The 69818-nt window shown below is 42.0% G+C and overlaps 4 protein-coding genes, 1 long non-coding RNA gene and 1 pseudogene across 10 annotated transcripts in view, besides 6 other annotated features; 1 reads left to right on the top strand and 5 right to left on the bottom strand.

Annotated features, from left to right (window-relative positions):
- The window catches only part of MAGEB1 (MAGE family member B1), an 8310-nt gene extending 3829 nt beyond the window's left edge, over nucleotides 1-4481 (bottom strand). The window contains exons 1-3 of one of the 3 annotated variants that reach the window (NM_002363.5): nucleotides 4410-4481; nucleotides 1819-1923; nucleotides 740-822 (exon numbers count right to left, since the gene is read on the bottom strand). The gene's annotated coding sequence lies outside the window, so the exon portion shown is untranslated. Of the gene's footprint in view, nucleotides 1-739; nucleotides 823-955; nucleotides 1067-1818; nucleotides 1924-4409 lie in introns of those variants that run through there. The other 2 variants (NM_177415.3, NM_177404.3) reach the window with 2 other exon arrangements.
- MAGEB4 (MAGE family member B4) lies at nucleotides 4025-6212 on the bottom strand. The gene has a single exon (NM_002367.4). It carries the CDS (start codon nucleotides 6074-6076, stop codon nucleotides 5036-5038), a length of 1041 nt encoding a protein of 346 aa, NP_002358.1. The 5' UTR covers nucleotides 6077-6212; the 3' UTR covers nucleotides 4025-5035.
- Nucleotides 5964-6537: an enhancer, noted in NCBI's record as "NANOG hESC enhancer chrX:30259792-30260365 (GRCh37/hg19 assembly coordinates)". NCBI's record gives its function as "activates a minimal SCP1, AML or CMV promoter by ChIP-STARR-seq in naive H9 embryonic stem cells {active_cell/tissue: H9 hESC(naive)}" and the evidence as "EXISTENCE:reporter gene assay evidence [ECO:0000049][PMID:30033119]".
- MAGEB3 (MAGE family member B3) lies at nucleotides 10717-17555 on the bottom strand. Of its 3 annotated transcripts, NM_002365.5 has the most exons (5): nucleotides 17395-17555; nucleotides 16594-16695; nucleotides 15296-15385; nucleotides 14849-14950; nucleotides 10717-12348 (listed from the first exon to the last, which is right to left on the bottom strand). In NM_002365.5, exon 5 carries the CDS (start codon nucleotides 12285-12287, stop codon nucleotides 11247-11249), a length of 1041 nt encoding a protein of 346 aa, NP_002356.2. In that variant the 5' UTR covers nucleotides 12288-12348; nucleotides 14849-14950; nucleotides 15296-15385; nucleotides 16594-16695; nucleotides 17395-17555; the 3' UTR covers nucleotides 10717-11246. The 3 variants fall into 3 exon arrangements, with proteins under 3 accessions (NP_002356.2, XP_011543815.1, NP_001373794.1); XM_011545513.3 differs by lacking the exons at nucleotides 16594-16695; nucleotides 17395-17555 and adding an exon at nucleotides 16070-16145; NM_001386865.1 differs by lacking the exons at nucleotides 14849-14950; nucleotides 15296-15385.
- Nucleotides 19228-19837: an enhancer, noted in NCBI's record as "NANOG hESC enhancer chrX:30246492-30247101 (GRCh37/hg19 assembly coordinates)". NCBI's record gives its function as "activates a minimal SCP1, AML or CMV promoter by ChIP-STARR-seq in primed H9 embryonic stem cells {active_cell/tissue: H9 hESC(primed)}" and the evidence as "EXISTENCE:reporter gene assay evidence [ECO:0000049][PMID:30033119]".
- On the bottom strand, nucleotides 28123-32649 carry MAGEB2 (MAGE family member B2). Of its 2 annotated transcripts, none has more exons than XM_011545512.2 (2): nucleotides 32557-32649; nucleotides 28123-29683 (listed from the first exon to the last, which is right to left on the bottom strand). In XM_011545512.2, exon 2 carries the CDS (start codon nucleotides 29629-29631, stop codon nucleotides 28672-28674), a length of 960 nt encoding a protein of 319 aa, XP_011543814.1. In that variant the 5' UTR covers nucleotides 29632-29683; nucleotides 32557-32649; the 3' UTR covers nucleotides 28123-28671. The 2 variants fall into 2 exon arrangements, with proteins under 2 accessions (XP_011543814.1, NP_002355.2); NM_002364.5 differs by having other exon boundaries at nucleotides 28123-29636.
- Nucleotides 28302-28887: an enhancer, noted in NCBI's record as "OCT4-NANOG hESC enhancer chrX:30237442-30238027 (GRCh37/hg19 assembly coordinates)". NCBI's record gives its function as "activates a minimal SCP1, AML or CMV promoter by ChIP-STARR-seq in naive H9 embryonic stem cells {active_cell/tissue: H9 hESC(naive)}" and the evidence as "EXISTENCE:reporter gene assay evidence [ECO:0000049][PMID:30033119]".
- Nucleotides 28959-29458: an enhancer, noted in NCBI's record as "H3K4me1 hESC enhancer chrX:30236871-30237370 (GRCh37/hg19 assembly coordinates)". NCBI's record gives its function as "activates a minimal SCP1, AML or CMV promoter by ChIP-STARR-seq in primed H9 embryonic stem cells {active_cell/tissue: H9 hESC(primed)}" and the evidence as "EXISTENCE:reporter gene assay evidence [ECO:0000049][PMID:30033119]".
- Nucleotides 32266-33465: an enhancer, noted in NCBI's record as "P300/CBP strongly-dependent group 1 enhancer chrX:30232864-30234063 (GRCh37/hg19 assembly coordinates)". NCBI's record gives its function as "activates an origin of replication core promoter dependent on BRD2, BRD4, P300/CBP, MED14 and CDK7 cofactors, with strong dependence on P300/CBP, by STARR-seq in HCT116 cells {active_cell/tissue: HCT116}" and the evidence as "EXISTENCE:reporter gene assay evidence [ECO:0000049][PMID:35650434]".
- LOC107985632 (uncharacterized) lies at nucleotides 32692-34879 on the top strand. The gene is made up of 3 exons (XR_001755983.2): nucleotides 32692-33113; nucleotides 34101-34177; nucleotides 34792-34879. It is a non-coding gene; the product is annotated as an uncharacterized LOC107985632 (long non-coding RNA).
- Nucleotides 37974-38825, bottom strand: LOC100420324 (MAGE family member A10 pseudogene; annotated as a pseudogene).
- Nucleotides 53987-54717: an enhancer, noted in NCBI's record as "NANOG-H3K27ac hESC enhancer chrX:30211612-30212342 (GRCh37/hg19 assembly coordinates)". NCBI's record gives its function as "activates a minimal SCP1, AML or CMV promoter by ChIP-STARR-seq in naive H9 embryonic stem cells {active_cell/tissue: H9 hESC(naive)}" and the evidence as "EXISTENCE:reporter gene assay evidence [ECO:0000049][PMID:30033119]".

Below are 69818 nucleotides of genomic sequence, written 5' to 3'. Positions count from 1 at the left end.
ACTCCCAGGGACAGCATCAGGCGCAATTGTCTCCCTCGTGTATAGAGTAGCCGCCATTTCCTCACTCAGTGTCTCCACCTCCACTCAGCACTCTTTCTGGGACTCCACCCATCAACTGCTCCTAACACCATGCCCCGTAGACAAAAGTTCTCATATTCCTTGGACCTAAGTTCACAGTCATAGTGGGCCACATCCCACCAAGGCTGACTGGGGCCTGCGTGTGCCGACAGCAGGAGCGGGACTTTTTTTTTTTTTTTTTTTTTTTCTTGAGACTGAGTCTCGCTCTGTCACCCAGGCTGGAGTGCAGTGGTGCAATCTCGGCTCACTGTAAGCTCCGCTTCCCGGGTTCACGCCATTCTCCTGCCTCAGCCTCCTGAGTAGCTGGGACTACAGCAGCCCACCACCACGCCTGGCTAATTTTTTCTATTTTTAGTAGAGACGGGGTTTCACCGTGTTAGCCAGGATGGTCTTGATATCCTGACCTCGTGATCCGCCTGCCTCGGCCTCCCAGAGTTCTGGGATTACGGGTAGTAGGGTTTAGGACTCCTCCCTCTATTGACCTGAGTCTATAAGGCTTAGGCCAAAGCCTTCGTCTCCCTGAGTCGCTGAAGAGACAGTCAGGGTGCTACCCATCTGGTTACCTGAGGCCTCCCAGGACCAAATGCAGAAGCGGGACTTAGAGGGGACCTCTTTGTTACGGGTGGGGGTGGTCTCTTCAATTTACACTCAGGGTCCTCACCTTGACTCCCGACCAGTCCTGAGAATTCACCCTCCGCTGACCAGACGCTGCACCCCACTCCTTAAGCTCGCTCGGGTCCTCGCCTTCAAAAGGGAAATGAGGATGAGCCACATCCGGCAGCCCAGGGCCTCTGAGGGCTGACGGCAGAGGCAGGACGCTACGGGACGTCACTGTTCTAGTGTCGCTGGTCCCTACGTCCCCACTAGGGTTCCTCACCTTAGTATCTAGCAGCCTGGGACGACTTCCGCCTGCTGACCCAAATCCGCCAGGCGGACACTGCGCCCTTACGCTCGCTGGGGTCCTCGCCTTCAAAGCGGAAGTCAGGATGAGCCACATCCGGCAGCCCGTGGCCTCCGGGCTGACGGCAGGGGTGGTACGCTTCTGGACGTAACTGTTCTAGCGTCGCTGGTCCCTACGTCCCCACTAGGGGTCCTCACCTTAGTATCTAGCAGTCTGGGACGACTCCGCCTGCTGACCCAAATCCGCCAGCCTCAAACAATAGCCCCACCTCTCTCAGCCCCCAAGGTGGAAATCTGAGCGTGCCACACAGGCCACCCCTGCCTGGGCCTCACAGGCCTGACAGCAGCGGCAGGGCTCTGTGAAAGTCCCGTTTTGGGCAGAGGCCTTCTCATCAGCTCTCAGAGTCCTCACCGTGACTCTGGTTTCCTCTCCAGGCAGAACTGAAGCTACTCCCTTCAGGCCCCACGCTCCCCATCCTCCATGAGACCTTCCAGGCGGAAATGAGAGGCACCTTAGGTAGATAGCTCTGTCTGATGCCTCAAAACGGGGTGAATTCTGTGGGGACTCATCTGCTGGTGGAGTCCCCTCTTAACACTTAAAAGCCCTACATTGATTCTTGTTAGGGTCTCGGCCTCTTCGCTCTGTAAAACTGAGGCTGCCCCAATTAGACGGAACCAGTCATCTCCCTGAGACTTTCCAGGCAGAATTCAGCCTGCCATCTCCGCCAAGGCTTCCTAGGGCTGACAGCAGAGGGGACTTTGTGAGGCCATGTGGGTGCTAGCTACCCTTAGTCCACATTCAGGTCCTCACCTTGACAAGTGAGCAAACCTGTAACTTACCCTTTGTTTACCTGAACCTGCTCCTCTCACATCAAGGTCCTGTTTTCTGAGAATTTCGAGTTGTACTCCTGGATGATCTTCATATGATCACAGTCCTTTTGCAACCTGCAAAAACAGATAATAAGGAAAGGACTCCATAGAACCCCACAGTTTTGGCTGGGTCCTTCCATCAGTCTTCATTTATGCTCCTCGCCTTTACATGTATCAGAACCTGGGACTCCTCTATCTACTGAACTGAGGTCACTCTCCTGAGGGTCTGGATGAACCCTTACATTTTGGAGTGGTTTTCTCCCCACCATTCATTCATGAGGGTTCTCATGTTGGCTTCTGTCTCTTGATCAAACTCTTCCAGGGAAATGTCACATCCCTGCAAAAATTTGACCAGTTTCCTCTTTGCAAACCTTGCAGAGAAGAGGTCCCTGTCCCAGAAGTGATGTGATGTTGGGAAACTGAAACGGAAGGTGGAGAGCCTAGGACAGATGTTGTGCTCTCAGGGAAAAAAACATGCTGATCTATTCCTTCACTTCACCAACCAAAGGGTAGTTCTAAAAGTTTTACTTTCTACAGAAAAGGGTGGAGCCAGATGATTTTTGTAATCTTTTGATCTTTTGAAGCTATCCAATTTTGCTTCTGTCGGTGATCATATTGTCACCGAGTATTATTTCTTTTTCTCTTTAATTCACATCTGTCAATTATTTTGGTATTCTTCTTGCTCTGGTTATGTATTCCAATCCAGTGTTTGGGGTACAGAGACCTCTTCTTTCTTACCTGAGACACACTTTGGGGTTGTAGAAGAAAATGAATTAAGCAATTCACAGTAAGCTTCAGTTTGGGAGGAGTGGAACAGTGTGGGCTCTAGAGGAATTCAGACCAGCAGTCTAGTTCCAGCCCTATCACTTACTAGCTGTGTGAACTTGGGCACATTAATAAACTCTATGAGCCTCAGGCTCTACATCTGTGAAATGAGCTTGATAAGCCTTGTCTTGTAGGACTGGTGGAATGTGGTGAAAGTGTGCAAAGCCCTGGTGTGCATTGAGACTTTAAACAATACTTGTTATTACTAAGATTATTTCAACTACAGAAGAAATCATCCACCCTGCTGATTTTCTTTAAGTCCAAGAGATAACAAAGAATATACAGCATTCTAAGACATGGAACAATAAAATCAGCCCAAAACGCAGCTTACAAAGAAACTCTAAATAACTTTTCCATATTAAATCATATTTTGAGTGTGGAGTTGTCTTTCTCAGCTGAAAGCAACTCAAACCTTCTAGGCTTTGGTTCAAGGACCAACTCTGACCTTTCATCCAAACCAGTCTTATTTTCATTCATTTTACCACCATCAAAAATCTAGATCTCCCTTAGAATTTGCAAAAACACATGAAAGGAAAAAAAATTCCTTTTAATGGAATGGGTTCTGGCTCCCCAGCTGATAGCAGAGTATTAGCCCAGTGGCTTATGAGTTTCCAGTCTTAAAGGAGTATCACCTTTATTTCTCAGAAACACCCTGGGGACTACGCTCATAAAACACCTAGTTTGTGTACTGGATTCACTTCACTTGCACTGGGACAAGAGCACCGGCCACTTTCAATCCCTGCTCCAGGCAAAGATCCCCTCTGGTTTTTCCACAATCCCAAAGTAACTGTTAAAGGCAATTTTTCATTCCAGTCTCCATCTCTCAAGTGTGAGATCCACCATCTGAGTGTGTGACCCCTGCTCAGTGCGCCCCATATAGGCACTATGCCAGGACATAAAATTACCTCCTATTGCAGTATGTTCAGTTTCCCGAAGTCTCAGTTACCTTGCTTAGGACATTTACACTAGATTCCACTGCTGGTAATACCCCCACCTTCTTTTTTATCCCCTTTTCACCTGTCTTTAGGTCTTAAGGAGTATCTCATTACCTTCGTTATATGATAGCTGCTGTTGGATTCTAAAATTCTGTGGGCAGGGATTGGGGTTTTTTTGTTGTTTGTTTGTTTTTTGTTTTCTTAGCTTATCCGGTACTAGCCAGGAGCCCTCCAAAGTACAGCTGCTCAATTAATATTTGGACAATTGAAGTGTAAGTGACCAGGAAGTCAAATGTATTGCTATTTAATTTCCCCCACATTCCTGAAAAAGCTAAGCAGATCCGGGTACATATACTTCAGTTTTACAAAGAAAGACTAAAAAGAATAAAACAAAGCAAGAATTGACCACATTTTACTTTTTTTTTCTCTACTTCCTGGTCCCACCAACTTTATTGCAAGGTAATTTCCTTTTCACAAATTCCATATTCCAATGCCATATTATCTTGTTCTAGATCACAGAAAAAGACTTAAAAGATTTTTAAATTGTTTTACATAATGCAAAAATTCTCACTCTCCAACCTGATATATTTTAATAAATGAGTGATTCATGCCATTCATAAACTTAGATTCTGAAACTAAATAAATCTACAATTTAAAAAAAGAACACTGAAAAACAGGAAAAAGAAAAGATAAATCATTTTACATACAAATATGTTATACATGGTGTTCCCACCAACTCCCCTTTGGCTCTCCATTAATTAGAAGGTTAAGTGTTTTCTTAATCAAAAGTAAAGAATATACCTCAGACTTCACAAGGAGTGGGAGACACTGCTGGACACCACACTGAAACATGCCAGGCCCAGTTGCAACACTGTCTCTGGCTCTCTCTCCCTCATCTCTTAAAGTCTTCTCTTAATGGAGGGAAGACAATGGAGACACTGTCATTGACCTTGGCCCAGGCCTCCACATTCTTGAATAATCTAAGCAAACCAGGTATGTAACTTTTAAATTTATGAGCAAAAAAAGACTGAACTGAGTAAGACAAACCACGAATAAAGCAACTTTTACTTTTCTTCCCTTTCTATCTTCAGATTCTACCTATTTTACTGTGGAGTTATTTTAAATTTCTAAGGATAACCTTACTCCCATGCCGTGTTATTTTGCTCTGTATCACAAAAATTATTTCAGGATTTTCTATTTGTATTTCAAAAACAAAATTATTATCACTAAACCAACCTGATAAACAGCAATAAATGTGTGATGCATGCCATTTCTAAATTTATATTCTGAATCTAAATAAACTTTCTATTTTAAGAAACATCATGGAAAATACAACAAAGAGATAAATCAATGAGTTATTCATGCATCACAGGAACAGAGAAAGCAGCAGGTCTTTCAACCACAAAGTGAACAATTTGCCTTAGATCTCACATGGGTTGGGAAGAGCTACTGGATGTGGCCCTGGAATACGCACTAGTCATGGCTGTAGTGCCACGCCTGGCTGCAACTCTGGGCCGGGCTCCAGCTCTCTCTTCTTCATCTCTCAAAGCCTCTTCATAAAGCAGTGGGAAGTTATTGGGGGTGGTGTCATTCACCTTGGCCAAAAACTCCAGGACTTTCATCTTGCTGGTTTCTGCATGAGCTCTTGGACCCCACAGGAATTGATAGCGTGGGGGATCACTGTTGGGCACCTGCTGGTATTCCAGATATTTTTCCTGTACCAGATCTTGGGTGATGAGCTTTCGGGGTTCCCCAAAGATAAGGTGCCTCTTTCCATCATAGATCCCCAGCATATTCAGGAATTCCCAGATTTCCTCTTCACGGGCACAGTTGCCATTTAAGAAGATCACACTCAGTAGAGGCATCAGAAGCCCATTCCTTGGAAGGGTCCAGGCACTGCTCTGGTTTCCATCGTTGGGGCCTAGCATGCTGACGAGGATGTAGGAGTGAGTGGTGGGGTTGACCTCCTTCAAGGCAAGGCCAAAGACCAGCTCCGTGCGCTGAGAGACTTTCCTGAAGATCTCAGGGAAGTGCTCCTTGTACTTTTTGCTGATGATCTTCAGCATTTCTGCCTTTGTAGTGGGCTCTTTCATTTTATACTTGTACAGCAGGAACTGCACTAACATCTTCGTCTTCCTGGTTAGAGAATCTTTGAGTGATCTCTCAGTGGATGTTGAGGCCTGGGAGGAACTTGCATTTTCCTCATCTTGGCTCTCGTCGCCTTTATCAGATCCAGTGCATGACATAGCTGCAGCAGCAGAGGTGGTGGGTGGCTCTCTCTGAGGCTCCTGGGGAATGCCAAAAGCAAGGGAGCTGGAGGCAGTATCCCTCAAAACAGATGAGGAAGAGGAAGGAGACTCTTCTTTCTCTGCTGCAGTAGGCTGACCAACCTTGAGATCCTGGGTCTGACCACGGGTCCGCTGGCGTTTCTCACGGGCACGGAGCTTACTCTTCTGACCCCGAGGCATGATGGCTGTGGTTAGGCACAGCAGGCAGGAGTGTAGGCAGAAGGGCAGGTGATGTGGTTCCTGGAGAAGAGCAAATGAAATCCTGAGAACACCTTCAGCAGGCAGATACTACCTTGGCTTTTCAGAAGCCGCCTCTGCAGGATTCCTTGAGAACACTGCTCTAAGTATTCACTGGGCTATTGTTCTTAGTCATTCTGTCCCCTGAGAAGCCAGCTGAGGAAGTTACAATGTGCCTTAGGCTGCAGCTTGCCAACCCTGCCTGGGGCTGACTGGGTGACAACAAGGCTCGCAGTGGGGCTTTCTGTGTTCTGGCTTGGAGAGGATCCACTCTGATTACCTTTAGAATTGTCATGTCAGCTCTTGGCAGGGCCTGAGCCTCCCTCTATTGGTGTTGTGAAATTGACTCTTTAGTTTTCTGGGACCCAGATGAGGGAAGTCTAGGGGCCCCTCAACCCACCACCCCTGCCTAGAAGCATTTAGTGCTCTCTCTGTCCTGGGCTCTTTAGGTCCCAAGTTTGCACTCAGGATCCTCATCTGGACTCCAAGCAGGGTTGTGGACTGTCTCTTCTGCTGACTGATAACTGCAACTTCAGACCAAGAATTTCATCTTTTCTAGTTCTGGTATAAAATGTGATGGGCATCTATGAAAGAAAATAATTGATAATCTGGACTTCGCTAAATTAAAACTTCTGCTCTGCTAAAGATACCACAAAGAGAATAAGATAACTCCCAGGTTGGGAAAAAATTATTTTCAAAAGACATATCTGATAAGGGACTGTTAACCAAAACATACAAAAATGTCTTAAAACTGAACAATAAGAACTGACCAACCCTATTAAAAATGGACAAAAGATCTAAACAGGCACCTCAACAAATAATATATATGGAAGGCAAATACGTACATGAAATGATGGTCAACATCACATATCATTAGAGACTTGCAAATTAAAACAATAATGTGATACCACTACATACCTATAAGAATGGTCAAAATCAAAAACCCTGATAACCCCAAATACTGATGAGGATGTGGAGCAACAGGAGCACACTGTCATTGCTGATGGACATGAAAAATGATACAGCCACTTTTGAAGACAGTTTGTAAGTTTCTTACAAAGCTATGCATACTTTCATCATATGATCTAGCAAGTGCGCTCCTTGTTATTTAGCCAGATGAGTTGAAAACGGTATGTCCACAAAAAAAACCTGCACACAAATGTTTATAGTAGCTTTATTCATAATTGCCCAAACTGGGAAGCAAGCAATATGTCCTTCAGAAGGAGAGTGGATAAATTAACAGAATAAAATATTATTCAGCACTAAAAGGGAATGAACTATCAAGCCACAAAGAGACATGGATGAAACTTAGATACATATTACAAAGTGAAAGAAGCCAATTTGAAAAGTCTATACATTGCATAATTCCATCTATATGACATTCTGGAAAAGGCAAAAGTATGGAAACAGTACAAAGTTCAGTGGTTTCCAAAGGTTGGGGAGAGTGAGAGATAAATAGATCAGGCACAGAGAACTTTTAAGGCAGTAAAACAATTCTGGATGATTCTATGGTGGTAAACATATGTCATTATACATTTTTAAATATTAAAACCACAGAATGTGCAGCAACAGGAATGAATCCTAAACTACGGACATTGGGTGATAATGATGTGTCCATGTATTCTCAATTGTAACAAATGTATCACCCTGGCTTGGGAGGTTGATATGAAGGAGGCTGTGTCTGTGGGAGGACAGGATGCCTGTGAGACTCTCCTTTCTGCTCAGTTTTGCTGTGAACGTAAAACTATTCTAAAAAAGAAGGTCAATTATTAAAAAAAAAAAGTGATGGTGAGTCCTCAGCCTTACATGTTGCCCTGGCAATTTAAGAGTTATGCAGGGGGGTGGACTCTGTTGCTCTCTCTATTCAGAGGTGAGCAGTCCCCTCAGTTCTCACTCGGTTTCCTTGATTTGGCTCCTAGCAGATCCTAGGGCTCCCCTCTTTTTTGACCTGAAGACCTCTCCATTTAAAAGGCCTGCACCTCCCTGAGATCAGATAGGAGGAAGAGGGTGGCCTTATCTGGCCACAGCTGACCATGGTCTCCCAAGAGTGGCAGCTGTGGTAGACAGGTTGAGGTCTTATGGTGGATTGTCCTACTCAGGTCCTAACTCAGGATCCTAAATCTCACTCACAGGAAGGCTTAATATTCCTCCCTTTGCTGAGCTGGGATTGCCCACCTCAGAACAAGACCTTCACTTCTCTGTTACTACTGAGGATATGAGGGTGCCTCTTTCTGACATTCATGCCTAAATCTCTCAGAGGTGACAATAGGGAGGATTCTGTGGGATCCCCACTGATAGGGGTTTGGTGGTTCCTGCACTCTTCAGGGTACTCACTTTACTCCTGGCACACATTAGGAATCCTTCCTCTATGGACCTGAGTCAGCCAGCCTCAGATCATGGTCTTTACCTTCTTAAGACCTCCGGAGTAGAAATCAGGTTCAGCCACATCCTGTTAAGGCTATTTGGGTGAGTGCTTCCCTCATTCTTCATTCAGGGTCCTCAACTTGGTATGTGTCAGAGAATGGCACTCCTCCCTCTACTGACCCGAGATGCAGGAACTCACAAGTCCCTGAGAACCTTGAAGAATAAGTGAGGAGATGCTCAGGCTAAGAACTCTGTCTGGCATGTTGTTCTGCTGAGTCCTCCTATATGAAGGTCTTTATCTTGGCTCTTGTCCCTTAGTTAATGACTTCCTGGGAAATGCCGCATCCCTAAAAATTCTTGATCAGTTTCCCTATAATAAATCTTGCAGACAATGCATCCCTGTCCCAGGAGTGATATAAGATAGGGAAGCTGTAACACAAGGCAGAAGCCCGAGGATAGAAGTCATACTGTCAGAGAAAAAAAAAAAAAAAAAAAAAACATTGATCTATTTCTTCTCTTTACTACCCTCTTATGTATTTCTCTTGGAAAAGATTTAACTTCCTATAAAAAGGGGGACAGTCCAGAATGACAGAATGTGACCCCATGATCTTTTGAGTTTATCTGACTTTGCATGTGTAATCTTATTGTCACCAAATATTATCTTTCTCTCCTTAATTCACACCTCTTGACCATTTTGGTAATTTCCTTGCTCTGGTTCTGTATTTCAGTCCAGCAGATTGGGTACAGAATCTTTTCATCACTTGATATACGTTTGGGAGTAGTGAGAAGAAAAGTGAATAAGGGGACACAGTCAGTCTCAGGTTGGGAGGCATGGAACAGAGTGTGCTTTACACTAATTCAGACTGGGGGTCTTGTCCCAGTCCTGTCACTTACCAGCCATGTGAAATTGGACATATTAATAGACTGTGGGCTTCAGGCTTTTTATCTGTGAAGTGGGTTTGATAAGCTCTGTTTTGTAGGACTGGTAAAATGTATACAATGTATGTAAAGTGCTTGAGATGTATTGAGACATATAATAGTGCCAGTTCTTATTATGATTAATTTGTACCCTGACGTTGCAATCTACTACACTGGGACTTATTTTTCAATGCAGGAGATGTCAGAGATTATACCATATTCTAAGACAAAGAAAGCCCTATCAGACAAAGTGCTACCTAGAAAGGAAAACTAAATAATATTTCCTCATTACTTGATAGATCATTCAATATTAGTATGAGGTAGACTTCCTCAGTAGATGCAACACAGATTCTAAAATGAGTTTCAAGGACCAAAAACTTCCCTCTCTCTCAGCTATCCTTCCATCTAAACCACTTTTATTTTGATTCATTTAACCACCTCTCAAAATCTAGACCTTGCCTAGAGTTTGCCAAATCACAAATGAGGTAACCTAATTGAATGCGCTTTTAATGGAACAGGCTCTGGATCCCCCAGCCCAGGGCAAAGAGTACCAGCACAGTGGCTTCTGGGCCTCCCCCGTCCCTTGAGGGTATTACCCTTATTTCTCAGAAACTGGCTGGAGATGATGTGCACAAAACACCTAGTGTGTGCTGTGTTTATTTGTACTGGGACAAGAGCACAGGACACATTCCTACCCCAGATTCTCCCTGATTTATCCATGATCCCAAAGTAACTGTTAAGAACTGTTTCCTATTCCAAGCTTTGTCTCGCACCTCTGAGAGGCAACTTCTTTTTTTTTTTCTTTTGAGACGGAATCCCGCTCTTTAGCCCAGGCCGGACTGCAGTGGCACAATCTCGGCTCACTGCAAGCTCTGCCTCCCAGGTTCACGCCATTCTCCTGCCTCAGCCTCCCGAGTAGCTGGGACTACAGGCGCCCGCCACTGCGTGAGAGGCAACTTCTAAGAGCCTGGCCCCTGCTCGCCATTCCCACAGCCTCATCCAGCCCACCATGGAGCCTCACTTAGATTAACTCCCATTGAGGGACCTGCACTTTCCTTAGGCCCAACACCGCCTTGATTAGATAATTCATACTTGACTGTTCTCATGTGGAACCACCTCCCTCCCTTCTTATCATGTATCCTTTTGGTCTTAGAGTGTATATCACCATTTTCCTTAGATGATAGCTGCTTCTCGACCTTATAATTTTAAGGTCAGTTGCTAGGTCTTCTTTTTCTTAGCCCTCCCAGTATTAGCATGGATCCTTCCAAGAGCAGATGCTCAATTAACACTTGGAGAATGAGTGTGTCAGCATGAGGTCTAATTTATTATGATTTAATTCTACATTCTTAAGTAAGCCAGACATATATGGTTATTTATCTTTCATTTTCTTAAAGCACAGAGTAAAAGCATTTAGGAAACCAAATATTGACCATCTTACACTCTTTCTCTATTTCTTAATGCCATACATTTTACTGCTGACTTTTTTTTTTTAAACATTTTCAAGGAAATGCTTATTCTAATTCCAAGTTATCTTGCAACAGATCACTAAATAAGATCGAATTTTTCTCAATCTGTTTTACAAAACAGCAAAATTTTTACTCTTAAACAACAAATGTGACCAGTATCAATCCTAAACTTAGATTACAATGTTAAATAAAAGGAACATTTGAAAAATATGCCCCAAAATACAGATAAAACTTCAAATTATCCATTTAGAACAGAAACAAAAGGTATTATACAGTGTGTTCCCTCCAGTAACACCCAGTCCTTCACTCCTTGGAACAGTGACTGCCCTCTTTAACCACAAAATGCAAAATTTGCTTCAACTTCACTAGGCGTGGGAAGAGCTGCTAGCCTTGGCCTTGGAACACTTTCTGCCCATGGCACTACTGCCATCATTGAGCATAGCTGCAGCTTGGACTCTTTCTTCCTCATCTCTCAAAGCCTCTTCATACCAGAACTGGAACGCACTGGGGACAGTTTTATTGACCTTGGCCCAAAACTCCAGGACCTTCATCTTGCTGGTTTCAGCATGGGCTCTTGGACCCCACAGGAATTCATAGCGTGCAGGATTACTGTTGGGCACTTGTCGGTACTCCAGGTATTTAAGCTTCACCAAATCTTGGGTGATGAGCTTTCTGGGCTCCCCAAATATGAAGTGTTTCTTCCCATCATATATTCTCATCTTATTCAGGAATTCCCAGATCTTCTCCTCAGTGGCACAGTTGCCCTTCATGAAGATCACGCCCAGGAGATTCAGCAGGAGACCTGTCTTGGGAAATCCCCTCCCACGAGTCACTGTCCCATTGTTGGGGAGATCCATTTTGCTGACAAGGACATAGGAGTCCTTGGTAGAATCAACTTTCTTTAAATCAACACCAAATACCACCTCCATGTTGAAAGAAGCTTTTTTAAGGATCTCAGGGAAGCAATTCTTATGGCTTTTTTGGACAATTTTTAGCATATCTGCTTTCATAATGGGCTTTTTCATCTTGTACATTTCCATCAGGAACTGCACCAACATATTTGTCTTCATGATTAGAGGGTCTGTGCGAGACTGCACAGTGGAGGATAGACCCTGAGAGAAGCTTTGCTTTTTCTCAATTTTGCTGTTGGCTCCCTTGTATGACTTTTTGTAAGAAACATCTACAGATGTAGTGGTGGATAGTGCTCTCTGAGGCTTCTTGAGAGCACTACGTGACCTACCAGCAGACTTTTTCTGGATAGTAGCCCCCAAAATAAGAGGGGATGAAAAGGATACTTTTTTCTTGTTAGTTGCAGTGATCTGAGCACCCTGGTGATCCTGGGTCTGACCCCGGGTCTGCTGGCGTTTCTCACGTGCATGGAGCGTACTCTTCTGACCCCGAGGCATGATGGCTGTAGTCAGGAACAGCAGGCAGGAGTGTCAGCAGAAGGGCAGGTGATACAGGCACCTGGAGGAGAGAGAGAAAGAGAGGGTATGAGTGCCTTCAGCAGAGAGGTACCACTTTGGATTTAAAAGAAGGTCGCCTCTGCAGTTTTCTGTGAGAGCACTGCTCTGGAAACCCAGAGGGCTTCTGTTCTGATCAGTTTGTCCTCTGAGAACCCTGTGAAAGTAATTAAAGTGTGCCTTAGGCCACAGCCTGCCAGCCCTGTTCTGTGTATACTGGGACTGAGAGCAGCCGTGGCATGTCTAGTCCTTGTGGATCTCCTTTTACTCTGGGGTAGGAGGTTTCTCTCAGTTCACACTCAGGACCATCATAAAAACTGTCAGGGCTGGGTCTTCTCCCCTGTGCTGCACTAAATTTGACACCTCCAGCAAATGTCCTCATCTCCTTGGGACCACCTAAGAGGAGGTGAAGGAATGTCTCAGCCTTACCACCCCTGACAGGAGGAACTGGGTGCTAACAGCATTGTGGAGTCCTACTCTTTCCTGGGCTTATTGGAGTCCTGACACCTCATTCATAGTCCTCATCTTGTCTCTAGATAGGACCTAGGACAGCTGCCTCTGCTGCTCTGATGCCCCTCACTTTAGATAAAGGCTCTCAGCAACCTAATGCCATTAAAAGAAGGTGAGTTCACATACACCTGACCTCCATGCCCAGCCTCATCAGCGCTGCAAGTGGGGAGTGGGGGAATCTTTGTTGTCTCTTCTTTATGTGGGAGGAGTTGTATCACTAGTCTTCATTCAGGGTCCTCACTGTGACCCCTGTAAGGCTCTGGGTCTCCTCACTCTTCCCTCTGCAGAACTGGGGCATGTAATTAGTTCAACCTTTCTGGCACTCTCTAGGCAGTAAGGGGGGCTGACGTTATTCCAAGGCTTCCTGGAGCTGAGAGAAGAGGCACAATTTGTGGGACTCTACTTTTTAGAGAGAGTGTTCCCTTTAGTTTTCTCTCAGGTCTCTGACCTTGACTCTTAGTAGGATGTGGGACACTTCCCTCCATTAACCTAAGTCCTCCAGCCTCAGAACAAGACCCTAGACAGGGAAGTCAGGGACCCCTCACCTATGAATACCTTTGCCTGGAGGTTGCAAAATGAGTGCAAGGACATTGTTTGTGTTGACACCTCTATTGCAGAGAGATTGCTTCATTAGCACTCAGGGCCCTCACCTTGACTCCAGTTAGGACCCAAGTCTCTCTTCCACCTGCTGAACTGGGGCTACTTTCTTAGACCAAGGCCCTTCCCTCCCTGAGACTTTCCAGGTAGATATCTGTCAGACAGCTTTCAAGGTATTCCCAGGGAAGACTTCCGGGGCAGGATTTAGTGTGGCCCTCTTTGTTACAGGTTGGGGGATGGTGGTCCCTTTCATGCACATTCAGGGTCCTGACCTTGACTCCAGACAGTCCAAGGAATTCACCCTCTGCCGAAGAGATCCCGTGCCCCTCGCCTCCAGATCCTCCCCTTCAAAGCACTTCCAAGGAAGTGAGGAAGAGCCTTATCTGTTCACAGCTTCCTGGGGTCTGATGGCTGACAACACGGGTGGAACTCTATGAGACTTCACTGTTTTGGAGTTGCTGGTCCCTAGATTCTCATTCAGGGTCTTCACCTTGGTATCTTATCACAGCCTGAAATTTCTCCCTCTACTGACCTGAGTTCGCCAACCTCCAAACAAAACCCTCATCTCCCTGAACACTTCCCTCCCTGGATGGGGAAGTCAGGGCCTCCGCTTATGACTACACTTGTCTGGAGCCTTCTAAACTGGCTAGCAGCAGTGAGACCTTGTCTGAAAAAAAATAAAAATAAATAAAAAAGACAAGGACCACTGGTGCTAACCAGGAGGATGCTAACCAGTAGGGCTGCTGCTGCTTTCTGTTGACGCCCCTACTGGGAACAGATCCCATCCTTTAGCACTCGGAGACTTCACCTTGGCTCCAGTTAGGGTCCAGGTCCCCGCCAACTGAATAACTGGGGCTGCTCCCTTAGTGAAAGACCCTCCCTCTGGGTGCCTTTCCAGACAGAACTCAACCAGGACCTCCCAGGGTCAACCACAAGGGTGAGACGTGTGGGTCCCCTTTTGTAAGGGGCAGGGAGTTGTGAGGGTGAGACACGTCCCGCTCTGGGTCTCCGAGGGCTGACAGCAGGGGGTGACACGCTGGGACCCCACTGTTCTGGAGTCAGTGGTCCCTAGGTCCTTATTCAGGGTTCTCACCTTGTTACTAAGCGGAGCAGAGTAACACCTCTACTGAGCGAAGTCCGCCAACCTCCAAAATCCTCCCCTCCCATAGTCCCTAGAGGGGAAGTCTAGGCATGTTATCGGACCATGTCCTGGGGCTTCAAAGACCTGAAACAGGGTTAGGGCTTTTGGTGGGCCCTTCTTTTGGAGAGAGGTTCCCTGGTTAGCACCGGTGGGCCTCATATTTCTTTCTTTCTTTCTTTCTTTTTTTTTTTTTTTTTTGTGACAGGGGCTCTCTCTGTCTTCCAGGCTGGAGTGTAGCCGCGCAATCTTGACTTACCACAACCTCCACCTCCCAGTCCTCGAACTCCTGTGCTTAAGCGATGAGGCTGGCTTCGTCCTCCCAAAATGTTGGGATTACAAGCGTGAGCCAGAGCCCTGCCTTAAAATTAAAAAAAAAAAAAGTTTATATCTATTTATTTATTTATTTATTTATTTTGAGATGGAGTCTCGCTCTGTCACCCAGGCGGGAGTGCAGTGGCGCGATCTTGGCTCACTGCAACCTCTGCCTCCCGGGTTCAAGGGATTCTCCTGCCTCCACCTCCCGAATAGCTGGGACTACACCTGTGCCCCACCACGCCCGGCTAATTTGAGACAGTGTCTCTCTCTGTCGCCCAGGCTGGAGCGCAGTGGCGTGACCTTGGCTCACTGCAGCCTTGACTCCTAGGGCTTAAGCGATCCTCCCACCTCAGCCTCCTGGGTAGCTGGGACTACAGGGGCAGCTCACCTCCCAGTCCGCGAACTCCTGTGCTTAAGCGATGAGGCTGGCTTCCTCCGCCCAAAATGTTGGGATTACAAGCGTGAGCCACAGCCCTGCCTTAAAATAAAAAATAAAAAAAAGTTTATATTTATTTATTTATTTACTTATTTTGAGATGGAGTCTCTCTCTGTCACCCAGGCGGGAGTGCAGTGGCGCAATCTTGGCTCACTGCAACCTCTGCCTCCCGGGTTCAAGCGATTCTCCTGCCTCCGCCTCCCGAATAGCTGGGACTACACGTGCGCCGCACCACGCCCGGCTAATTTGAGACAGTGTTTCTCTCTGTCACCCAGGCTGGAGCGCAGTGGCGTGACCTTGGCTCACTGCAGCCTTGACCCCTAGGGCTTAAGCGATCCTCCCACCTCAGCCTCCTGGGTAGCTGGGACTACAGGGGTGCTCCACTGCTGCCCCGCCATTTTTTTTTTTTTTTGTAGAGACAGGTTTTCGCCATGTTGTCCCGGCTGGTTTCGAACTCCTGGGGGGGCCCAAACAGTTCACTCGCCTCGGCCTCCCAGTGTGCTGGGATTACAGGCCTGAGACGCCGTACCGGCTTGGTCTTCATCTTGACTCTAGTTAGGGCCAAGAGACCTCTGAAGAACTGAGGCTGCCCTGTTAGAGAAAGCCTTCCCCTCCCTGAGACCCGCCAGGCTGAAATGAGAGGCAAGCCAGTTTTATAGTTCCGCCTAGGGCTTTCCAGGGTTAAAAACATGGATTGTCCCTTCAGTCCCCGCTGAGGGTTCTTACCTTTACTCCGGATCAGTTCTAAGACTCACGCTAGGCCACGAACCTGACTGAAGCTATTGCACCCGTCAGGCCAACTGCCTCACTTTCAAAGCGGAAGTGAGGCTGAGCCACACCCCGCTCGGGGTCTCCGAGGGCTGACAGCAGCGGGTGACACGCTGGGACCCCACTGTTCTGGAGTCAGTGGTCCCTAGGTCCTTATTCAGGGTTCTCACCTTGATACTAAGCGGAGCAGAGTAACACCTCTACTGAGCGAAGTCCGCCAACCTCCAAAATCCTCCCCTCCCATAGTCCCTAGAGGGGAAGTCTAGGCATGTTATCGGACCATGTCCTGGGGCTTCAAAGACCTGAAACAGGGTTAGGGCTTTTGGTGGGCCCTTCTTTTGGAGAGAGGTTCCCTGGTTAGCACCGGTGGGCCTCATATTTCTTTCTTTCTTTCTTTCTTTTTTTTTTTTTTTTTTTTTTTTTTGTGACAGGGGCTCTCTCTGTCTTCCAGGCTGGAGTGTAGCCGCGCAATCTTGACTTACCACAACCTCCACCTCCCAGTCCTCGAACTCCTGTGCTTAAGCGATGAGGCTGGCTTCGTCCTCCCAAAATGTTGGGATTACAAGCGTGAGCCAGAGCCCTGCCTTAAAATTAAAAAAAAAAAGTTTATATTTATTTATTTATTTATTTTGAGATGGAGTCTCGCTCTGTCACCCAGGCGGGAGTGCAGTGGCGCTATCTTGGCTCACTGCAACCTCTGCCTCCCGGGTTCAAGCGATTCTCCTGCCTCCGCCTCCCGAATAGCTGGGACTACACGTGCGCCGCACCACGCCCGGCTAATTTGAGACAGTGTTTCTCTCTGTCACCCAGGCTGGAGCGCAGTGGCGTGACCTTGGCTCACTGCAGCCTTGACCCCTAGGGCTTAAGCGATCCTCCCACCTCAGCCTCCTGGGTAGCTGGGACTACAGGGGTGCTCCACTGCTGCCCCGCCATTTTTTTTTTTTTTGTAGAGACAGGTTTTCGCCATGTTGTCCCGGCTGGTTTCGAACTCCTGGGGGGGCCCAAACAGTTCACTCGCCTCGGCCTCCCAGTGTGCTGGGATTACAGGCCTGAGATGCCGCACCGGCTTGGTCTTCATCTTGACTCTAGTTAGGGCCAAGAGACCTCTGAAGAACTGAGGCTGCCCTGTTAGACAAAGCCTTCCCCTCCCTGAGATCCGCCAGGCTGAAATGAGAGGCAAGCCAGTTTTATAGCTCTGCCTAGGGCTTTCCAGGGTTAAAAATATGGATTGGGCTCCGAGAAGTCCCCTTATTTGTGGGTTTAGTTTTCCCTTTTTTACTCACTCAAGAACCTCACTTCGCTGCTGGCCAGTCCTGGGACTCCACATTCCATGCCATGAATCCTGCTCAGATCAAGGTCCTCCGAGATCTAGGCTGAAGTTTTGATGAGCCACATTAGGCCAGGGATGTTTGGGTCCTGTGAGGGCAGACAGCGGAGTCGGGTTTCTATGGGACATCACTGTTCTGGCTCCTCCTGTTCTTCATTCAAGGTCCTCCCTGATATCTGCCAGACCCTGGATCCTCCCTCTAGTTAACTGAGGTCACCTTAGGTCAAAACTCTCACTTCACTGAGAACTCTGAAGGGTAAAAGAGAGGATGCTCAGTCTGACTGCACTGCCTGGGGCATTCTAGGCTGAGAAGAGGTTTGGGTAGATTGCCCCGTTATCTTTTGGTGTGGTTGTCTTTCCAGTATTTATTTATGGGTGTCCTCCTTATTTTCTCTTGCCTCTCTGAATAAAGGCTTCCTGGGAAATGCCACATCCCTGCAAACTCTTGGGCAGCGTTCCTACTGCAAACCTTGCAAGTCTGTGCCCCAGGGCTAATGTGAGGTAAAGAAATTATAACACAAAGCAGGGAGTCCAAGGTAGCTGGTGGGTTGTCAGAGAAAAATGATGCTGATTTACTCTTTTCAATAGCCAGCACTAGCCTCTTATGTGACTTCTGTTTTAATTGATTTACTTCTTAAGGGGAAGGAGCTGTTCAAGATGATTGTGTGGTCCCTGATTTTGAGGTTATCTGACTGTGCATATGTAGATGATCATATTGTCACTGAATAATATCTCTTTCTCCTCTTTATTTGTAGCTTTCATTTATTTTGATATTCTTTATTGCTTTGGCTATGTATTCCAATCCAATTCTTTGGGCACAGAATCCTTCTTTTTAACCCCTGAGATATATTTGGAAGTATTGAGAAGAAAAGTGAATTAAAGAACACAAAGTCTGCTCCAGGCAGAGAGGAACAGAATGAAGAGTGTGGGCTCTAGAAGAATTCACAACAGGAGTCTAGTCCCAGCCCTGTCACTTACTCACCCTGTGAACTTGAGCATATTACCAAACTCCAAACAAAGAAATTATAATCAAACAAAATGCTGCTTAGCAAGGAAAATTATATAATTTATAAAGTGTTTGTGGAAGAGCCTTCTCCAATTGGATACAACTCAAGTCTCAAAATTTTTGTCAATGACCAATATTTTTTTCTAACTCCTAGGCACCCTTCTATGTTAACCACTCCTGTTTTGATTTTTATTATTTATTTATTTTTTTTTTTTGAGATGGAGTCTCACTCTGTCACCCAGGCTGGAGTGCAGAGGCACTATCTCGGCTCATTGCAACCTGTGCCTCAGGGCTCAAGTGATTCTCGTGCCTCAGCCTCCCTAGTAGCTGGGATTACAGATGTCCACCACCACGCCCAACTAATTTTTGTATTTTTGGTAGAGACGGGGTTTCACCACGTTGGCCAGACTAATCTTGAACTCCTGATCTCAAGAGATCCACCTGCCTCGCCTCCCAAAGTGCTGGGATTACAGGCATGAACCACCATGCCTGGCTGCACCCCTGTTGAAAGTCCTTTTAATAGAGCGGGCTCTTGATTCTCCAACCCAGGACAAAGAGTGCCAGCACGGTGGCTTCTGGGCATCTTACCTCCCCTGAAGCTGTCATCTCCCTTATTTCTCAGAAACTCACTAGAGATGATGTACATAGAACACCTAGGTTGTGCACTGTATTAGACTGTGCTAGGATAGGGACATAGAACACTTTTCACTTTTGTCCTAGGTAGGGGTTCTCTCTGGTTTTCCCACAACAGGAAAGTAAATGTTAGGGATAGTTTCCCATTCCGGGCTTAGTCTCTCAACACTGAAATGCACCAACTGTATAAAGCACCTAGTTTGTGCACTGTGACTATGTTCTGCTGCACTGGGACAAGAGCACAGGGCACATTCCATTCCTGCCCCAGGTGCAGATTCTCTCTGGTTTATCCGTGAGCACAAAATAACTGTTAAGAACTACTTCCCATTCCAGGCTTTGTCTCACACCTCTGAGAGGCACCATCTGAGGGCCTGGCCCCTCCCACAGTCTCATCCAGCCCACCATGTAGTTTCCCTTAAAATTACCTCCCAATGGGGGACTTGAGGTTTCCTAACACTCCAAACTGCCTTGCCTCAGGGCATTTACACTTGATTGCTCTCATCTCAAACCTCCTCTTTTTCTCATTCCTCCTTTGTACTTGTTCTTTAAGTTTTAGAGAGCACCTCATCATCTTTTTTTTTTTTATGACAGCTGCTCCCAGACTCTAAAATTAAATGGGCAAGAAATTGATTTGTTTTGGGGAAAACATTCCCAGTACTAACATGAAGACTTCCAAAGAGCTGATGCTCAATTAATGATTAAGGAATAAACAAGAGAGTGAGTATGAAGTCCAATAAATTAGGATTTAATCTCTCCTACATTCTTTAATAATCTAAGCAAATCCAGATATGTAACTCTTAATTTTATAAGAAGAAAGACTAAAAGGAATTAGGCAAACCAAGAATAGACAAACTTTTTTAAAAAAATTTTTTGATCTCAACAATTTTTAATACAGTATTCAATCACATTTCCAACATAATCAGTACTCAAGAAAATTCACTACTTGTATGACATTTCTCAAAGAAGACATAAAAATGTCCAATAGCTATACAAAGATGTGCTCAACATCACTAACCATCAGGGAAATGCAAATCAAAACCACAGCGAGATATCACCTCACACAAGTTAGGAAGGCTATTATAAAAAAATAAAACAAAAACAACCAAACAAAAACCCACTGGAGATGAATGTTGGCAAGAGTGTAGAGAAAATGGAACGCTTCTACACTATTGGTGGAAATGCAAATTGGTACAGCCATTCTAGAATACAGTATGAGCTTTCTCAAAAAATTGAAAATGGACTACCATATGACCCAGCAATCCCTTGTCTGGGCATAAGGAAACGAAATCATCACCTCCTGTAGATATTTGTGCCCCCATGTTCACTGCAGTATTATTCTCAATGACCAAGATGCGGCAACAACAAAATTGTTTACCAATGGATGAATGGATAAAGGAATTGTGGTATATATGTACAATGAAACAGAAAACCAAATACTGCATGTTCTTTGTGGGAGTTAAACATTGAGTACACATGGACACAAAGAAGGGAACAACAGACACTGGGGCCTACTTAAGGGCGGAAGGTGGGAGTAGGGTGAGGATGGAAAAACTGCCTATTGTGTACTATGCTTATTACCTGGGTGATGAAATAATCTGTACGCCAGACCCCCATGACATGCAATTGCCTATATAACAACCTGCACATGTACCCCTGAAACTAAGATAAAATTTAAAAAAATGTTATTTAGCCTTGAAAAAGAAAGAGATTCTGCCATTGCAACAACACAGATGAACTTGGGGGACGTTATGCTGAATGAAATAAACCAGACACAGAAAGAAAAATGCTGCATGCTATTAATATCCCTTATATGTAAAATCGAAAAAGAAAAAAATGTTAAATACATAGAAAAAGAGAATAAAACAGTAGTTACCAGAGGCAGGGTGGGGAGGGGATGCAGAGATGCATGTCAAACAGTACAAAGTTGCAGTTTTATAAGACGAATAAATCTAGAGATCTAAAGTACAGTATGAGGACTACAGTTAGTAATATTGTATTGCATACTGCAAATTTTCTAAGAGTAGATTTTAGCTGCTCTTACCACAAAACAAGGTAACTATATGATATAATGGATATATTAAATTGCTTACCTGTAGTAAGCATTTCACCATGTACTGTAATGCATTGCTTAACAATGAAGATACTTTCTGAGAAACGCGTTGTTAGGCAATTTCATTGTTGTGCAAATATAATAGAGTATACTTACATAAACCTAGGTGGTATATAGCCTACTACACACGTAGGCTATTTGGTGTAGCCTATTGCTCCTAGGCCACAAACCTGTGCAGCATGTGACTGCACTGAAAACTATAGGCAAATGTAACACGGTGCTAAGTATTTGTGTACCTAAACACAGAAAAGGTACAGTAAAAAATATGGTACAAAAGATTGTTAAAAATCATACACCTGTGTGGAGTATTTACCATTAATGTAGCTTGCAGAACTGGAAGTTGCTTTGGGTGAGCCAGTGATTGAATAGTGAGTGAATGTGAGGGCCTGGGACATTACTGTACACTATTATAGACTTAATAAACATTGTACAGTTAGACTACACTAAATTCTCAAGCATAGTTTTCTTTCTTTAACAATAAATTAACCTTAGCTTACTGTAACTTTTTTTGCTTTATAAACTTCTTAATTTTTTTTAGCTTTTTGACTCTTTTGTAGTAACACTTAGCTTAAAACATAAGCACATTGTACAGCTGTACAAAAATATTTTCTTTCTTTATATTCTTATTTTATAAGCTTTTTTCTATTTTTACTTTTTAAATTTTTAAACGTTTTTGTTAAAAATGAAGACAAAAGCACCCACATTAGCCTAGGCCTACACAAGGTCAGGATCATCAATATCACTGTCTTCTACCTCCACATCTTGTCCCACTGGAAGGTCTTCAGGGACAATAATACGCATGGAGCTGTCATCTCTTATGATAACACCACCTTCTTCTGGAATACAACCTGAAGGACCTGCCTGAGACTGTTTTTACAGTTAACATTTTTTTTTTTAGTAGAAGGAGTGCACTCTAAAATAATAATAAAAGTACCACCTGTAATCCCAGCACTTTGGGAGGCTGAGGCGGGTGGATCACTTGAGGTCAGGAGTTCAAGACCAGCTTGACCAACATGGTGAAATTCCATCTCTACTAAAAGTCCAAAAATTATCTGGTCGTGGTGGCAGGCCCCTGTAATCCCAGCTACTCAGGTGGCTGAGGTAGGAGAATTGCTTGAATCCAGGAGGCAGAGGTTGCAATGAGCTGAGATTGCACCACTGCACCCCAGCCTGGACAACAGAGGAAGACTCCGTCTCAATTATTACTACTTTTAATATTACTACTTATTAATTAATATTAATATTTTAATAGTACTACCTATTAATATTACTACTTATTTAGTATTACTAGAATATTATTACTACTACTACCCCATCTCAATTCTTATTACTTTTAATGGCAAAAAATGTAATTACTTTTGCACCAACCTGATTTAAAAAAAACTATAGTATAATAAAGATATAAACCAGTAACATTGTTGTTTATTATCAGTATCAAGCGCTATGTACTGCACATAATTGTATGTGCTATACTTTTATAGGCCTGATAGTGCAGTAGGTTTGTTTTCACCAGCATCACCACACACATGTAAACAATACAGTTTTTTAGCTCCATTATAATCTTACGAGACTGCCATTGTATATGTGGTCCTGATTGAAACATCATCATGTGGTGCATGGCCATATATGTATATCAAAACGTCCTACTGTACAACTTAAATTTATACAATAAAAAAGTCCTTATTCATATGCTATGTTATCTTGTTCTGGACCACAAAGAGAGACCTAAGGATTTTCAGTTTGTTGATAAAAAAATACCAGCACTTTTACATTTATATATGGAAAACAGAAATAAATATGTTATCCATGTTATTCATAAACACAGATACTGAAGCTAAATAAATCTTCTATTAAAATGAATACATTTTAAAAGTACCAAAAATAAAAAAGATACATCTTCCAATTATTCAAGTAGAGCAAAAACAAAAATAAGACATACAATATGTTTGCCCTAGGTCAAAATTGACTCTCCACTACTTAGAATGTTGACTTATCTTTTCAACTACAAAGTGAAGAATCTGTCTCAGATCTCACTAGATGTAGGAGGAGCAGCTGGACGTGGCTCTGGTATGTGCCATGGCCATGGCAGTAGCACAGCCCTGGCTGCAGCTCTGGCTCAGGCTCTCTCTGCTTCATCTTTCAAGGCCTCTCTATATTTCATCCAGCCATTGAATTCAGGACCTCCAAGGGTCAACAGCAGGGCCTGAACTCTTCGGGACCCCGGTGTTCTGGATGGGTGCTTTCTTAATTACTTTTAAGGGATCTGGCATTTGTATCTAACAGATCTTGGGTCTTATCTCTCTCCTGACCTAAGCTTGCCCTCCTTAGGCTAAAGCTCTCAAGTTCCTGACAACTGTGAAAAATAAATGAGAGGATGCTCATCCTGACAGTTCTGCCTGGGACCCTCTAGGTCTGAAAGCAGGCAGGGGATAGTCTTTTGGTAATAACCAATATTCTGCAGTGTTTGTTTTTCCAGTCCTGATTTATGTATGTCCTCATACAGGCTCTTGCCAGTGGGATTAAAGGCTTCCTGGGAAATGCCACATCTCTGCAAACTCTTGAGCAGTGTCCTCTCTGCAAACCTTTCAGAGAACAGGCCCCTGCCCTAGGAGTGATGCAATATGGGAAATCTACAGCACAAGGCAGGGGGCCCAGGATAGGTGGTAGGCTATAAGAGAAAAAGCAAATGTCCATCTCCTATTTTTGCCCAGCCAGATTTAGGGTCTCATGTAACTTCTGTTGTGATATATTTACTTTTTCTAAGGAAGTGGCTCAGATGATTTTTTTGTACCTCCTCATTTTTTGAATTTATTGGACATCACATATGTATGTAAATTATGTCATCAAAATATTATTTTTTTCCTTACTCAAACCTTCCATTTATTTTGATATTTTTATTGTTCTGGCTATATATTACAGTCCAATAGTTTGGCCACAGTCTTTCTTTTTATTGCCTCTGGTACATTTTGCAGTAACGAGAGGAAAAGTTAATTAAGGAACAAGGTCATCCTTTGTCTGAGAGGAGTGGCACAGTGTGGGCTTTTGACTAACTCAGACCAGTGTTCTCATCCCAGCCCTGTCATTACTAGCAGTGTGACTTGGGCACATTACTAAATCCTATGAGCCTTAGGTTCTGCATCTATGGAATGGGTTTGGTAAGCCCTGTCTGGCAGAACTGGCAGGATGTGGGTAATGTATGGAAAGCACTTGGCACAGTGACTGGCATGTATTGGATCTCTTCTGCTGACTGGTAGCTGAACTTTCAGACCAAAGATTTCCCCTCCCCTAGACCGTATATAAAGAAGTGATGAGGTGCCTCCCCTGACAGCCCTGCTCTGAGTCTTCTAAGGCTGATATCAAAGGGTAGGGCATGACACTTTGTTGTCCCCTCTATTCAAGGCTATGTTGTACCATCAGTCTCCACTCAGATTCCCTGATTTTACTCCTGGCAGGGCCTGGGGATCCCCTCCTTCTTGACCTGATGACATCTCCTCAAAGTGAGGCCCACACCTTCTTAAGATCCAGCAAGAGGAAGCAAGGATGGCCTCATCTGGCTATATACCTGCCAATGGTCTCACAAGAATGAAACCTGTGGCAGGCAGTTCAAGGCCCTATCATGGGTAGTTCCATGCAGGGTCCCAACTCAGGGTCCTAAATTTTTAACTTCTGGACAGGTCTAAGATTTCTTTTTCTGTTGATGTGAGACTACCACCCTAAGATCAAGACCCTCACTTCCCTTGTTACCCTTGAGTAGGACCTGATGGGAAACTCCACCTGACATTTCTGCTTGGGGTCTCTGAGGGCTGACAGTAGGGAGGATTCTGTGTGGCTCCTACTGATGTGGGGTCTGTGGTCCCATACTCTTCAGTTTCCTCATCCTTATTCCTGTCACACCCTGTGCAAATCCTCCCTGTCTTGACTTGAGGCCTGTCTCCCCATATGAAGGGAATTGAAGACCAATTTCCTGGTACACCCTAAGAAGAAGTAAAATTTGCTTCATATTGCCATAACTGCTCATGTTCTCCCTAGGCTAACAGTAGTGGAAGGAATCTGTGTTACCCTCACTGTTATGGGGTAGGTGTTCACCTCAGTCTTCAGGGTCCTCACATTTACTTCTGCAACAACCTAGAAATCTTCTCTCTACTGACCTGAGGCTGCCCACTTTGTTAATATTTTTCACCTCCGCGAGATTACCTGGGAAGAAGTGAGTATGATACATCATGTCATCATGTCCAGGTCTCAGGTCTGACAATAGGGACAAGGTTCTATGTGACCCTCTTCTTTCTGAGAGGGGTCCCCTCATTGTCACTCAGTGTCATCATGTTGAATCCTGTTAAGGAGCCAATCTCCTCCCTCTACTGAATGGGGCCTCTCCTATTAGTCCAAGGACTTCCTGTCCCTGAGACCACTCCCCTCCCCTCAGCGAATGTGGGGTAACCTCAGCCTGAAAGCTATGCTTATGGCCTCCCAGGGCATAACTTTCTTTTCTTTTTTTTTTTTTTTTTAAGATAAAGTCTCGCTCTGTTGCCCAGGCTGGAGTGCAGTGGCGTGATCTCAGCTCACTGCAAGCTTCGCCTCCCAGGTTCAAGCAATTCTCCCTGCCTCAGCCTCCCAAGTAGCTGGGATTACAGGCGCCCACCATCACGCCCAGCTAATTTTTGTATTTTTTAAGTAGAGACGGGTTTTTGCCATGCTGGCCAGGCTGATCTTGAACTCCTGACCTCAAATGATCCGCCCACCTCGGCCTGCCAAAGTGCTGGGATTACAGGCATGAGCCACCGCGTCTGGCCCGGCATAACTTTCTAAGGACGTCCTTGTTCTGTTCACCTCTCTAGCAGTTGTTTGCCTCTTTCCTCATATGAGATTTTTACCTTAATACCTATCATGGTCTGGGATTCCACTCTTTGCTTAACTGGGAGGCCAGCCTGTAAATCAAGTCTCTCATCTCCTTGAGATTCTCCAGGAAGAAGACACGGGCACCTGGGCCTGCCAGCTCCTCCCTAGGCCTCCTAGGGCTAATAGCAAAGGAATGACTAGAGGCACGCCTGCCAGTTATGGGTTGAGTGGTCCCCATATCCACATGCCAGGCCTTCACCTTGACTCTGCCCCCTTCCTGGGACTCCACTCCCTACTGACCTGAGGCCATAGCCTTCAGACCAAAGTCCTCACCTTGCTGGGACCTGAATTGGAAGTCAGTGTCCACCAGGACGGTTCTGGACTTCACAAGACTAACAATTGGAACGTGACTTTACAGGCCCCCAACTGTTCTGGCTGGGTCCTTCCATCACCCTCATTTAGGTTTATTACCTTCATTCCTATAAGAGGCTGGGATTCCTTTCCCTACTGACTTGAGGATGCTGCCCTTAGGGCTCTTATGTCTCTCAGACACCTGAAGAATATGTGAGGGGATGCTCAGACTGACAGCTCAGCCTAGGACCGTGTCTGAGAGCAGAAGGGAATGTGTCTATGTTAAACCCCTGCCTGATATTCTGGGATGTTGGTCTCCCCAGCCCTCATCTTGGCTCTGTCTCTTGGATTAAATGCTTCCTGCAAAATGCCACATCTCTGCAAATTCTAGAACAATTTCCTCTCTGTAAACATTGCAGAGAATGGGTCTCTGTCCTAGGAGTGGTGTGATACCGCAAAGCTGTAGCACAAAGCAGGGGGCCTAGGATTGGAGATGGGCAGCCAGAGATAAGATACATTGATCTATTTCTTCTATCAGCCAGCCTTACATTCTCATGTAATTTCTGTTCTGATAGATTTATTTTCTACAGGGAAGAGATTGTTCAGGATGATTTGGGGAGCCCCTGATCTTTTGAGGTTATCTAACATTGCGAATGTAGATAATCATACTGTCACTGAATATTGCCTCTTTTACTTATTTATACCTCTCAGTTTTTTTGGTATTATTGTTGCTGTGGCTATGTATTCCAATCTACTAGTTTGGGTTACAAGGTTATTCTTTTTATCACCTGAAACACATTCCGCAGTAATGAGAAGAAAACGGAAATATTTTTTCAAGGTTTGCCTCAGGCTGAGAGGGGTGGAACAGGGTAGGCTCTAGGGTAATTCAGATCAGGAGGCTTATCCCAACCCTTTCACTACTGGCCCTGTAAACTTTGGCAAATTACCAAACTCAGTGAGCCTCAGACTCTTTACCGTAAAGTGGGTTTGATAAGCCCCATCTCGTAGTACTGGTGGAATATATGTAATGCATGCAAATGTGCCTGTCTCGTCAACTGAGACATCAGGAAGTGGCAATTACCACTATCATTTTGATCAGAGACATTACCAACATTCCAGTTGAGATTAAAAAAAAAAAATCCAGGATATCTCAGAGAATATGCAACAATTTTTTTTTTTTTTTTTTTTTTTTTTTTTAGAGGGAGTTTCGCTCTTGTTGCCCAGGCTGGAGTGCAATGGCGCAGTCTCGGCTCACAGCAACCTCCGCCTCCTGGGTTCAAGTGATTCTCCTGCCTTAGCCTCCCGAGTAGCTGGCATTACAGCCATGCGCCACCACGCCTGGCTAATTTTGTATTTTTAGTAGAGATAGGGTTTCTCCATGTTGGTCAGGCTGGTCTCGAACTCCCGACCTCAGGTGATCCACCCACCTCAGCCTCCCAAAGTGCTGGGATTACAGATGTGAGCAACTGCACCCGGCTGAGAATACGCAACATTCTAAGACTGAAAAACCCCATTCAGCCAAAATGCTGCTTAGCAATGAAAACTATTGCTTTCATCACTTCTTTTTCCTATCTTTTATTTTTTATGAAGTGTCTCACCTTCCATGATGACAGCTTCTCCTAGAATCTACAATTGCATGAGCACAAGCTTGGTCTTCTTTGACTAAACATTCCCAGTACAAGCAGGAAGACTCCCAAAGAACAGATGCTCAATTAAAATATTTAAAGTAAGAGCCATAAACAAGAGGATTAACTAACTATGGTTTAATTTCTCACACATTCTTGAATAACATAAACAAATCCAGGTATGTATCTTTATGAAAAGAAAGATTAAATGAAGTAAACCAAGAATTGACCACTTTTACACCTCTGGCTTCTGATCCCAAATATTTCACTATGGGGTCTTTCACATTTCCAAAGATATTTCTACTCTAATGCCACATTTTCTTGTCCTGGATTACAAAAGTGATTTAAGGATTTTTATTAATAAGTTGTTTCACTCAAAAAACAAAACACTTTCTACTGTCCCTGAAAAACAGCAATAACAGGGTGATCTATATCATTTGTAAATTTACATTCTGAATCTAAATAAACCTGTTGAAACACTAGTTGAAAAAGAGAAAAAAAAAAAGTCAACAAGTTATTCATGCATAACAAGAACAAAGGTTAACAGGCCTTTTGAATTACAAAGTAAAGAATCTGCCTAAGACCTCATTGGGGGTGAGAACAGCAGGTAAACTTGGCTTTGGGAGATTGATTGGCTATGGCAGTAGTGCAAGGCCTGGCTACAACTCTGGCTCAGACTCCGGCTTTCTCTTCATCTTTCAAAGCTTCTTCGTAATGGGTTGGGAAGGCACAGGGGGTGGTACCATTTACCTTGGCCAAAAACTCCAGGACTTTCATCTTGCTGGTTTCAGCATAGGCTCTCGGACCCCACAGGAATTGAAAGCGTGGGGGATCACTGCTGGGCACCTGCTTGTACTCCAGATATTTTTCCTGCACCAGATCTTTGGTGATGAGCTTCCAGGGTTCCCCAAAGACTGAGTGCTCCTCTCCATCATAGACTCCCAACATATTCAGGAATTCCCAGATCTCTTCCTCAGTAGCTGAGTTGCCATTTAAGAAGATCACACCCAGGAGAGGCATCAGAAGCTTTCTCCTGGGAAAGTCCCAGGAACTGAGCAGGGATTCCTCATCAGTGAGGTCTACCTTGTCGATGAAGGTGTAAGTGTGGCCGTTGGGGTTGACTTTATTCAGCTCAAGGCCAAAGACAACACTGAGGCCCTCAGAGGCTTTCTTGAGGATCTCAGGGAAGTGCTCCCTGAACCTTTTGCCAACAATTTTCAGCATTTCTCCCTTTGTAACGGACTTTTTTATTTTATACTTGTACAACAGGAACTGCACCAACGACCCTGACTTCCTGGTTAGAGGATCTTCGCTTGGGCTCTTAGTGGATGTTGAGGCCTGGGAGGAACTTGCATTTTTCTCACCTTGGTGGCTCTTGGCACCTTTTTTAGATTTTGTGGATGAAACACCCGCAGCCGCAGCAGCGGCAGTGGTTGGGGCTCTCTGAGGCTCCTGGGGAATGCCAGCAGCAGGAGAGCTTGAAGCAGCACCCCCAGAAACAGAAGAGGAACAGCAGGGGGCCTCTTCTTCCTCTGCTTCAGTGACCTGAGGAACATTGAGACCCCGGGTCTCATCTCGGGCCTTGCGGCGTTTCTCACGGGCACGGAGCTTACTCTTCTGACCACGAGGCATGATGGCTGGGTAAACCAAGAAATGTGGGCAGAAGAATAGATGGTTAGTATACCTGGAGATGGGAGAATGAGATCTGTGAGCACCTTCAGCTGGAAGACCCCATCTTAGCTTTACTGAAGGAAGCCTGCCTTTGCAAGTTTCCCTGAAGGCACTGTTCTAGAAAGCCACAAGGCTCCTGTCGTCCTGGTTATCCTTTCCCCTGAGACACCAGAGAAGAACCACAGAACCCCTACAGTGAGTTTCAGACTGCATTCTGTCAGCCCTTCCTTGGGCTTACTATGGTGACAGGAGGTACTGGCAGTGCGGCCTCCTGTCTTCTGGTGTTTGGGGTTTTATCAGTTAACTTTTAGGATTATCATATGAAGTCTTGGCAGGGCCTGAGCCACTCCCTTCCGCTACTGTGAATTTGACACCTCAAAGCACCCTGGGACTCATGAGAAGAAATTGAAGGGGTGCCTCAACCACCACCCTGAGAAGTGACACCCAGTGCTGAGAGTTCAGTGGGGTCTTTGATGTCTTGGAATCATTAGAGTCTTCAGCTCTCATTCAAGGTCCCCACCTTGGCTTCATGTAGGGCTTGGCACCAGCCCCCTTCTGCTGAGTGGTGGCTACACCGTCAGACTAAGAATCTCACCTCTCTTAGATCTTATATAAAAAAGAGAGGGGGACACTAAACCTGATAACCCTTTCCTGAGCTTTCTAGGGCTGAAAATAAAGGGTTGGACTGGATTCTTTGATGTCTCCACTGTTAAGGGTTCAGTGGTTCCTTGAATTCTCAGATTCCTCAATTTGACTCCTGGTAGAGGAGCTCTCCTTTTTATTGAACTGAGGCCTATGTCGTCATGGTAAGAGTGAACATCCCTGAGAACCCATAGGAGGAAGTGAGGGTGGCCTTATCTGACCAAATGTGGTCTTCCCAAAAGTAAAAGCTGTGGCAGGCAGATAACTGCCCTGTGATAGATGGTCCCACATACAGTCCCAACTCAGCCTCTAAATTTGACTCATGAGAGGGTCTAAGATTCTTCCCTGATATGGTTTGGATCTGTATCCTCACCAAATCTCATGTCTAACTGTAATCCTCAATGTTGGAGGTGGAGCCTGGTGGGAGATGACTGGATCATGAGGGCAGGTTTTTCATGAATGGTTTAGCACCATTCCCCTTAACGATGACTTCTCATGAGATCTGGTCATTTAAAAGTGTGTAGCGCCTCCCCTGGCCTCTTGATCCTGCTCTGGCCATGTAACATGTCTGCTTCCCCTTCCCCTTCTGCCATGATTGTAAATTTCCTGAGCCCTGCTCCCAGAAGCTGAGCAAATGCCAGCATCATGCTTCCTGTACAGCCTGCAGAACTGTGAGCCAATTAAACCTCTTTTCTTTGTAAATTACCCAGTCTTGGGTATTTATAGTAATGCCAGAATGGACCAATTAGTACATTACTTCTGTTGACAAGTGATCACCACCCTCAGATTAAAACTCTCATTTCCCTGTTACCCTTGAGTGGGAACTGATGGGCACCTCTGTTTCACATTTCTGCCTGGGGTCTCTCAGAGCTGACAGTACTGAGGATTGTGTGGCTCCCACTAATATGGGGTGGGAGCCCCCTGCAGTCGTCAGAGTTCTTATCATAACATCTGGCACAACCTGGAAACCCTCCCTCTGCTGACCTCAAGCTGCCTTTTTTTTTTTTTTTTTTAAGAGACGGAGTCTCGCCCTTTCGCCTAGGCCGGACTGCAGTGGCTCTATCTCGGCTCACTGCAAACTCCGCCTCCCAGGTTCACACCATTCTCCTGCCTCAGCCTCCCGAGTAGCTGGGATTACAGGCGCCCGCCACCGCTCCCCGCTAATTTTTTTTTTGGTATTTTTAGTAGAGACAGGGTTTCACCGTGTTAGCCAGGATGGTCTCGATCTCCTGACCTCGTGATCCGCCTGTCTCGGCCTCCCAAAGTGCTGGGATTACAGGCGTGAGCCACCGCGCCCGGCCAGGCTGCCCTCTTTAATGGGGTCGTTCACTTCTCTGAGATGTCTTGGGGAGAGTGAGTACAACTCAACATGCCATGCTCAGGTCTCCCTGGTCTGACAACAAGAGTGGGCTCTATATGGCACTTCTTTCTGGTTGGAGTCCCCTCCTCATCACTCAGTGTCACATCCTTGCTTCCTGTTAGAGACTGGGCCTCTCTGTCGCATTAGACCTACCCCATTACACCAAGACCCTCACCTCCCTGAGACCACCTCCAGAGGAAACTAGAGAGCATCTCAGCTTGCTAGCTTTGCCCTGACCTTCCTATTGCTGGCAGCAGATGTGGGTCTTGGATGTAGCCCTCAACTTCTTTAGTCCCGGGAGAGGAAGTCAGGTTGCTCTGCATTTGTCATGTCAGCCTGGGACCATCTAAAACCCAGTGTCACCTCGGCCTGGGAACTGCCCAGCATGACTCCTCTTTTGGGTAGAGGTCCGCTCATTAATACTCAGAGTCCTCACCTTAACCCCAGTTAGGTTTTAGGTTGATGCCATATGAGCAGAAGCAGGGCTGCTTCCTAGGTTCAAGGCCCTCCCCTCCCTGAGACTTTCCAGGCACAGCTTTGCTGGGGCCTCCCAGAGCCGTCTTCAGGGACGAGACTTAGTGAGGCCACCTTTGTTAAGGGTAGGAGATGTTCTCTTCAGTCCACATTTAGGGCCCTCAAATTGATTTCAGTTAGGGCCTACACCCACCCTACGTGCAGAATGAGGCCTATTCCCTGCGTCCAAACCTCCTTCCCCCGCGACTGCCCCTCCCCCCACCCTTCCCCTGCCCTGGAACTTTCCAGGTGGAACATTGCCGGACGGCTTTACCGGAGCCTCTCAGGACCAAATGCAGAAGCGGGACTTAGTGGGGCCCTCTTTGTTACAGGTGGGGGTGGTCTCTTCAGTTTACACTCAGGGTCCTCACCTTGACTGCCGACCAGTCCTGAGAATTCACCCCTGGCTGACCAGACGCCGCACCCCCTACACTCGCTCGGGTCCTCGCCTCCAAAGCGGAAGTCAGGATGAGCCACATCCGCTCGGGTCTTTTTTTTCAAAGCGGAAGTCAGGATGACTCACATCCGGCAGCCCGTGGCGTCTGAGGGCTGACGGCTGGACGCTACCGGACGTCACTGTTCTAGCGTTGCTGGTCCCTTCGTCTCCACTAGGGGTCCTCACCTCAGTATCTAGCAGCCTGGGACGAATATGCGTGCTGACCCAAATCCGCCAGCCTCCAAACAATACCCCCACCTCCCTCAGCCCCCACTGTGGAAATCTAAGCGTGCCAAACAGGCCACCCCTGCCTGGGCCTCACAGGCCTGACAGCAGCGGCAGGGCTCTGTGAATGTGCCTTTTTTGGGGAGAGGTCTTCTCATCCGCCCTCAGAGTCCTCACCTTGATTCCCGTGAAAGCCAAGACTCTCTCTCTGCACAACTGGGGTCACCCTCTTCAGACAAAGGCCCTTCCTTCCCCGAGACTATACAGGTGGAATGAAGGGGATTCAGAGATACTTATTTTGGGGCCTCTCGGTGCTAACAATGGCGAGGGGCTCTGTTTGGCCCCCTCTGCTGGTGTTGCAAGGGGGAGAGCCCCCTCGTAACACTTAGGATCCTCACCTTGATTCCTGTTAGGGCGTGGGTTTTGTCTCTTTGACCTAGGGCCATTTCCACTAGTCCAAGGTCTTCACCTCTGTGAAACACACGAGGCATATTGATGGGATTTCTCCACCTCATAATTCTCTTCTGGGCTCCCCAAGGGTGACAGCATTGGTGGAATTTGTGGGCTCCTCTGTTCTGGGGTGGGTGGTTTTGAAACTGCCCCTATGAACTGTATAAAATTAATCAGGGAAGAGGGAAGGGAGATAAATGAAGATACGCCAAGCTTGCAGAACATTCAGCATTAATCATGAAGTCAGCTGCTCTCTGACCTGCTTCCTCATAGTAGTTTGGTGCCTATTATCCCAGAATCATGTAGATCCTGTTACTAGATTATAGTTGCCCTTAATTGCTCTATAGATAACAATTTTAACATAATGAAACTTTTTTTCTTTGAGATATTCCTTAAGGTCCTGCATACTGATGATTCTAATGACTCAGCTGGTCTGAAGGACCCCACTGATGCCAGCTGCTCTAAAGGACCCTACTGACATCAGCTGGTCCAAAAGACCCCACAGGAGCTGACTAAAAAAAAAAAAACGCAGTTTCCACATTCTGATGATTTCATCCCCTTTACCCCAACGAATCAACAACCTCAGTTCTCCAGCCCCTCGCCCTCCATGATCTCCTTGCAAATCCCAGCCCAGAACTCCTTGGGGAGATGAATTTGAGAGTCTCTTCTCATCTCCTCACTTGGCACCCTGCAATCATTAAACTCTTTGCTGCAAACTTTGCTGTTTTATTATAGTGGGTCTGTTACTTTGCAGCTGACACAGAAACTCGTTGGTCCTATAACAGTTCTCTTATTTCTCTTCAGGGTCCTCACCATGACACCTGGCCAGTCTTGGGGCACTCCATCCTCCACTGACCTGAGGCTGTTCCCATCAGATCAAGGTACTCACCCTCTGCCGACCTCTGAACTGGAAGTTGTGGTGAGCTACATTTAGCCAGGGCTGTTCTGGACTTTGAAGGGCTGACAGCCTGAGCTGGACTTTTTGGGACCCCACAGTTCTGGCTGGGTCCTTCCATCATCTTCATTCAGGGTCCTCACGTTCATATCTATCAGAGGCTGAACTGCATCTACTGACATGAAGTTGACCTTCTTAGGCCATGTCCATGAGAGGTCTGAAGATTAAATGAGTGGATGCTCAGCCTGACAGTTCTGTCTCGAGCTCTCTAGGTCTGAGAGCAGATGAGAGTCAGTCTATGCATAACCTCATATATTCTGAGATATTGGTTTCCCATGTCCTCTGAACTGGGGATCATCTTTCATTAAAGGCTTTCTGGGAAATGTCACATCCCTGCAAACATGACCAGTTTTTCTACTGCAAACCTTGCAGAGAAGGAGCCGTGTTCCGGGAGTGATGTGAGATAGGGAAGCTGAAGCACAAGGCAGAAGCTCCAGGACAGGTAGTGGGCTGTCAGAGAAAAAAACATGCTGATTTTTTCCATCTTGCTAGACTTAGATTCTCACGAAAATTCTGTTCTGACACATTTATTTTCTACAGGGAAGAGACTGTCCAGGATGATTTTGGGAGCTTCTGATCTTTTGAGATTACCTGATATTGCTTGTGTAGATGAACGTATTGACACCAGGTACTATTTTTCTTTTTTTTATTTATGCCTCTCATTTATTTTGGCATTCATATTGGTCTGGGAATATATTTGACCCAGTAGTATGGGCACAGAGTCCTTCTTTTTATTGCCTGAGATACATTTTTCAAAAATAGAGAGAAAAAATGAATGAAGCAACATGAGGTTAGCCTCAGAATGGGAAGACTGGAACAGTGTGGGATGTAGATTAATCCAGACTGGGGGTCTGGTTTCAGCCCTGCCACTTACCAGCTATGTGAACTCAGGCACATTACTAAACTCTGTGAGCCTCAGGCTCTGCATCTGTGAAATAGGTTTGATAAGCCCCTTCCTTGTGGAATTGGTGAAATGTGGTTAATGTATGTAAAGCACCTGGCACAATACTTGGCCCATATTGAGGTTTCAACATGGCAGCTATTACCTATGATTAACTTGATGATACCACCCATCCCACTGTGATTGCTTTTTCTTAATCCAACAGATGTCAGAGAATATGCAGCATTCTAGAAGAAAGAAAACCCAATAAGCCAAAATGCAGATTAGCACGAAAAATCAAGTAATATTTCCCCATTAAATGATAAATTATTCAATGTGAGGTAGACTTCTCCAGTTAGGTGCAACACAACGCATTTGCGTCAAGGACTAACAACTTCCTTCCCTCCCAGTGTCACTTCCATCTAAATCACCTTTATTTTCATTAATTTAACAAGCACCAAACACCTAGAACTTGCCTAGAGCTTGCCAAATTATGTACATGATAGCCTAATTTGAATGCTCCTTTTAATGAAATTGACTCTTAACTCTTCCAGCCCAGTGCAGAGTACCCAGCGGCTTCTTATCATTTCTTCTTAAGGGAGTATCATCCTTATTTCTCCGAAGCTCACTGGATACAATGTATATAAAGCAGCTAGTTTCTGCACTGTGTTCATCTGCACTGGGACAAGAGCATAGTCACTTTCCAGTGCTGCCCCTGGTGGAGCTTCTTTCCAGTTTTCTCCAAAGTTAAGAGCACTTTTCCATTATAGGCTTAGTCTCTCAACTCTGAAGCTTACCATCTGAGGGTCTTGCCCTGCTCACCACTCCCACAGCCTCCTCCAGTCCAGCATGCAGCCTCACTTAAAATTACCTCCCAGTGAGGGACCTGCAGTTTCCCAAGGCCCTAGCTTTCTTTTTCTCAGAGCATTTACACTACACACTCTCATCTGGAACCCTTCCCACTTTCTTACCTGCCTCCATCTTTTTTAACCTTGTCCTTTGGATCTGAGAGATACTTTCACCATGTATTTGTATGATAGCTGCTCCTAACGACTAAAATTCTTTGGACAATGGGTAAAACTTTCTTTTTTTATTTCTTCTCATCTCCTTCATCTCCAGTACTAACATTGAGCCTTCCAAAGAGCAGAGAATTGATTAATATTTAGGGAATAAAAGAGCCAATGAACAAGAGTACTAAATGAGTACAATTTAATTTATCTTACATTTTTGAAAAAGCCAAACAAATCCAGCTATATATCTTTTAATTTTTTAAAAAGAAAGGCTAAAAGGAATAAGGCAAATCAAGAATTGAACACATCTCACCTTTTTTTTTTTATTTCATGATTTTAACTATTTGAGTGTGGAGTTATTTCACATTTCCAAGAAAATACCTATTCTGATGCTATGTTATTTTGTGTGGATCACAGGGGGAAAAATCAAGGATTTTAACTTTTTTTTTTTTAACTAAAAACTCTCATTTTTTAAATTATTTATTTTTCTTTTACTTTAAGTTTTGCTATACTTGTGCAGATACATGTACAGGTTTGTTATATAGGTATACATGTGCCATGGTGGTTTGCTGCACCTATTAACCCGTCATCTAGGTTTTAAGCCCCACATGCATTAGGTATTTGTCCTAATGCTCTACCTCCCCTTCCCCCCTCCCCCGACAGTCCCTGGTGTGTGATATTCCCCTCCCTGTGTCCATGTGTTCTTATTGTTCACCTCCCGCTTATGAGTGAGAACATGCGGTGCCAAAACTCTCATTCTTAAACCTGATAAACAACAATAAATGTATGACCTGTGCTATTCAAAATCTTAGATTCTTAAGTTAAATAAATCATCTATTAAAAAGAACAACATTTGAAGAATACCAATATATAAACAAATCTATAAGTTACCCATAAAAGCAAGAAGACAAAGGAGATATTCATTGTGTACCGTGTTTCCTTATCCTAACCCTCTACTATTGAGAACATTCACTGCCCACTTCAAACTCAAAGTGAAAAATTTGTTTCAGTCTTTACTAGGCATGGGAGAAGCTGCTGAACATAGCCCTGGAATGTTGCTTGGCTGTGGCAGTAGTGCCAGCCCTGGCTTCAACTCTGGCTTGAGCTCTGTCCTTCTTCATGTCTCAAAGCCTCTCCATACCTGGATGGCAAGGCACTGGGATGGTATTCTGAATCAATGAAAATGACTGAGGCATGTCTCAATCATTTAAGGAGGTTTATTTGCCAAAGTTAAGGATTCATGCCCAGGAGACAGGTCTATGCCTTTCTCCAAAAGTGATTTTGAGGGCTTCGGTATTTAAAGAGGAAAAGGGGGAGATATTGGGGGAAGAGGAAGAAATATTTTTAAAATGTGTTGGTAGATAAGAGACAAACAAAAGTTGGCATCCTTTTGAGTCTTTGATTAGCCTTTCACTGAATACACAATTTTCCTGTGCAAGGGTGGGTAGAGGAAATATTCACTTATGCCTTCATCTGGCTCAGTGACTCTGCATTTATACATAAGATAACATAAACAATAGGGCAAAAGAAGCAATCAGATATGCATTTGTTTCAGGTGAGTAGAGGGATGACTTTGAGTTCTGTCTTCTGTCCCACACCTATGAAGATAAGCTATGAATTTACATTGCCAGGGTGAAATTCAACAGAACTACTTTAGGGTAAAGATCTTGGGGCCCACAAGGGATATCCCTGTGGCCAAATTGTGAGGGAGGTATGTAGTTTTTTTTATCTTTCTAGCTATCTTATTTAGGAACCAAATGGGAGACAGGTTTGCTTGACCCAGTTCCCAGCTTTTCCCTTTGGCTTAGTGAGTTTGGGGTCCCAAGATTTATGTTCCTTTCACAGTATCATTAACCTTGACTCAAAATTTCTATGACTTTCATTTTTCTGGTTTCAGGGTGGGCTCTCAGACCCCATAGGAATTCATAGTGGGAAGAATCACTATGGGGCATCTGCTGGCAGTCCAGCTACCTTTCATGCGTCAGATCTCTGGTGATGACCTTCCTGGGATCCCCAGAGATGAAGTACTTCTTCCCGTAATATATACCCTTTATTTTCAGCTCTTCCAAGATTATCTCCTCATTGGTTCAATTGCCTTTTGTAAATATCAGGCCTAGGACAGTCATCAGGAGGCTGGTCTTGGACATGCCCTTTTCATATCTCAACCTCTCATCATAGGTGAGGTCCAGTTTTCTGACAAGGGCATAAGAGTGGTCTACTTCTTTTACTTCAACCCCAAAGACAGGCTGCATACACTCAGAGGCTCTCCGGCTCTCCTCAGGACCTCAGGAAGTGCTCCTTGTGCTCTTTTATGGCATTTTTCAGTATGTCTGCTTTTGTGATGGGCTTTTTCATTTGATAACTGAGCAACAGGGAATTCATCATAAAAACCGCTTTCTAGTATAGAGGGTGCCTGGGCAAATTCTCAGTGTCTGGCAAAGGCTGCAAGATTCTCTGACTTTCCTCCTCTTCTTGACCTCTGAGTACTCATCTGATACCCTTGATGAAGTTGGACACTTTTGGCTTTGGATCTCCTTGTAGGCCTGGAGGCATTGCTCACATGTACAGTGCTGATGCTTCTGGCATGGAGGCATGCTATTTCTTGGTGGTATGTTAGGCAGGCATGTTGGTAGGAAGTATGCCAATGGGGGACCACAACCTAAGGAAGAGAAGGAAGATGTGGGTGTCTTCAGCTGGTAAACTCAACATTGTTAGCTCTGACAAAGGCCACTTACACTAGGCTTTTCCTAAGGGCAGTGCCCTCGGGCCTCACATGTCTCCTGTCCTGTCTTGTAAGCACTTGAAGAAGGAACTGAGAAGGCTCTTTACAGTACAGCCAGCCAGCAGCCTACCCAGGGCTCACAGTAGGACAGGCAGATGTGGACTCTATGAGGATGCCTCTGTATTATGATGGGTGACCCCTTCAGTCCCCACTTAGGGTCCTCACTGTGCCTCTGGGTAGGTCTCAGGATACTCCCTCTACTGACTTGAGGTTATCTCACCTCAGACCCAGGCCATCACTTCTCTGGGGCCCCCTAGGAGGAAGTGAGAGGGTATCTCATATGACCACTCCCATCTGGGTCCCCCCAGAGTTTATAGCAGGGTCATGACTCTTTAGGGCATCCTCTGTTGTGGGGTGGGTGGTCCCCTTGCCCCTCATTATGAGTCTTACTCCTGACAGAGTCTGGAATGTATCCTTTTGCTGAACTCGGGTCCTTCAGACAGAGGACCTTACTTCCTTGAATACCCTGAGGAGAAAATAATACAGGGCAAAGAAATTCAGGGCCTGTTTTCTGTATACAGGGTGCCTGGCAAACCTACCTGAGAAATCTTAGCTTGAAACTCTGCTTGGGCCAGGCACAGTGGCTACGCCTGTAATCCCAGCACTTTGGGAGGCCAAGGCAGGTGGATCACCTGAGGTCGGGAGTTTGAGACCAGCCTGGCCAACATGGTGAAACCCCATCTCTACTAAAAATACAGCAAATTAGCCAGGCATGGTAGCAGGCACCTGTAATCCCAGCTACTCAGGAGGCTGAGGCAGGAGGATTGCTTGAACCCAGGAGGCAGAGGTTGCAGTGAGCCGAGGTTGCACCATTGCACTCCAGCAATGAGAGCAAAACTAAGTCTCAAAAACAAACAAAAAAAAACCCTGCTTGGGCCTTCCAATTGTCATAGCAGGGGCAGAGCAGGACACTGAGGTCTCTCTCTTCCGGAGTTATATTACTCCCAGTTAATATAGAAGGCTCAAACACATCAAGAAATCATGGTACTCTGAGACAAGCAAGCTTGAAGACCTGCCAGGGAATGGGGGAAGGAGTGATGGCAATGAATATCTCTGGCTAAGACATTGTTCCTGGGAATCAAATATACCTCCCAATCAGTGCTAGAATGATGTTTACATCAGCATTTCCAAAAATAGGACCTGTGGAATAATATTAGGCACTAATAAAAATGTGAAATCATTTTAGAGTAAGCTGCCTTAAACAAAGTTGAATAGGTTTTAGTTTCTGATTTTGTTTTGACTGCAAGACTTCCCAGGACCCTCAATATGCCAATATGCACTGGAAAACTCCAAAAGGGATGATATAGGATGATGAGTTTCCTAAACCTATTTAACCAAGAAAGCATGCCACACCCCCCCGCCCCGCCCACCTTTTTTTTCACATTAGATCTTAAGACGTCAAAACAGAACACTTTGTGGATGGTCCTGGAAGATCCTCAGCTTATGTTTTTCTGAATGTTTTCAGTGAAAGTGTGGTGGCCCTTGGAGGAAACCAGAATGAAGACCAGGGGCATTTTCAAAACAAAATGCCTGCTTTAGTGCCTGTAAAGATGATATCCAAAGTGCAACAGCATCTCCTTAATAAGTGACATGAAATATCAGCTCTTTAGGTGTTTTTCCAAAAATCCAATTTAGAGTCAACAGGGTTCAACCACATTCAAACCTTGCGTGAAGTGCCTGATCATTGAGAGACACAGTCAAAAGGTTATGTTAAATATATGTCACCCTAGATTTCCCCCAAAAATGATACTGTATTTGGGCTACTGAAAGGAAATTAGATTTGTATTTTCTCAGCCCCCAAACCTCCAAGGGGGTAAATAGGCTAGTGCTAGCCAAACTATGGGGGATCCAATAAAAAAGAGTATGTGTATGGCCAGGTTTTCAGCCCTAGAGGAGAATGAGAATCTTTGAAAACCACGCAGGAAAAACTATATCTTATGAACTGGCTTTCCATAGTGGAAGTGGCAAGGAACTGTGTTAATGAGGAGGCTACTCAAGTGCCTGCATTTCATCCAAGTGTTACAGGATACTGCGTGTTTCAAAATACCTAGTTCTGGGACCTCTGGATATTGGGAATGAAGTGATTGAGATTCTTTCTGCTATTCTTCTAATAGTTAGTTCAGAAACTGGAGCAGGCCATGTTTCTGCAGAGGTCACACATAGTAGATCCATCTGGGACAGACAAAGATAGGGAATGGAGACAGGGACTCCCAGCAATGACCCAAAGATGCCTGTAGAAGCCCAGAGGGATACAGTTCAAAATACATCCATTTCTCTCTTCATAGTTCAAATAAATTTGAAAATGAAAGCTATTTACAAGGCAAAACTATGACACAAACCAAGCCTTTATCTTGTGGTTTGAACTTAATTAGAAGTGTGTTTATCTGGTCAAGTTACTTTCTTAAATGCTGTATTTTAAAGCATTATCAAATACAAGGAAAATGAGGTGATGACTCAAGATGGCTGACATTTAAAACAACAGCATATGAGTAATATATTTAAAGCTATATTTATTGCGTCTCCTGGGTAATTTTAGTATTCATTAGTGTCTACATCTCCCAGTGGAACAAAACTCATGAATGTCATTAATACATTGTTTTAGTCATGTTCTACCTAATTAATAAACATATTAAATATAACAATTTCTGAAACCCATGCCTCTGGCGTATATTTTGGCAATGCCTCTTCAATGGGCTTTTAATATTTTAATATTTCCCTCTATGATATTTGGATGTGTATACAGTTTTAAAATGTTATAAAATTATTCATCAGAGAATTGGAGCAGGGCTTTGAGACATTGCTAGAAGTGTTTTCAGTTGAAAACAGATAGTAGCCAGTGATAGTGACAGAAAATTTGAGTTTTATGATTGTATGCAACCACATACCATTCTTTCATTATAGAGCAAGAAACCCAGAATGTAATAAAAACATCTCACTCAATGTTTAAGCAGATTTTCGTTTTTCAAAGTGACAGTTTTGCTTTACAGAATCATTCTTATATTTCTTCCAACTGGTATTTCTATTTCATAATAAAAGCCTCTTCAAAAATGTTAATGTTCGTTGTTTAAAATGATCATTGAAGAGAGGTGGGAAATTAAGAAAAGCACAAACAAAATCAACAAAAATAACAATATAATCCCCACCATTCAGAGACATCCGTTGCTATAAAATTGTTTTTTTTTTAATTTTTGATGATTTGTTATTTTTTTTGTTTGTTATTAGGCAATTTTGGAAGACTGAAAAATAAAAAAAAACCTCAGCTTGGTGTACTCAAATCATCTAGTGAACAATGACAGAATCCTACCTCCTAGTTATTTCTTTTCAGTTTGCCGGTGGGTAAAGAAATTCAGCCCCAAGAAAAGAATGCTGCTTTTAAAATTATTCCTTCCTGCTTTTCTTCATCCAATGAATATACACTGCTTTGATTACAGTAGGGCTTTGCTTAAGCTGTTGACAATGATTTTTCTTTTAAGAAAAAACCCTAGGGAGAAAATAGCCAAAAAATTACATGAAATATTCAAAGACCAAGAATAAAGGAAACAAAAAATCCACCATCAGAATTTGAACTTCAGTCTTTGTCAGTGGTTGACTGAGATCATCTAATGTAGGATGAAATTTGTCTCCAAACTTTAATATCTATTAAGCACACAATGGCCAGGTGGCCTATATATGTTATATATTTACTTAATATGTTGGATTTGATGTGACATTTCTGACTGAAAGCTAAAGGCCTAAATCTAGTTTTGTGATCTACAGAGATGGATGCTTAAACTGTGGATTATATCAAATGTTTACTGAAGTCTAAGGCTTCTCTGGCTTTAAGTTCCTGATTGATGTTAGCTATCTGAAAAACAAAATGTAGTCCAAACTAGGAGTAAAAAAACACTGTTTATTTAATGATAAGAACCACTGAGTATCCAAAATCCAGAATAATATCAGATGATTGACAAAATGCATAAAAGATTAAAATATAAATTAATAAATAGGTATTGAAATGAAAGGAGTTCTGTTTTATAGTGTAATACAAAGATCTTTGTTAAATTCAGGGTCCATTCCCATGTTGGGAGTACGGATTATGCTCCAGAAAGAGTCACACAAATGGTGGAGGGAAAATATCTACTTGTATGTGTGTTGGAGGGAATGGGGTGGGAAATGGGAGAATTGGAATTGGACAAAACGGTGGGGAGCTGGAGAAGTGGTGGATTCTTTTCTGTCTCTCAGCAATAGATAACAGGACTTGTGAGTTCTTAAAAAGCAGCAGGTTCTACCCACTCTGGTAATAAAAATTACTTCAGAAGTTTATTAAGAATACGGATTTCCAGGCCCATTTCAACCCCTGAATCAAGAGAAGCCTTAAAATCTAGATTTTTAGAAAGAAGCCTCAGGTGATTCTGATAAGAAGCCAAATTTGGAGCCAAACTGTTACTCACACTGATGTCTTGTTAGCACTTCATTAACAAGTGTTAAACACTTGGAAACTGAGGTTCCCCTAGAATATAAAAAAGTGTTTTCTGATTAAATTCAAACATGTTAATAAGAAGTCCATAGATATCCTGACACTGTTATTAAAATTTTTAGTGATCATTTTCAACTGCAGAGCTTTTCTTCAGGAATGACCATTTTTAGCTGGCTATGGACATCTATTAAAATTCGTATCTCAAACTGTCCAAATAGTGTCAGGGTGAATAAAATTAAGACTGGCTTAAAATGTTAGTTGAAACCTGCTAAGGCATTGTTAATATTTAGAATTTTTTGGTAGGTCAGAATAAAAACAGGTTTTGGGTCACATATAACATTCTTTATTCATTCATTTTCTAAGACATCTCCCTATATTTATTAAACTCTTTCCACTTTTATACTTATAAATAAGTTTCTTTATAGCTTTAATTGCAGTTTAAAGCAGTGCATGCAGGTTATGTGTAAAAGTTACATTTTAAGTCGTTACTTAATCATTCAATACATATTTTTCATCTCTTTTTGAATAAATTTCCAAGAGAAGGAGCACAGACTTTTAGTTCCCTAATATCCAGAGCATTCAAAATAGTATTTTAAGTGTGGAAGACCCTCAATAATGACTTACTCAATGGATTTTTAAAAACATTAAATTTTCTTAAGAAAAGTATACACAGGTGTACCCATGCTGTTCAACACAATAGCTACTAGCCATATTTGAATATTTAAATTTAAATGAGGGCCCAGAGCAGTGGCTCACGCCTGTAATCCCAGCATTTTGGGAGGCCAAGGTGGGTGGATTCCTGAGCTCAGGAGTTTGAGACCAGCCTGGGCAACATGGTGAATCCCCATCTCTACTAAAATACAAAAAATTAGCCAGGTGTGGTGGTGTGCACCTGTAATCCCAGCTACTTGGGAGGGCGAGGCAGTAGAATCGTTTGAACCCGGGAGGTGGAGGTTGCAGTGAGTCGAGATTGTACCACTGCACTCCAGCGTGGATGACAGAGCAAGACTCCATCTCAAAAAAAAAAAAAAAGTAAATGAATAAAAGTTAAATAAAATTAAAAATTCAATGCTTTAGTTGTACCACACACATTAGAAGTGTTCAATAGTCATATGTGGCTCTTATGTTGTACAGCACAGATATAGAAAATGTCCATTAGTGCAGAAAATTCTATTGGACAGTGCAGAAAATTCTATTGGACAGTGCAGAAAATTCTCTTGGACAGTGCTGATCTATACAAATCATTCCTCCCTCCCTTCTTGCCTCCCTTCCTTCTTTCCTTCCTCCCTTCTTTCCTCCAATTATTTACCATTCTTTTAATAAGTACATATTGGATTCCTTCTGACGAGCCAGACTATTTATGTTATAGATATACTAGTGTACAAAAAGCATAATTATCTTGCCCTTTAAGGAGCTGACTGTCTGGCTAATAAGCTATTTAGTATGTACATATCACAATGACTGCATAGTGTATTTTAATAAAAAGTCTTAATTAAATGCTTTGAATATATGGGCAATTTATTAATGTTAACTATACCAATGTTTTCAATAAACTATGATGTAACTCTCCATTTTATAAATGAGAATACTAAGGTACAGAAAAGTTCTGACTTATCAGTACCTAGGCCATACTGCCACACTGACTGATAAATATATGGACTATCACTCCTAGAAAAAGGTGCCTCAGAATATGGAGCACATGTAAAGGGTTTTGTTTTTGTTCATCTTCATTCAACATTCATCTAAACATTTATTAAATTAACACTATATGTTAGTAAAGCAATGAACATATTATAAAAATATCCGAGTCCTATTACCAATAAGTTTATATGCTGCTGGGAAAATAAGACATAGATAATAATGGTACAAAGTAATAAATTCTTTATTGTAAATGTTGATGAAAAGAGTCAAACTCTGTAAAATATCTTAAGAGATTTATTCTGAGCCAAATATGAGTGACCATGGCCCGTGACACAGCCCTCAGGAGGTCCTGAGAACATGTGTCCAAGGTGGTTGGGGTATGGCTTGGTTTTATTTATTTTAGGGAGGCATGAGACATCAATCAAATACATTTAAGAAATACATTGGTTTGGTTCAGAAAGGCGGGACAACTCAAAGAGCGGGTGGGGATGCTTCCAGGCTATAGGTAAATTTAAACATTTTCTGGTTGACAGTTGGTTGAGTTTATCTGAAGGCCTGGGATCAATAGAAAGGAAATGTTCAGGTTAAGATAAAAGATTGCAGAGACCAAGTTTTATTGTGCAGAGGAAGCTCTCAAATAGCAGACTTCAGAGAGAAAAGGTTGTAAAATGTTTCTTATAGGACCTAAAAGGGTGCCTGGCTCTTAGTTGATTATCTCCTGGATCTGGAAAGGAAGGAAGGAAAACAAAGGGGAAAGGGGATTCTCTGTGGAATGTGGATTTTTCCCACAAGGGAAGGCTTTGCAGCGCCATTTCAAGATATGACAGAAAAACATGTTTTCGGGTAAAATGTTGTGATTTTCTTCCTTGTTATGCCAGAGTCAGATTGGAAAGTAAGTCATGATATACAGGGTTAAATAAAACCCATCTGATGAGAATTTATGGTTTGTAGGGCATGACTCCCCAGACCCCTTAGATAGGAATTTGGGCAAGATAAAAAAAAATCAGAGCCTAGTCCTCACAAATAAGTATAAGAACAAGTGGGTGCAGGGAGATATCTCAGACTGTCTGGGGTGATTAGGAAAATTTTCAATGAGGAGGTGTCACTTGGTCTTGGAAAAAAAGGCAAGAAGGCCTTTCCTAGAGGATAGGACAACAAAGGGAGACAGATCAGAAACACCTTGGCAGATTCTGAAAGATGCCACAAAGTCAAAGGTCAATCCTCTTTGCTGGTTACAATGAAGATGATTCTGCTACCAAATCCTTAATTATGCATGGCTTGCAGTCCTGGAGACTACTTTAGACATGTGGTTTTTTTTCCTTATATGGGAACTATTACCTTTATATTTATTTATTTTTAATTAATATACTTTCTTTCATTTTATTTTTTTTTTTGAGATGGAGTTTCGCTCTTGTTGCCCAGGCTAGAGTGCAGTGGTGCGATCTTGGCTCACCACAACCTTCACCTCCCAGGTTCAAGTGATTCTCCTGCCTCAGCCTCCTGAGTAGCTGGGATTGCAGGCATGTGCAACCACGCCCAGCTAAATTTTTTTTGTATTTTTAGTAGAGACGGGGTTTCTCCATGTTGGTCAGACTGGTCTCGAACTCCCGACCTCAGGTGATCCGCCTGCCTCAGCCTCCCAAAGTGCTGGAATTACAGGTGTAAGCCCCCGCGCCAGGCCAGTATACTTTATTTCTTAGAGAGCTTTTAGATTTACAGAGAAATTGAGCAGAAAGTACAAAGAGTTCCTATATAAGGAATTCCCAACAGTTTCCCCTATTATTAACATCTTGCATGGATGTGCTATGTTTATTACAATTGATGAACTAATATTGATATATTACATTTAATTAAAGTTCATAGTTTACATAAGAAAACATCTTTGTGTTATACAGTTCTATCGGTTTTACCAAAGGCATAATGACATGTATCCACAACCACAGTATCATACAGAATAGTTTCACTGCCCAAAAAGTGTCCCCTCTGCCTATTCATCCCTCCCCTCTATTTCTAATTTACTGAGCATTTTTATCATGAATGGGTGTTGGATTTTGTCAGCTGCTTTTTCTGCATCTATTGATATGTTCGAATGATATTTTTGTCTTTATACTGTTGGTATAATGAATTGCATTAATTGATTATCAACTAGCCTTGTATATCTGGAATAAATCCCACTAGGTCAAGGTGTATACTTTTTTATTTTTTATTTATTTATTTTTTTGAGACAGAGTCTCCCTCTGTCACCCAAGCTAGAGTGCAGTGGCGCAATCTCAGCTCACTGAAACCTCTGCCTCCCGGGTTCAAGCGATTCTCCTGCCTCAGCTTCCCAAGTAGCTGGGACTACAGGTATACACCATCATGCCTGGCTAATTTTTTGTATTTTTAGTAGAGACGGGGTTTTGCCATGTTGGCTAGCCTGGTCTTGAACTCCTGACCTCAGGTGATCCCCGCCTTGGTCTCCCAAAGTGCTGGGATTACAAGCGTAAGCCACTGCGCCTTGCCAAGTTGTGTAATTTTTTAAATGTATTGTTGGATTTGATTTGCTAATATTTCGCTGAGGATTTTTGCACCTACATTCATGAGACATACTGGTCAGTTTTTCTTTCTTGCAATGTCTGCCTGCTTTTGTTTTAGGGTAATGCTAGCTTATAGAATGAGTTAGGAGTTAGGAGGTATTCACTCTGCTTCTATTTTTTGGAAGAGATTGTAGAAAACTACTATCATCTGTTCCTTGGATGTTTGGTCAAAGTCACTAGTGAAGCCATCTGCAGACTGGTGCTTTATGTTTGGAAGTTTATTAATTGATTTACTCTCTTTGGTAGATAATAGGCTTATTCATATTTTGTGGGCATAAAATTGTTCAAAATATTCTTTTATTATCCTTTTCATGTCCATGTGAACAGTAGTGATCCTTCTTTCATTTCTGATATTAGGATATTAGGACTTTGTGTCTTCTCTGTTGTGTGTGTGTGTGTGTGTGTGTGTGTGTGTGTGTGTGTGTGTGTTTTGGTTAGCCTGGCTAGAGGTTTGTCAGTTTCAAAGTAAAAGCTTTTGGTTTCATTGGTTCTCTCTATTGTTTTCCTGTTTTAATTTTAATAATTTCTGCTCTGAGTTTTATTATTTGTTTATTTTCTTATTCTTACTTTGGATTTAATTTGCTCTTCTTTTTCTAGTTCCCTAAGGTAGAAGCTTAGATTTTTGATTTTAGATTATTACTCTTTTCTAATGTATGCATTCAGTGCTATACATTTCCCTCTAAGCACTGCTTCTGTTGTATTCCACTAATTTTGATAGGTTTTACTTTTGTTTCCATTTAATTAAAATAATTTTTTAAAATGTCTCTTGAGATGTTTCATTTGACCCATGTGTTATTTAGAAGTATGTTGTTTCATCTCTAAATATTTTAGGATTTTCCCAGTTATTTTTCTGTTAGTGATTTCTATTTTAATTGTAGTATAACAGCACTGTGGTGTGACAACATACTTTTTATGATGTTGATTTGTTTAAATTTGTTAAGGGTTATTTTGTGGCCCAGAATATGGTCTATATTGGTGAGTGTTGCATTTGAGCTTGAGAATATGTATTCTGCTGTTGTTGGATCGATTATTCTGTAGATGTCAATTAGAGCCAATGGATTGATTGATTGAGTTCAATCACAGCCTTACTAATTTCCTGCCTACTGGATCTCCTAATTACCGATAGAGGGCTGTTAAAATTTCCAGTTATAATAGTGGACTTATCTATTTTTCCTTTCATTCCATTTTTTTTTTGCAAGAGGTTTTCAGATGCAGCCGTTCTTTCTATTTAGGCTTAACTTTGCATTATATTTACTACTTTCTATATTCTCTAATGTGCTGTTGATTAACTTTAAGTCTGATACTGTTGAGCTCTAGGCTGTCAGCCAGTTGCACAGTTTTTTGAAGAATATATTTTTACTTTCAAGCCATGCTGAATTACCTTGAAAATCCTCAAAAAACTCAGGAATTAACAGCATCAACTGTCTCTGGCATTGGGACAAAGGGTGGAGCCTCTGACTTTCCAATCAGTTTTTTAGTTCCTTTAGTCTTAATCATGACCAGACAACCAAGATTCAATGGAAGTATGAAAATTGTTTACATTTGAAATTATAATTCTCTCATTCTGGCATGGAATGGAAAACCATTTTTTAGCCTCATCTTCTCTACCCCATTGTGTAAACAGTTTTTACAACGTGGCAAGAGATCCTTGCTATAGACTGAATGTGTTCACCTCAAATTTATATTTGTTGAGAAGTTTCAGCTCGGTGGGATCAAAGATAAAATGGCTGCAGTGCTTCCAACTACTGTCTTCTCTCAGACTGTTAGATCTTCCTTTTCCAGTCCAGCAATATGATCCGGTGAAGATTTCATAGCTTTGTGGCCACTTTTGGCTATTAAAGTTTAGTTCAAATTAAAGCCTTAATTTCAAAGTTGTTTTTAATCTCATCTCTTTTCTTATCCTCAAGTCATGCTTGAGAGGTAGCCCTGACTGTTGTTATGTTGGAGCTGGGGGATATGAGGTGGGGTCTGACTCTGAGACACCCCTTTCCCCTCTCTCTATTTATTTATTTGTTTATTTATTTTGAGATGGAGTTTTGCTCTTGTTGCCCAGGCTGGAGTGCAATGGTGCCATCTTGGTTCACTGCAACCTCCGCCTCCCGGGTTCAAGCGATTCTCCTGCCTCAGCCTCCCAAGTATCTGGGATTACAGACATGCACCACCACGCCTGGCTAGTTTTTTGTATTTTTAGTAGAGATGGGGTTTCCCCATGTTGGTCAGGCTGGTCTTGAACTCCTGACCTCAGGTGATCCACCTGCCTCGGCCTCCCAAAGTGCTGGGATTACACTGCGCCCAGCCTCCCCCTCTCTCTTTAAAGCCTCACCCTCTATCTGATATGTTCCTGTTGCTCTGACTAATACTGACAGGCTGAAGATGCCCTGGGTGTGACAGTGGCCACACTGATCTACTCATTAGACACACATGTAGGTCCTTTGGGAGTCTTTAAGAAACCTTTCTACTATGCTTTTCCCTACTAGAAGAGGCACCCATGTAGCAGAACATCCTATAGCCTCTTGCTGTTGAGGTGCGCTCATCTAGCAGCCAGCCACCTTGATTGGGCTATGGGTAAAATTCCTCTAGTCAGGTAATCGCAGCAGTTCCCCCTGGAAACTCACACATTTTTTGCATGTTAAATAAATATTGGAGGGAGAAAGGTGTGGGAGAAAAAGAACAAAGGAAGGAATAATAAGAACTAATTAAGCAGTTGGATTTTTCCACCTTTAAGCAGATCTTATAGCACTTGGCAGTAGTAATAAAGGTGTCTTAGCAGCTTGACTGCTAAATCTCAATTGTGCTTAAACTTCCTATTCTTTTCTACTGTATCAATAGACATTAGAATAAAAAGTTTTTAAAATCAAGTTTACAGCCTATTTATTTTTTCCTAATTGATTCAACTATTTACTAAGTATGTCTAGCCACCATGAGAAATACAGTGAAGTATAAAGCATAATCTCACCTACCAGGAGTTTAAATTTTGTCTTTTTCTTTCTTGATTTGTTTTGTTTTTACCCCGATAGCAAAATAAAGGACACCGTATTAGTTGAGGTTCTCCAGAGAAACAGAATCAATAAGAGAGAGAGAGAGAAAGAGAGGATTTGTTAAGGGAATTGGCTCACAAAATTAGGGAGGCTGAAAAGTCTCAAGTTATGCCCCCAGCAAGCTGGAGAACCAGGAAAACAGGTGGTGTAATTCAGCTCCAGGAGGGGTGCGGGGTGGGGCCCGCTGGTATAAATCCGAGTCTGAAGGCTCTAGCACCTGGAACTTTAATGTCCAAGGGCAGGAGAAGATGGATGTCTCAACTCCAGAAGAGAAACAAATTGCCCTTCCTCTGCCTTTTTTGTTCTATGCAGGCTTTCAAGAGATTGGATGGTGCCTGCTCACATTGCTAAGGGTGGTTCTTCTTTTCCTAATCTAGGAATTCAAATGCTAATCTCTTCTAGAAGTACCCTCACAGATGCACCCAGAAGTAATGTCTTCTCAGCTATGTGGGTTTCCCTGACCCCAGTCAAGCTGACACATAAAATTAAGTATCACAGACACCAATGAGCCTAATCTCATTATGTGTTATTATCCACCCCCTGATTGCTGTTACTGTTCTTCTCACTCCTACTATTAAGAAAATGCAAGAATAACTTCTGACATGTTAGCATGAGTTGTAAATACTGAATCAGACCTCCAGAAAGGTTTTATTTTGAGTCCATTTTATCACTAAAAGCCAAAAATGACTTTCTGAATTTCTAATTGGCATATTCTTTCTCTGTGATTTCCATGAATTTGAAGTGACCGCTTTCATCAAGTATATATGTATGACTTACATTGATTTTCAAAATGAGCTGCCAAACTGCTATTCCCATTTCAAAAATGAAGATCAACGAGGTGAAACAAAGCCCCATTTATTACATGGATTTTAATTTTAGCAAGATCTCTTGTGTCATTTGTTCCAGCTTAATTGGTCTAACCTTTCCTGTTGGTTTCTGTGAGAAAGACACATTTAAACGTAAAGCAGGAAGGTCTGTTAGTCCATTCCTCAGCTGATAGTAACCATATCCTATTTAACAATATCCTTGCTGCCTGTAGATGTCACTATACCTTTATAATTCTCAGTGACCCATCCACACCCACCCCCCCCACCTCACCTCAGTGTTACAGGGATGAATATTTGAAGGGATGTTGAATTCTGTTTTCTAAACAGAGAATTGGAAAGCAAGATTTCTCAATATATAAAACATAAAATTGCAGATCAGGCAGTAGCACATATATACATACACACACACATACACAAAGATCAGAAGGAGTACTTTTAAAGGTAGACAATTAAATTTACCACCTTTGTTTCATTAGTTAATTGGATAATCTTTTGGGTTAGAAAATAAGATTTAACCAAGAATGTGGCTGTGTCTCTTATTACCTCTCTTTTTTCTTCTTTATTTAGAAATGATTTATAAATATGCTTAGCCTACAAATAGCTAAAATCATGTTTCAGCACTTTGTTTCTCATAAGATCTTAGAGGAGTTAAATAAAATGGATTTCTTGTTTTAAAAACAGAATGTGAAAATGATGCTTTCATGGATTAATGGTGGAAGAAATACAATCAAATATACCTGGTTTTAAGAATAGGTTTTTGCTTTGGCAGCCTTTTCCCTGAGAACTGAAATCGGCTAAAGCTCCAAAATTAGGCATGAGCAATTTGTTGTCCCCTTTCCACTCAGTTGTGTGACATAGCAGTTGACACAGAGGATGGGATGCTGTATAAAATATTTATGGTTAGTAGCATAAGAATTTCAGGGGATCCCAGAGCTCATTTAAAATATGTGAGGTAGAATATGGATGTTGAAAATGTAGGAAATCAATAGGCATGGGTGCTAAGGTTTTGGCAGTTTTCCTTCTTGCACTGGGCTACAAAGCTATGGACCCAGTATTTGTTTATTGTGCAGCCATGCCCTTTTTATTAATTTGGGCCTAAGGATTACTTTGTCACAGCTTGTAGCAGGCCAAAATGTTCCAGGTGAGAAGAGAAGGATACTCAGAAGTGACTTAGGTTCCTTACAAGGTCTAGAAGGTCATTCTTATCCTAACTGCAAAAAACAGACCTCAACCAGTGAGAAAAACAGAGACCCCCCGAAGCAGTAAATGATCTCAGATTTTCAAAAGCAAAGAGAGTTAGAGAAAGGGAGTTCCCGTTAGTTGAAATCAGCTTTCGGGGTAGAAAGTGCATTGCCCAGGTTATCCTCTGGTTAATGCTAGTTGCCAAAGGTAAAAACTCGAAACAAACAAACAAACACCCAACCTCCATTGCATTAAGAGGATCGTGCAGTCGTATCTTTCTACATATAGGTCCAGAAGAGAGGGAAAAACAAATAAGTCGTGGAGTTGGAAGGGCTATGTGTAGAAAAGTAAAAATAAATAAATAAATTAAGATGTGCAAAACAGAAAGTCTAAAATAAACTCTACAGATGGGTATGAATTTGGGCAAAATTCAATAGGAGCAAGGCATAACTGATGCATGACTGAAGCCAAGGGTAGCACTGCCAGTGCTATTAAGGTCTTGCATTATAGCTGTGCATGAACGTGCTTCATATTCCTTGTTAGACAGTAATTTCTTAGAGGGCTAAAACAGAGTTTTGTTCATTTTGGTTCCCCCTAAGAGACCTACCAAATCATCTGGCACCTAGTGGATTCTTTAAAAAAATTGTTGACTAAGAATGAAAGCAGAAGATTTCTATTGGGGAGTACAATGAGATTTGGATAGTTCTTGGATACTGTCAATGAGAAAGAATACAATGTCAAAAAGTAGTTTGAATGTCTTGATTTGGAGACGGCGAAAAGTTGGTGCTGTTGCCAGACACATGGAATGTAAGAAGGGAGATTTTGTTTGTAGGCAAGAGATTCATTTCTTTTGAAGATATATGAAGACGGACTATGTTTGATGGAGGAATCTATAATAAACTGGCCTTCACTCTGATTAGTTGGAAATATAAGATGGAAGGAAAGAGGCTGGAGAGGCTGATTTGGGATTCCTCAATGGAGAGGAATGGATGAATGGATGAAACCCTTGAGGGAATGTATATACATATTATGTGTATGAGGACAGTCAAGAACTAAACATTTTGGGATATCTGGAGTCAACAGATGGGAGAAGAAACAGGAGTCAGAGCAACAGAAGCAAGAATAGTGTTGTATTAGCTGAGAAAAGAAAATTGTCAAAAAAGTAACCATTCTACAAGAATGAACAACATATAGTAAGGGAATTTAGATGGTTAAATAAAAAATAGCAAACAACAAAAACCTTTACCAAGATTTCGCCAAGAGGTCTTTAGTCACCTAAGGGAGCTGCGTTATGATATAGTTTCACGAACGTCCATGTGAAGAGACCACCAAACAGGCTGTGTGTGAGCAATAAAGCTTTTTAATCACCTGGGTGCAGGTGGGCTGAGTCTGAAAAGAGTCAGGAAAGGGAGATGGGGTGGGGCCGTTTTATAAGATTTGGGTAGGTAGTGGAAAATTACAGTCAAAGGGGGTTGTTCTCTGGTGGGCAGGGGCGGGGGACCTGCTCAGTGGGGGAGCTTTTGAGCCAGGATGAGCCAGGAGAAGGAATTTCACAAGGTAATGTCATCAGTTAAGGCAGAAACAGGCCATTTTCACTTCTTTTGTGATTCTTCAGTTACTTCAGGCCATCTGGATGTATACGTGCAGGTCACAGGGGATATGATGGCTTAGCTTGGGCTCAGAGGCCTGACATATAGTACACTTATAATTTAGATTTTTGGCATTACAGTAAGAAGTTGGTGAAGGTGAGTGGGGCAATAGGTGAGGACATAGAAACCACATATATAGGTGGAGTATGTAAAAGAAAGACAACCTCTTAACAGATTAATTATGTAACATCAGAGTGTGTAGCATTTTTTTTTAGTCCCTGGTCTTTTGCCTTCTTCATGAATAACTGCTTGCTGGTATTTAAAGAGAAGTTTAATAAGAAGAACTGAAGCTAGACCAGCTTCATATGTGGATAGCTGAGGGAAGTAATAAGGATAGAGTGTTCAAAACACTTATCCATGACTTTTTTTATTAAGACAAAGCAAACATTTATTTAGTTTAAAAGTTTTTATACCTCATTTGAAGGGGGCTGGGGTTGGTATGGGCTCTTCTGTGTGTCTTTTTTTTTTTTTTTTTTTTTTTTGAGAAGGAGTTTCACTCTTGTTGCCCAGGCTGGAATGCAATGGCGTAATCTCGGCTCACTGCAACCTCCACCTCCCGGGTTCAAATGATTCTCCTGTCTCAGCCTCCTGAGTAGCTGGGGTTACAGGCATGTGCCACCATGCCAGGCTAATTTTGTATTTTCAGTAGAGATGGGGTTTCACCATGTTAGTCAGGATGGTCTCAAATTCCTGACCTCAGGTGATTCGCCTGGCTCAGCCTCCCAAAGTGCTGGGATTACAGGTGTGAGCCACCGCACCTGGCTGTGTCTTTTGAAAGCTATGTTCCTCCCAGAGGAAAATGCACACATACTGAAATTGACTTGAAACTACAGAAGATCTGCAAATCCCTTCCAACAATCTCAGTGTAAAAACCCCAAATTTAGCCAATAGCAAGCAAATTCATTGACTCAATTCTTAAAGTGAAAAGAGCATGGAATAGGAATCAAGAGTCCTGAGTCCTACCTAGTTCCACTTCCCTTGGTCTGGCCTTTGCTATCATGAAATGATACTATGATCTTCTTAGACTACAATATTGTTTAAATGATCCTTTTAGTAAAACATGTATGCTATGCTTCTACCGAAAACACCAATAAAGAATATTGTCACATAATAAATTCTTTTCTATGTTTATGATTATATTTCTATTCAAAAAAAGTACCAAGCCATTTTACAGATTCTGAAATATACATTTCAATTTATGCTTACCAGGTATTTAGAAGACAGGTGCTAATTGCATTTTAGAGCTCTGTGTGATCACCAATTGCTCCTAGATAACTCTTAGTCTATCAGTATAAGTTTTGGATTTTTCCTTATTTTTCCAGTAACTTTGAACTCTCTTTTATAGGATATGCCCTAGCAGCTTGGGATACACTCACAGCAGGTCACTTTCACCAGGTGAATGATCAAATTTAGCTTCTTAGGACAGTTAGACTATTGTTTCTTTTGAACATTTTAAAGTTTTCTGCAAAACAAGAACTGAAGAAAGTCAAACAGGCTTCTTCACAGAAAGTGAGCTTAGTGGCAGGAAAGGGCAACCGGGTCAAAGGATAGTGCTCAAGATAACAGGTAAAGAGAGAAGGGGATGAAGGACGGAGAAGTGAAGGGAGAATGAGAAGAGGACAAGCTAGCTGAACTTTTCATTTGATATTGTACAGTATGGGTCTATTAGGAATGACTTTCTGGGACAAAACACCTTGCCAAGGAGTTATTTTTTACAAATGGACACAAGACAGGTTTTATCTTCAGTTGAGAGTATTGAGCCCCCAGACTTTTGGAACTCACATCTTGATTATTTTGGAGGAAAAAGAAGAGTTATCTGGCAGTTTTCATCCTAAATTTTCCCTTTAGAGTCATTAAGCAAAAATTTCAGGAAGGCATCTGTCTTCTAAACTAACACTTTTCTAGAACAGAATAAAGAGGAATTTGGGGAAAATATAGTTCATCAAACTTAGCAGGATAGGATGATTATCTGTGTAGCTAACCCCTATGATGGGGCTGCTTAAGTTATTAGACTTAATTCTAACATGCAGCCAGAATTTTTAGACTGTATTTCAAAAAGGAGAAAAATATTTGAGTATCTGAAAGTCAGCAGTAGAACACTCTTATTCTCAAATAATCTTTAGAAAGCCCATCAAGAATCACATAAAAATGGATTCAAAAGTACTAAGAAAAGAAGTCAAGCTGCGATAGAGAAATCAGGAGAGTTGCACCCTTGCACTGATACTTGATTTTAAAACTCACCATAATTGCTTGAAAAAGGCAGAGGCAGCAGTTATCTAATGACACTGTAAGGATGGCAAATAACCTTATCGATGATTTAAAAAAACTGAACATTACCAGAATTGGACCCAACAAGCATTTACAAGCCCATTTTCTTGACAGAGGAAATATCCAGTTCTTTCGAGTACATCTTGCAAGTTGTTTTGAAATATTCAGCTGTTGTCTGCCGCTAAAGAGTTTTAGCATGGTGTATGGAGACAGGTTTTTCGAATCTGCAAACTCCGGAGCTTACAATAAGAAAACAAAGATAGGGCCAGCCTATGACATTAGGCTATACTCTCAACTTCACTTGGAGTTTCAGAACTGGACAATATGCAGTCCATAGTAGCTTAAATATAAATTTCTACATAAATTTCTACATAAAGACTTCAATGAAATTCTTCCTTCTCCATCCATGGTTCAGCTCACTCATTTATTCATTTATTTACTTAACAAACATTTATTGAAGACCAACAATGTGCCAAAAATTAAAATTGATGCTTTGAATACAAAGGTGACCAGGCAAAGTCCTATATTCAAGAAGTTCAGAGTCTAGTTAGTGAGGGAGACAAATACAGAAATATAAAATTATGTGATGAATTCTAAGGGGGTCGCAAGAAGGAATAATCTAACTCAGCCTGGTTGGACTGAGCTGAGTCAGGGTTAGACATTCGTTCACTAATTGAACAGAGCAGGGTGTAAAATTCAAGACAGATGTTGCCAATATTTGGTGCTCTTATCTCTTGCCCTTGCTTTTTAAAAATAGCACTTTTAGCATTGTGTTATAATCATTCCTTTTCATGTTTGTCTTTCATACTGGATTACAGTGCCTTAAGGGCAGTTCTGGTTTCTTTATCATGTTTCATTCCCATTCCAAATGATCAACAAAGGAGAAAAAGAGACATTATAAAAATCATCTATCCACTTATCTATCTAAATCTATCAATTTATCCATGGGTACTCAGTTATGACTATGGAATCTGGATTGAAGCAAAAGTTTCATATAAGACTTCCGTTTTTAGCATTTTTAAATTGCGTAATACATTTCCATCATCTATCTATGTAACAAATGAACAAAACTGCACTTGTATCCCTTAAATTTATAAAAATTAAAAAAAATTCTATCATGGAACAGATTCTTTCTTATATACTATCAGAGAGAGTCTCTAATTTTATAATAGAGAATGATGATATGATGGGAAAATGTCATTGAATCCTGCATATTATACACAATTTCATTAAAATACAGATATGTTGCATATAAATACTGATGAATTTTAAACAGAAGTTTTTCAATTCTGGAATGTTTTCTTACAATAAGAATAGTCTGAGATAGATTCCAACTGTGAAACAAAAGGCATGGGTGAAAGATTTTGGTACTCTAATATATTGATGATGCAACTCCATGTGGAATGGCAAGAACATTAGAGAAGGAGACAGAGCTTTTAAATTTTTAATTGAAAGGGACAAAGGCAATTTCTTCTTCCTGAATGGAACCACTAGAGTGGAATGGAGATTACGATTTAGGCAGAAGCATTGGGTAGTGAGTTTTCAAACAAGAGTATAGACAAGTGGCCCTCTAGGTGTCTGTAGTTAGGAGCTGAAGGAAGTAAGATTTATAAGCCTGTGTAAGCGATAGTAGATCGTAAGAGGCAGCCGGCAACATGAAGTCAACTGTAGAAGTTGGAAAGATACTGGAGTGGGGCAGGAGGGGTGGCAAAGTATCTGCCCAAGGATTGTGGTACTCTCTGGCAACAACTCCAGCCCATAGCAGCTGTGCAGGCAGCAGCAGAAGGGATGTTAGCCATCAGAGGTCCCTTCAGGGCATGTCAGCATTATTCCAGGCTGACACCAGAAGGTACTCTGATTACCTCTCTAAGTCTGAATGCTATTTACTATAGCAAGGGACTTCCAAGGCCAACCCCTCTTGGCATTGAGCCAGGAACCAGAAGTACTAGGGCTGTGTAGGGGAGCTGGAAATAAGGTCATTAAAATAGTAAGGGTTCCTTAAGAAAGGACTATGTGTCAGACACTGTTGGTGCTACACCCAGATTCTCCCTCCCCTCCTTTACTTGTGTGTCCCCATGGCCCATCTTCTGTGTGCTTCATCTTTAATGTCTCTCACCTATGACCTTCTTCAAAGCATTTCATGCAGAGAATTGGAATGCCTGGGAGTTGATGCCCTACCTCACCCCCGTAGCCAATGACTGACAGATGGGGCAGTATGAAAGCTCAGCTTCCTCACCTTGTAGGTGTAATGTACAAACTCTGAGGTGTAATGGGTGCTCCACAGCTCTCCATGGGATCAGGCTCAGAGTGGGTCTTTACCTGAAATCACACCTTTGGCCTTCTCTTTCCTGCTGTCCCCATTCCCTTGTCCAGTTTCTCCTGGGAGCACTTCTGAAGGAAATCAGTGGCACCTGAAGATTTATCTTAGGATTTGCATCCAGGAAGCTTCACTTAAGACAATTGATTTAGTTGCAACTGCAAAGAGAGTTGCCTGCACCGCATTACAATTCGAACACAGAATTAGGAACAAATTGCTATGGGAGCACAAGAAGAGGATACCTGGGGGACCATGCAAAGCTTGACAGGAAAGGTGATGTTAAAGATGTGCCTTGAAATATACAAAAAAACTTCCAGATGAAGTGGGAAATAATATCTTTTGTCCTTAAACCTACCTATTCACAAATGGTGAAAATAACATCCCATAATGTATATCCGTAGTGTGTTTTTAAGTGCCTTGTGCTGCACTAAGAATACCACATTTTATCTCATTCAATCTCTAGAATGAACATATGAGGCATGTACAATCATGATACCCTTTCACATATGAGGAACCCAAAAGGTCTAGTAATTTGCCTCCATCTTACAGCAAGTTACCAAGAGAGCTGGGATTTGAACACAGGTAATTTGACTCTAGAACTCAAATATTTGAGTTCTGATCACTTTGCTGTATTGCCTTCTTGGTAAACAACATTAAAATAGGAATAATCCTCAATCTCATTTCCACTACAGTGTCAGTGTTATATTTTTTTCTCTTGCTGATCCTTTTAAAACCTACTCATGATGAAAATAATGTTTAATTCATATGTGATTCTGTGTGTTAACATTAAGACTGTTAAGGACAGAAAAAAGGAAAAAAAATATGACTCTTTAGGAGTCTGTCATTTGAAACAAAAGTAGAAAGAAAGTGTCTTAAAATTATTTTTAAAGGGAGTCATATTTTAGGTCAGGATCAATGGGAAAGACAGCTGTAAAGCTGGAGTGATGATCTCTAAACTTGGAAGGCCAGAGTTCCTACACTTAAGTATGATCCAAGTTGATACTAGAGGGAGAATACTGTCAGGTCAATGCAATTCTTGAAAGACTTATTATTATTATTATTACTCTAAAATCTTGCTCTTTTCTAGTCTTTCTCAATGATTATTTTATAGTAACTCCTATTAATTTCTGTTTTTAAAGCAACTGAGCACAGATGAGAACATTATTTGGAATACTTTTATTTTAGTTTGCTATAATGAGAGAAGATTAATTATTGGAACTGTATTAATACTTATCAGCACCTCCGTAGCCCATTCTTCTTTGTGAACCCCGATTTGACCCTCCACACTTCTATTGCCCTTCCTCCTTTGACTTTGTGATATTTTTCTTTAGTTACCCGACACCATTTCCATTTCTGTGCTTATATCTGTTTTTCCCACTAGAATGGAAGCTTAATAAGGTCTTTGTCTTGTTCATCACTATGTCTTTAGCATCTTGAGCAGTGACTGGTACATATTAGGAACTCAATAAATATTTGTTTAATCAAATAATGAATAAATGATGACTGTGTCTAAGGTTAATGCAAAATGCCTGGCAAGAAATTGATATGTCTCTCTAACATTCATCTTGAATCCTTAAACTCTTGTATAGCAATGGTAGATTGGGACATACAAGGGAACACAAGCTTTGTCGTTTTAACTGGTTATAATCCTGAGTTAAAATGATGGCTTTGTAATTAATTAGCTGTTCAGTCTTAAAGAGATATTTAGCATTTATGATCCTAAACGTTCTCACCTATAAACGAGAATAAGAATGACTGCCTTGTAACCTATGTGCATGCCATAGTTGTCACTTATTAAATTTTAGTTTCCTCTTGTTATTTAAAGACTCAGAGTCAAAACTTTTAGAAAATGAGTTTACTTGTAAAGAATTTTTGAAAAAAGTGTTCAGGCTTTAGAAGGACTGAGTAATCAAATTAAAAATAAAACAGGGTTTGTAACATCCCCAGGATGGTGAAATAAAGGGTAATCCAACAGGCTTTTAGGTAAATAAAGAATGCTTCCATGATTTCAAATAGAAATGAAACCATGTTTACTAAGGGTACAGTTAGTCTGTTTAGAGTAAAATTAAATTTTCTCATATTACTGCCATGTATGTAAAAGTTTTCACATACTTCCGCATTTTGACAAATGTGAAGGATCAAGTGTTTTGTTATTGTGTAATTTTTGTTTTTATTTTGTTTTGTAGGAAATTAATAACATTTAGGAAAAGTGAAAGGTTACATATATTCTGAGGACTATTTGTGACCATAATTATGCAGGGCAAGGTGTCAATTCTGCTGCCATGAGAAGAAGGATCAGAATAAGTTTACTTTGGCTGCCTTTTCTTAAAGCTTCTCTATGAAGGATGCAGTTCTATATAGAGTTGGGGCTCTGTCCTACTGTAATGTTAATGTTGTGATTACAGGTAGGTGAGGTTATCGATAATGATGCCTTTGGAGACTGAAAATTATGGGATAATCATGATAGTGATCCTTTGAGGCTTAAAGTAGGCCAAACAGCTGAAATAGAGGATGTAGGATTGAATTAATTTTAGAACAAGTTGTGATAAATAGAAATGAAACCAAAGACATGTTGGCAATATTTGTCTTCAGTTAGTTATCAGCTAGTGTGTTCAGAAATATAATTTATATAAATATAAAGAAATTTAATGAAAAATTGGTATATAATGTCAACATTTATTTTTATTTTTATAATTTAATTGAATCTTATTAAAAAATATTTTTGCTTTCATACTTGTCCAGAAAAGTGATGACTCCGTTATATTTAACTAAGTAATAAGTAGTCAAATTAGTTAGCTTTTATAAACACAATTTGTACATTTGAAAGTTCTATACACATGATAAAATTTTGATAGGTTTAAATAGTTTCACCTCATCTTAAGGGGATTAGTCTATAGAAAATATGTTAATTTTTTGCCTTTGGAAAAAAACAGGAGATTCTTTCTGCTTATTACTTTGTTATATGACCAAATATTTAGTACTTATAATGTACTAATGGTGTTAATAATCTTTTTCCATTCATTCCTTCATTTGTTTGTTCATTCATTCATCATTTGACAAACATCTGTGAGTCCTTATTATATGTCAGATTTTGTATGAAGCAGTAGGAATATATTATTGAGATGGGATAGTTCCCTCGGCCCCTTCATGGGACTTGTGAAGGGGTGGCTTGCTTACTCAGTCTGCAGCGCTCAAACCCCTTGTGGGGGAGAGCCTGCAGGTGAGCTGGTGCAGGGGCCGGGGTGAGTGCCTTTGGGCACCGGCAGGAATGAACCCTGTACTGGCCTGTGGCAGCGTCTAAGGGTTGCCTGCAACCTCTGGAGCTCCAGAGGGCGTGTATTACAGTGTGCTCTTTTAGCTTGGCCATCTGCGGATGGTGTAAATGTTAAACAGCTCAGTGGATAGTCAGTGTGACAGCCTCTTGCACCTGCATCCAGGTCCCTGTTCAGTGCCCAAGAGGAATGAGTCACATGGATTTCAAGGATGGTGAATGCAGAGATTTTGTTGAATGGTGGAAGTGGCTCTCAGTAGGTTGGGGAGCTGGAAAGGGAAAGTGGGAAGGTGGTCCTCCTCTGGAGTTCGGCTGGGGATGGACTGTCATTTAGGGCCAAACTCCTCTCCAACCATAGTCTTCGATGTCCAGCTGCTTCTTCTCTGTACTGTCCAGAGTTCATATCCAAACTCCTCTCTGACCGTAGTTTCCACTATCCAGCTGCTTCTTTTCCTCTCAATGTTCAACTGCTTCTCTCTTCCATGTGCTGTCCTGCTACGCCACACCAGTCTGCTGCTCTGCCAGTGGAGCTTGGGGTTTTTACGGGCACAGGATGGGAGCATGGTGGGCCAAAAGGCAACATTCAGGTGGGAAAATGGGGAAGTGAAGTTCTCATTTAGGACCACAGGTCCAGGCTTGAGGGTGGAACCCTCGCCAGGGACCCTGCCCTTTTCTACCCAGTATTTCCCTGCCTCCTGTCCATATCATTGTGAGTAAGATGTGGTCCATACTCTTAAGGAGCACATATTCTTGTGGCAAAGGCTGGCACCTAAACAACTGACAGTGGGACCAGTGCTCTTAAAGGCTGTGGTGGATTTGTGTTTGTTACCTTAGCCAAATTGGAACTATGTTTCCCAGAACTTCCTTCTCTGCATAGGTCCAGGTTAATGTGAGTCACAAGAGACATATTCTGTGAGATTTGGGAGGTAGAAGTGGAGCAGCTACCATCTTTATTTCATGCTTTAAAAGTCAGTGTAGCGCATGAGACCCATACGAAGCAATCACATAAACTTTTCTGTGAGCTTTCAGGGTTGGTGTGGGGTACCAGCTGGACCAAGAGCCTTTCCAACTTCTCCTTCAGCTTCTCTCTCTGGCTAGATGAATCTTTAGCTTTATGGTTCTGGACAGCAGATTTTCCTGCAGGACACTCCTGTTGTGGAACTTGGAAGATTGAAGTGGTGAGAGATCAACCTAAGCTCTGGTAAGTTGCCACGAGTTCTAGCTCAGCTTTGTGTATTCCAGTTTGTTCTTATTTCCCCTAATATCCTCCCCCAATATATTTTGAATGACTTTTCTTCAGGCTTCAAGCTTCAATACCAGACACAGAAATAACTGCTCCACACAGACTCTTTAAACAGTTCTCCTGATGATTGTGAAAAGTCAAATCCCTTTCAGAAATCCCATGTATGATTGTCTATCTATCTCCATCTAGTCATCCATCTATTCCTCCATCCTACTAATTATTCTCTTATAGAACACTGAGAGAAACGTAGGCATACATACTGAATATTATGAGATGAGACAGGAGATGATGTGTAATTTTTCCTGAAAGAGAAAAGTGGTCCGAGTAAGGATAGGGAAAAATTTCACTAAGACAGATATTTGAGCTTGGATAGAGGGATGAATGAGAGTGTGATATGTGAAGAATGGGGAGAAATTTATTCCATGGGACAGAAAACACCATGGGTAAAGATATGGAGTTGGGAATCACAGAGCTTATTAGAGTGGTGGTGAGATGATTATACTTGAGGATGGTGAGCAGGGAGTCAAAGATAATGGTATCAGAAAGAGATAAGGGATTAGCAGAAATAAGAAAAGGAACTCAAAGTGTGAAAGACTATATATCAGAAATACAGGGGAGATATTAACAAAGTTCAATGAAGAAATGACATATTCTGATCACATACGTATAAACAATGTAGCCAAACACACTAAACTTCTTGAGGATTACATAATTACTTTTTCCTCCCTCAATTCCCTTTACATAGAATGAAATCTCAATAAATATTTTATGATGATGTAGCCCTTTACATTTACTTAAACAAATTCATCATCCAGCCTACTTCTCAACAAAAACTCCCTGAAAGGTGGAAAGTGATAGACCCATACAAAGCAGTCTGTACATAATGGATAGCTATTTCAAATAGCTTCAAATATATAGGAAATGATATAAATCCCTGGTCCCCAAGCTGTGTGCTAAGGTGTCCTGGAGTAACACAGTGAACTTGCAGAAGTACCATGGAATAACTTAAAATTTCGAGGAAAACTCAGTGACATCTGTGAGACGTAGAGTGAGTTACATTCTCTTTGATGATGTCATATTTTTGCAAAGCTGGCCTTCTGGCAGTCTTGATAAAAAGCAGCTGCTGTCCAAAAATCAATGTGAAACAGGAAATGAAGGTAACAGTGTCCAATCTGATTCCAAAGTTTGCGAATCTGTGCAGTGACCAACAGACACATATATCCCATTGGTAAGTAATTGTAAAAATAATTTTTAAAAGATTTATGAGTGCTGTCTTTCAAACGGCTAAATTGCTAGGATATAAAATACTTATTTAAGTAGTTATGACTCAACTACTTAAGAAACAGCGATTAGGTATTTCTTTTGACTTAGGGAGCCATGAAAAAATTACTGAAAATCTAAGAGCACCATGAATCAAGAAAGTCTGGGGATCTCTGAGTGAGGCTATGAAACTACAAAATCTGTGTGGTCTAAGACAAAGTTGGGCCAAACATTTCAAACTGTAGGATTTAACATTTGGCCTAAGGGTGCTATTGGGTTCCATAATTGCAGCATGCTATAGTGGCATAAATATTTCTCTGCTTGCCTAGCTTTTGATAGTAACTCTAGCTGTGAGCTCCTTATGCCACATTTTCCTTGGAGCGGAAGCCATGTGGAGAAAGAACAGAGGATTTCAACAATTCAGTGCACCAAATTTCTATATTGCCAAAGTGAATTGCATTACTGAAAAACTCTAAGTAGCTAAAGCAGCTGTTTGACTTTCCATTTGATGCAAGTGGAGGTGTATAAGGTAGCTTCTACTCTTCTGCATGACCATTTCCTACATTCACACATAATTGTTACCATTATATTCTTTTGCCTTCTTATAAATATGAATATTTAGTCTATCATGATTAGGGTTCCAGATGTCTGTTCCTTACCATAATGTTGTTGGATTCTAGTTCATTCGTTTTGCTCCTGTTTGCATTTCTTGATTGTGTCCACTTGAACAAGGCAAAGGAAAGCTGCCAATTTTTTAATGAATTTCTGCTATAATAAAAAGTGAATACCTGTTTGCTTATCATGTGCTAGGCACTTTTCTAAGCATTTTATAAGTATATGCATTAAATCTTTATTGCAACACTAACGTGTAGGTATTGTTATTATTCCTATTTTATGGATGAGGAAACTGAGGCACAGAATGTTTATGGAATTTTCTCGAAGTGACACATCTAGTAGACAATAGAATCAGGGTTTGATCTCACAGTTGGCTGATTCCTAGGATAACCATCTTAACCATTGTGCTCTACCAATTTCCTGCTGTGCCAGAATTTGGTAAACATTTTAAGAAAGTCCTATTGTTTAAATCTCCCAACACTCCAGAGTTTTAGAGATGCAAATTAATATCTCAAAGCTCCAAGGATACCTAAATGGTGAGATCAAAGTTTTGCCTCCCAATTTTATGCTCTTTTGGTCATATCATTGGCCTTCAAAATAGGATTAAGTTGAACCACATGTGATTGCCAATATTTAACCACTTTTGATTTCAAAAACACAGTTTCATGTTGACAACTTTCAATAATATGATCCATGGAAATTAGTATAAATTCGATTAAAGTTTATTTTTAACTTACAATGAGGAGTAAATTAAGCTTTATGAAGTTTTAATTTTATGATCAGTAGCGTGCCCTTTCCACATTCAGATTGTCCTACCCACACACTGTAGATGAAGTTGTTGAGGGACCATGTAGAATGTAGTTCTACATTACAAAGGAATGAAGAGTACACCTGTATCACTTCGTTTTCCATATATTGTGCTTTTGTATCAATTTTTTCTGTTTTTTTGATATTATGAATGTCAGTAATTTTATAATCTTTGGACTTTAAATGATAAAATGTGTAAAATATTTTGTAATGAAATGGAGAGTGACCCCGAAAATTACTGATTCCTTTGCCAGAATATGGAGATGCTAGGTTGGACCATCCTCCCACTGAAAATGAATGAAATACACCAAAGTGCTGTCAAGAGAATACAAAATTACCACACAAAAATTCTAAGGGAACATGGGAATCCAGAGAGATAAACGCAGTACTGAATTTCCCATTGTTCTAGGTATTTATCAGTATAGGCTAACTTGAACTTTTTTTTTTTTAACAAATACATAAGGAAAAGGGGACAAGAAAAGAAACTTTTGTGTCCATCTTTGTTGAAAATTATACTAGATGTTCTTTCTGTATTGAATTGAAACCCTTAGGGTAAGAGTCAGCCTGTCTCATTCCACCCCCACAATTGTTGACTTTTTGTTTCTCTTTTGGGTTTCTAAAGACCTGGCTCCACTATCTTCTGGCTTGCACTGTTTTTATGAGAATTCTCATTATTCTTTGTTCATCTGTACATAATGGGTCTTTTTTCCCTTGCTGCTTTCAAAATTTTATCTCCATTTCGTGTTTTGAACAATTTGATTATGATGTTGCTTAGTGTTTCTATATTTCTTGTCCGTCTTGTCTCTTATTGAGATCCTTGGGTCTGAGGTTTATAGTTTTTTAAAAAACAAATTGGAGAAAATTTTGCCATTACTTAAAAAAAATGTTTCCCCAACCCCTTCTCCTATCCTTTGGGAACTCTAATTAGACATATATCTGGCTACTTGCAGTTGTCTATAGCTCACTAATGCTTAATTTTTTTTTCAGTGTTTCTCCTCTCTGTGTTTAATTTTGGATAGTTTCTTTTGCTATTTTCAGGATCACAAATCTTTTGTTTGGCAGTAAGTGCATAAATCTGTTGTTAATTCCATTCAGTGTATTTTTTATCTCAGAATTTTTTAAATCTCTATTTGTTCAATTGTGATCTTTAGAAAATATATTTCATTGCTCTCCTTTATAGGCCAATGTTTTCTCTCTTTTCTTAAATATATGGAATATGGTTAATTTAACCATTGTAATGTCCTTGTCTACTAATTCCTTCTGTGTCATTTCTGCTTTTGTTTCTATTAATTGATTTTTCTGCTCAGTATGAGCCAAGTTATTCTGATTCTTCACATGCCTAGTAATTTTTTACTGGATGCCAGATGTTATGATTACCTTCTTGGGAACTGGATATTTTTGTATTCTTAGAAATATTTTTAAGGTTTGTTTTTTTCCTGGAACACAAGTAAAGTGTTTCAAGAGAGTATCATTCTTCTAAGGTTTGTTTTTAAGCTTTGTTAGAACCGGAACAATGTTGAGTCTGGGACTAATTTTTTTCCCACTACTAAGTTACTAGGGTATCTTGAGTCTTCTACCTAATGTGCTGGGAATAATAAGTTTTTCCACCCCAGTGGTGGGCACATGAACTATTTCAGGCCCTGTGTGAGCTCTGAGGATTGTTTCACCCATTCACTTCTTATATGGTTCTTTCCCTGGCCTTGGGTAGTTCCTCATATACATGTGCTCACCAGTTCTTAAATAGAGGCTGGAGGGATGTGCTTTTTAGATCTCTGGAGCTCTCTCTTTTCCAGTGCTTTTCTCTCTGTTACTCTATCCTGCAAATTCTAGCTATCTTGACCTCTTCTGATTTTTTATTCTGTCTCTTCAACTCAGGGAGAAAACAAGCTGTGTTTGAGTTCTCCTTCCCTGCACTGTGTCCATGAAGTTCTCTCCAGGCAGTGAATTTGGACTACCTCATTTATTTCTCTTCTCTCAGAGATCACTTTGCTGTGCTTCCTGTTTTACAATGTCTGAAAGCTGTTGTTCCATATATTTTTGAGATGGGAGAGTTCCCTCACCCCCTCGCAGGGTTTGTGACAGGGGTGTAGCTTGTTTGCTTGGCCGCCTTATGGGAGGGAGGGCACACAGATGGACAGGTGCAGGAGCCGGGGTGAGCGCTTTTGGGCTCCAGCCCAATGACAGTGTCTAGGGGTGTGTTACAGTTAATGCTCTTTTAGCAGTTGCTGTTCCCAGATGAGTGTGTTACAGTTAATTCTCTGTTAGCAGTTGCTGTTCCCAAATGGCTAAGTGTTAACCATCTCAGTGGAGAATCAGGATGACAGCCTTTTACACCCTGTCCTCTTGGTACCTGGGTCCTTGTCCGACATCCAGGAAGAATCAGGTCACACGGACTTGGAGGATAGTGAATGCGGGGATTTTATTGAGCTATGGAGGTGGCTCTCAGCAAAATGGATGGGGAGCTTGAAAGGGGATGGAGTGGGAAGATGGTCTTCCCCTGGAGTTCAGCCATCCCGTGGCCGATCTCCTCTCTGACTGTCCCCAGCCAAACTCCTCTCAATGTTCAAATGCTTCTTCTGTTCAAATGCTTCTTCTCTCTCCTCTGCCGTGCTGCTCTGCCACTCTTCTTGCTCTTCTGCTTGTGAAGCTGGGGGTTTATAAGGGCACAGGATGGGGGGCACGGCCAAAAGGCAAAATTTGGGTGTGAAAAGAGGAATGCCTGTCCTCCTTTAAGGCCATGGGTCCAGGCTTGAGAGTGGAGCCTTCACCAGGGACCCTGCCCTCCTGCCTCCTGTCTTTATCACTTTGTCCAATAATTCAGTTATTTAAATTAGAAGCATAAAGTGGCTTTGATTACTCCATTTTAGCCATAAACAAAAGCTTCGCTGTGATTATCATATTAAAAAATATGTTTGAAAATATCAACAGGGAACATACTTAAAAAAATCTATCCCATTTAAAAAATAATCAAGCATGACTTCTAGAAAAGAAAAATAATATAATCAAGCTTAAGAATGTCATGAATGAGTTTAACAGCAGACATGACTTAAGAGAAAATTAGTAAATTGTGGCTAATTCAGAATACATTATATAGATGCAAGATATCTTTGCAGTATAAACTTCCTAATATGAAAGAGAGGGTAAGGGGCATGCAAGGCTGTGTTTGAAGGTATAAGGTACATGTAATCACAATGTCAAGAAGAGAAAAGGAAGAGAATGTGGCAGGAGCAATATTTGAAGGTATAAAGACTTGAAAAATTTTCAGAACAGAATAAAGACATCATTCCACAGACTTGAGAAGATTGATGAATTCCTCACAGGATAACTACTAGAATCTGTAATTAGACACATCAGAGTGGAAATGCAGAACACTAAAGACAAAGGAAAAATATTAAGAGCAACATAGCAAAAAACCGTCAAAGACATGACAGAATGACTTCTATAGAGAAAACAGAAGAAAGAGATAGTGGAATGAGCTTTTCAGTGTGTTAAAATAAAATAACTTTTAACCTAAAATTGTATCAAGGGAAAAGAATTTTAAAGAATGAGGTCAAAATAAAGACATTTCAGACCAAAACAATGAAACAAACATACAAATATGGGACAGTTTACCAATAGTAGCTCCTAATTTCTTTGAAAAGCTTTAAGAAAGTTACTTCAGAGAGAAAGACTGTAATCTCAGACAGAAGGTCTGAGATACAAAAATAAGGACAACTGTAAAAGTGGTAAATCTAAATGAACAGAG

The sequence above is a fragment of the Homo sapiens genome, chromosome X, assembly GCF_000001405.40.
Source record: "Homo sapiens chromosome X, GRCh38.p14 Primary Assembly".
Taxonomy (NCBI): Eukaryota; Metazoa; Chordata; class Mammalia; order Primates; family Hominidae; genus Homo; species Homo sapiens.
Note: the sequence above shows the minus strand (reverse complement) of the source record. Positions and strands in the feature narration are given on the sequence as shown.

What these genes read in the sequence shown, in the direction of transcription:
- MAGEB4 (NM_002367.4), bottom strand. Translation starts at nt 6,076, where the DNA reads ATGCCTCGGGGTCAGAAGAGTAAGCTCCGTGCCCGTGAGAAACGCCAG.
- MAGEB3 (NM_002365.5), bottom strand. Translation starts at nt 12,287, where the DNA reads ATGCCTCGGGGTCAGAAGAGTACGCTCCATGCACGTGAGAAACGCCAG.
- MAGEB2 (XM_011545512.2), bottom strand. Translation starts at nt 29,631, where the DNA reads ATGCCTCGTGGTCAGAAGAGTAAGCTCCGTGCCCGTGAGAAACGCCGC.